Here is a 72089-nt window from a genome sequence, read left to right on the forward strand (position 1 = left end):
TGTTTATGTTTGGTAAATAACAACACATTTTAAAAATCTAATTATTATTAGATTATAAGGATAGACCACCAAAATCCCTGTGTATGAGATGTTACTATAGAAAAAATAATGCTTTAAATAAGGTACATTACAAGCACGTAACAAGCACATTAATATAAACTTAAATAACAGCCAGAACTACTGTCAGAGCTGTTATTATTTTTACTCAAAGATAACATAAGGGATAAATTGGTGTATCTCATAGCCAGTAATAAGAGATGGATAAAAGATTGTGTAGAATGTGTGAATCATCCAAGGACTCCATGGATTGTGTGTTATAGTTATGAGACAGTGAAGAGACACAAATCGGAATATTGCAGGGTTTTTTTTCAATTGTAAGCCTGTTTTTACCTTGCCTTTTAATCCTTGGATGAGTCTAAAACATACTAGTAGTAAGAGATCAAAATAAGATTAGGCTCAACCAATCACGGTTACTGAAAGCCAGTCTCAGCATGCTTTGACTTTGACTTATTGACTGATGTTTTCTCTGCCAAACCCCAGTGTGGGTGAGTGTATATGTGTAAGCAAGGCACAATGTGGTGTTAATGTATAGCATCCTGGCTTCTGTGTACTAATGCATCTAGATCATTCCTGTGGAAAGCAGTGCTCCAAACGTGTTTAATCCTTAATAAAGCAGCAAAGCCCAAGGCCACTCATGAGAGCAGTATGGGGGATGGGCAGCAGGCACACAGATTCAACCATCACCTCAGGATTGTTTCATAGTAAAGGCAAAAATAGCTGCCTTTCTTAATGATGCTGGTTCATCATTAACATCTGGAAGGTTAATGGGTGTGGGGTGAGTGAGGTGGTTTGCAATTTCACATCATGATGCATCTTCGTTTGATTTCACATCCTGTAAATTACTAAAGCAGTTAACAGATGAAACTGTCAGCAAAGTGCACATACTGAATCTCTGAATATGTCATTGGATGTGGATCAGTTGATTTATAATTTTTTTTTCTTGGAAATCAAATTTAGCTGTGGTCTCTAACCTTACAATCCATAACAAGCTGTCTTGGAATGCAGCAGGCAAAAAATGAAGCTCTATAAATCATAATGTTGTTCTGTAGTTAATCCCCCAACAGTGGGCTGTGAGTGATGATGAAATTAAACTCACATGCACATCTAAATGTACACATTACATAGTATAATCTGCACATTAAAATGCACATTTTATGTGTGTGAAAAATGAAGAGCAGATATAATTAGCACCTGATATCATTAAACATCATTAAATTAAATAAGTGCATGAATCAAAGACAAGTGCTGTTTTATCACAGGTCATGTTTGAATCAAATTAATTTTAATTATTGGCTTGAAACAAGTTTCATTCACATTGAGACTAATTAAGAGTTTCAATTCAACTCAATTCAATTTTATTTGTATAGCACTTTTTACAATGGGCATTGTCTCAAAGCAACTTTACAGAAATATATAAACACAGGAAACAGATTTTTAGTGTGTGAATTAATCCCAATTGAGCAATGGTCGCGACGGTGGCAATGAAAAACTCCCTAAGATGATATGAGGAAGAAACGTTGAAGGGAACCCATCCTCATCTGGGTAACAACGGATAGTGTGAAAGTAAAAGAAAGTTCATTATGGTTTGTACATGAAGTCTCTGTTGAACTAGTCCACTGTTCAAAGGAGAGCCGAGTGCAAAACTGCATGTGGTAATTGCAGTCCCAAGGCCAGAGCAGCAACCATAGACCCAGCAACCACAGTGAGAATGTTGATGTGGAATTGAAAATGATAAGAGCTCCTTCCAGAGGTAGGACATCCGAACGGATCAGGCAGCTCTGGAAAGCAGAAAGGGTCAGGATCACTATCATCTCCATAAAATCATGTGTGGCTCAACAGAAGGAGAGAGGGAGAGTTAGGTAAAGAGAGGGAGAGATTGTTACATTAGACTGTGTTTTGCATAAAAGAAAGTCTACTCAAGGTAAGCTTGAGTAAACAAATACATTTTCAACTTAGACTTAGACTGAGTCCCGAACACTAATTGGAAGGCTGTTCCATAACTGTGGGGCTTTGTAAGAGAAATCTATTCGAGGTACCGACAAGTAGCCTGCATCTTTTGATATAAGTAGGCGTGACGGATCATAAAAGACCAAAAGTTCACTTAGGTGCTGTAGCGAGTGCTTTATAGGTCAATATTAGTATTTTATAATCAATGCAAGATTTCACTGGGAGCCAATGCAGTGTGGATAAGATAGGGGAGATGTGGTCATACTTTCTGGTTCTAGTAAGAACTCTTGCAGCTGCATTCTGGACTAACTGGAGTTTGTTTATACACCTACTGGAACATCCAGATAGTAAGGCATTACAATAATCTAATCTAGAGGTTTCCTTTGCTGTATGCTTTGGATCGTTGTCCTGCTGGTAGGTCCACCCACGTCTCATCTTCATCATTCTGGTGGATGGCAGCAGATTCTTCTCAATAATCTCCCGGTAAAGGGCTTTATTCATGGTTCCTTCAATTATATGAAGTCTGCAAGTACCATGCGATGAAAAACAGCCCCACACCATGATGCTTCCACCTCCAAACTTCACTGCTGGTATAGTGATTTTAGGGTGATATGCAGTACCATTTCTTCTCCAAACATGGTATGTAGTTTGACAGGCAAAAAGTAAAATTTTGCTCTTATCTGAAAAAGACTACACTCTCCCAGTATTTCATAGGCTTGTCCAAATGAGTTGTAGCAAACTTTAAACGAGCTTCGTCATGCTTTTCCTTTAATAATGGGGTCTTGCGGGGTGACCATGCAAAGAGGCCAAGGCGGTGGAGTACATTGCCTATTGTTTTCTATATGACAATGGTACCTGCTGCTTCCAAGTGTTTCTGGAGCTCTTTCTGAGTCGTCCTTGGCTCTTGGGCTACTCTTCTGACTATTCTTCTGACTCCCTGGTCAGAAATTTTGTGAGGAGCTTCTGTGTGTGACCGGTGTGATGTTGCTTCCACTTGCGGATAATGGCCCCAGTGATGCTTACTGGAGGAGTCAGAAGTTTTGAAATACAACTGTATCCGATTCCATCAATATGGTTTGCAACAATAAGGATGTGAAGGTCTTGGGAGAGCTCTTTACTTTGACCCATCATGAGATTTTTCTTGTGTGACACCTTGGCAACAAAAAGCCTTTTTATAGACCATCAATTTATTAACACAGCTGATATTAATTTGTACAGATAGGAGGTAGAATTACTTACGGATTTGAGCTGGTTCCTTGCCTTACCTTGCCCCGGAGAAATGCTTTTTCTTAGAGTGTTCACTACTTTTTTCCTGTGTCATTCCATGTTGTTACACATAACTTGATTTATGGATTTTAATGTAGTGAATTCTTTATATTTCTGAATTTCTTGAGTTAATAATGATGTCTGGTGAAAATTTCATGTGAATAGCCTCATTGGAAATATATTTACTGAAAAAAATGTTCACGCGTTAAATACTTATTTCCCCCACTGTACATATCTGACATGTGGCCACGTAGCATGAATGAGAACTGTCATATCAGAATTCACATGGCTTTTTCCCAATATACTTTAATGTGCATGCTTATGGCACTGTCATCGTCATCATGCAGTGTCGGCAGTACAAAACACTGGAGGAAATTGGTGATTTAATTGATATTTGGGGAAATAAATCTGGAAGGAACCAAATGAAACCAAGTAGCGTTCAAAACACTTTCCCAAGAAATCTATCTGCACAAGTTTGACATTTCAGGAAAAAAGTGCATTCACATTAAAGACCAATACTGTATGGCTCACTTATGGTTACAAATGTGAACTTATTTATATATCGACATACAAATACAGACCTTGCATTTCTCTGCACAACACCCACACACCCAACATTCCAGTCAATACACTTGACATATCCCTTATTTAAAAATATTTATTGTATTATTATATTTTTCACTGCAACTACCTCAACTCAATGTTGCACATAGCTGCACTTTACACCACATACAGTTTATACATTTTTTTTTTTGCCATCAATCTTTTATATATATATATTTTTATTTCTATGTAAGTAAATTCTGTTTTCATGTAAATTTCTGTTTCAGGTCATCAGACAGTTGTAAAAGGCATTTCGCTGCATGTTGTACTGTTTATGGTTGTGTGTGACCAATAAAATTTGATTTGAATTTTGGCTCTCAAGAAAGATAGATCCAATTGGAGAAAAAAATCTGAATTGTGCAATAAAGCTTGTAATGTGAACTGTGTGAATATCAGGCTTTAATCATTGTTGGTTTGTAAGGAGCCATAGTAAAATGGACATTAACCTAATCAGATACCTGCTGTCAAAATGTCTCTGAAAATGTCCACCACATTTGGAATATAATCTTTAAATGTAATTTGTTCCTTCTCTCCTTTTTCTCTCTTGGAAGTGTGAAAAAAAATCGAAATGCTAAAAGCTTCCTTGTAATTTAAATGTATGAAAAAAGAGAAACATATTTCAGATCTGGAAAACCTATATATATATATATATATATATATATATATATATATATATATATATATATATATATATATATATACACATACAGTGGGGGAAATACGTATTGAACACATCAACATTTTTTTCAGGAAATATATTTCCAATGAGGCTATTCACATGAAATTTTCACCAGACATCATTATTAACTCAAGAAATCCAGAAATATAAAGAATTCGCAACATTAAAGTCTGCAAATCAAGTTATGTGTAATAAAGTGGAATGACACAGGAAAAAAAAAAGCAGTGAACACGTTAAGAAAAAGAAGTTCTCCAAGACAAGGTAAGGCAAGGAACCAGATGAAATCTGTAAGTAATTATACCTCCTATCTGTGCAAATTAATATCAGCTGGGTTAGTAAATTGATGGTCTATATAAAGGTTTTCATTACCAAAGGTGTCACACAAGAAACATCTCATTATGGCAAAAGCAAAGAGCTCTCCCAAAACCTTTGCAACCTTAATGTTGCAAAACATGTTGATGGAATCGGATACAGACATATTTAAAAAAAAAAAAAAAAAAAAAAAAAAAAAAGCTACTTCTGAATCCTCCAGTAAGCACCATTGAGGCCATTATCCGCAAGTGGAAGCAACATCAATCTGTCATCAACCGGCCACACAGAAGCTCTTCGCAAGATTTCTGACCAGGGAGTCAGAAGAATAGTCAGAAGAGTAGCCCAAGAGCCAAGGACCACTCAGAAAGAGCTCCAGAAACACCTGTAGTCAGCATGGAGGTACCATCTTCACAGAGAAAACAATAGGCAATGCACTCCACCGATATGGCCGCTATGCACTCTCACCCCACAAGACCCCATTACTAAAGAAAAAGTATGTCGAAGCTTTACCAGGAGATTATTGAAAAGAATCTGCTGCCATCCACCCGGATGATGAAGATGAGACATTTACATTTACATTTATTCATTTAGACAATGCTTTTAAGCGTCCTACAAATGAGGAAATACAAACAAAGTGATATATCAAGTAGAGAACAATACAAGTAGTGCAGCCATGCAAGATTTATAATTGAGTTCTAGAGAATCAAAGTGCACAGAGTAGAGGTGTAAGAGCCAGAGTAAGTTTTTTCTTTGTTTGTTTTTTGTTTAAATAATATTGGAGTTAGCATTTCAGGGGTTAGTTAAGTGCTCACGTAAGAGGTGAAAAATGGTGACAGTTTCTGCATTCTGTATTGAGATGTGGATTGAGACATGGGTGGACCTTCCAGCAGGACAACCATCCAAAGTATACAGCAAAGGAAACTATTGATTGGTTTCATAGTAAAAAATCAAGGTGTTAGAATGGCCCAGTCAATCACCTAATTTGAATCCAATTGAACAATATTTAAAGACAATATGTTTAGAAGAATTGGCCAAAATCACACCTGAATACTGCGGCCCATTAATTTCTTCATACAGGAAGCATCTTGAAGCTGTCATTACAAACAAAGGTTTTTCCACTAAGTAATTAAATACATTTCGGTTAGCGTGTTCAATACTTTTTTCCTGTATCATTCTGCTTTATTACACATAACTTCATTCATGGATTTTAATGTTTGGATTTCTTTATATGTGTGGATTTCTTGAGTAAATACTGATGTCTGCTGAAATTTTCATGTGAATAGCCTCATTGGAAATATATTTACTGAAAAAAATGTTGATGTGTTCAATACTTATTTCCCCCACTGTGTATATATATATATATATATATATATATATATATATATATATATACACACATATATGGGGCTTGCTGGATTAGAAACAGCTTCAGAAGCACCTCAGTGAACACAATGTCCACTTGTATACTTTTTCTTGAGAAAATTTTATAGCTTTTATGCTACTGATTCCCAGTGCAGTTGCAAATAACAGGGTCAACTTTAAGCCCTTAACCAATCAGGTGAATGAGAAGTTCTGCTCAGTCGCTAATGATGCCCTATGAATTAATGGAGCGTGAGAAGAAGCTCCACTTCAATGGCACTGGAAAAGCTTTTTCCCACTTCGCCTGGCATGTTTAAAGATTCTGTAGAATTGCCTGTAAAGTAAAGAGGTACCACAACAAGAGGTCTTTTACAAAGGCACAGGGCACACAGATTCCCAAGTGAAATCACCTCCAACAGCAAATCATTTGCACAAATCTTTATTGTGGACGAATGGGAAAAAACGTCCGATCCAAATGCCCATGAGTACTTTGGCTCAGTATTAAACAGAGCATTTGTTGGACATGCTCAGACACTAAATCCTGAATCATACGTCACCATGCGTGTATGTGAACACCTCCGCTTGTGAACGGGGGAAGGGTGTGTGCCCCTGAGAAGAGAAGAAACAAAGGGTTCCATCCCTCTCTCTCTCTCTCTCTCTCTCTCTCTCATACACACACACACACACACACACACACACACACACACACACACACACACACACACACACACCAACTATATTCATGGAATCAGCTTAAAGTAGGACTTTCATCTCTGTGTGCATCTTTCCGGAAAGGAGGTTCAATGCAGATGGATCTAATCCTATACCACCTGAGAGTGAGGTGTGTCTGTGTGTGTGTGTGTGTGTGTGTGTGTGTGTGTGTGTGTGTGACACTTTGCCTGTACCACATTCTGCACAACCTCATAGCCGTGGACATTAAAAGCTTAGTCTGTATTTTAAAAGGGAATTTGAATTTGTTCTATTTCCTTCTACAAATATTTAATGTATTTATTCTTTTTCTTTTCATGATCATTCATTGTTGTGAATGCAACAATGTTCCAATAGATTGTTTTCTTTTTTCATGCATGTTTAAATTGTATATAATGTATATAAATTTGGCCGCACAACACAGTGGGTAGGATTCCATTTGGGTGTCAGTTTATTAGGTACACCTGCCTTGCTACCAACTAACATGCAGGTCACCTTGTATGTATATATTTACTGACCATAGCTCATATTTTCATCTGCACATGAAACAAAGAAAACAGTGTGTTTCTCTGTTATAGATGTATAAGGTACTGCAGTGTAGATGGTTTTTTTTTTCCATGGAAAAAATAATGTGATTGTACACCTTCAAAGTGGCCAGACAAGGTAATGTCTAATAAAGTGGCCATTATGTGCACACACTCTTAAAAAAAAACTCAAACAAAGCTACTGTGCTCATGCACTCATACACTCCCATGTTACTGTCAGTGCTTACCAGAGAATGCTCCAGCACCCAACTAATGGTAGATTTTCCTGATACCAAAAAAATGACTACTATATGATATATATCATATATAATAAATGGCAGATAAAGTGGCAGCACAAGAAAGACATCTGAGTTTAGTTTTATTAATATTGCTTACTTAGCTCAGCTGTGCAATTGATTAGAGTACAGACAACACAGTTTGTTATGATTCTCTAAAACAAACTTGAACCATTATGGCCATCTAGTGGTCATGCCCTATTGTTTTTGTACTACTAATTAAATCAAGCAACACCAGAATAACCTTTTATTTAATAATTTACAAAGGACCAAATTTTTTATCTGTCCACTGATAAATGTGTAGATTTGTGTGATGAATGAATGTCACGTGTTATATATAATCATACAAGACCATTTTATATATATATATATATATATATATATATATATATATATATATATATATATATATATATATATATACATATACACACACACACATACATACATAGTGGCATTTGAAAGTGAACCCTTTAGAATTTTCTATAAATTTGCATAAATATGACCAAAACGTCATAAGATTTTCACACAAGTCTTAAAAGTAGATGAAGAAAACCCAGTTAAACAAATTAGACAAAAATATTATACTTGGTCATTTATTCACTGAGGAAAATTATCCAGTATTAAATATCTGTGAGTGGCAAAAGTATGGGAACCTTTGCTTTCAGTATCTGGTGTGATTCCCGAAGCACAGTAAAGCTTCTGGTATACTTTGTTTTTTTGTGTGTGTGTTTTTTTTTACACGTGCAATACCCCTCCTGGCCTACAGTCAGTACAGAGCAGCAAAGCAGGTCTTCTGGTGTGAACAATGACCGTGAAGAAGAATCACAACAGCACAAGGAACAATGGAGGAGAAAGACATGCTGCTTCACTTGTTACTAGAGGAAGAAAAAAAATTAAAAAGAGAAAGAGAAGATGGTCTGTGTGACCACTCAACAGAAAAGAGCTTGCACTCTTCTGTTTATTCTATTTTTTTTTTTTCTTAGACTACCTTTAGAATCAGTGGCCCTGGGTCACTGTTGCCAACTTGTGGAACAACTAAATAGTGCAAAAGGTATCAGAGGGGACTGATACACTCACTGCTCTAGCCACCTTTACACCTGTCCATTCATGCAATTAACCAACTATCCAATCACCCAATAAGCTAATCTCATGACAGCAGTGCAATTCATAAAATCATGTAGGATTAAATTGGGGACTGATCTCAGGGACTTCAAACATGGCTGGTTTGAGTATTTCAGAAACTACTGATCCCCAAGCACATGATTAGATAATTGCATAAATGAGCAGGTGTACGGGTTTTCACTTTAAATTGTCAAGACAGGAAGCTTATCTGTTAGCTGCATGCATCGCCTTGTGCTTCCACTCCTCTCTGCTGAGCTTTACTACAGACATGAAGTTGTAAAGTCTATTGATGGTGCCATATTTTGGGTTGTTTTTTGACCTTTTGTGCTTATTTTTTGTTTAAGGGCTTGGGTTAAGTGTATTTGATTTACTTGACATGTTTGGTGTTGGTTCAAGTTTTGTTTGGACGTGTAGGCCACCCCTGAACCATTCCCTTCTAAATATTTTCAAATTGGACAATACTTTAAATATAAAGAATTTTCTTCCAAGCTTTAAAAATAAAGGAATGAAAAGTAAGCAAACACTACCCAGTACTATTATATGTGGGCTGGGGGTTTAGTCTGGTGGTGGGATATGTTTAACATACATCCTCATGTTTTTCTTCCTTAGACCACAAAACAATCAAGAAACATTCCTTCACAACACAACCACCAAATTATTTTATTTAAAAGGCAAGAAGTTCACAATAATTTTATACAATATATACATAATTTCTGTCATGTTTACAGTTGTTGAATAATACATTACACTATATGTACATAACCAATATTCAGAAAATCAAATATCACTGGTATGAAATAAATACCAGTGGTTTAGATTTCTGGTCAATGTTACAGCACCCGATTACCTGAGGACCCACGTGTGGTTAAGTGAAGGGTCAGTGTTGGTAGAAGCTTCCCTTTGATGATATTTTAAGGTGAGTTTGATGGTCCCTTTGCTACTCATTTAAGCGAAAGATAGAGCTGGGAGAAGCTGCTCCTAGCTCAGCATAAAATAAATGCCCTTCCTAACTACTGCTTTCTTCTTATGGCAGTATAGTCCAGTGTTAGTTCAGCCTTTATATCAAGCTACATATGAAAGGGTTATTAGGGCAGAATAGAGGCGGCATTGGTTGAAAGAGGAACTAAATTGAAAATGTTTTACTTCATATTGCTCTCAAAAAAGTCAAGGAAGTTAGAGATGTGTGTGTAGACAGTATAAAGTTCTGGGTTGCAGTCTAGTGAGTCATACCCGAAACTGACCAATCCCAGGAGCTTCCACTCCTGCATGGGGTTTGGTAACAGCGAAGGGGCATGGTCAGGAGAGGAAGTGGGTGGGGCAATCAGGACCCCTCCAGTCTCTGCTGGACATATGTTAGAAGGACTGATGCCAGGACCCAGGCGCCCACACAACATGTTTTCAGAGACACTGATGGGAAGGCCATACTGGGCGTATTGTTGCTCACAGTGTACCACATCACCCAGCATCACTGTGCCCACACGTGCCTTCTCACTCTCCCCAATACTGGCGTCAGGAATGAGGGACCAGCCCGTCACTATGGCCTGTCTGGGGAGAGCCTCTTCCTCTGCATCGTGGGCTGTTGGGAGGCAGATGGGCAGAATATGCTCACTGATACGTGCTTTATCCAGCAGTTTGAGGATGGCCAGGTCAGAGTCTAGTACCAGAGGGTCATAATTAGGGTGTACAGTGATGGAGGACACCTAGGAAATTAAAGATGAATTAAAATTAATTGGTTAGAACAAAAATCTTAACAACAGTACCACAGACTTAGCTTTAATACTCATGAACTCTTTACTACATAGCACTGAGCAAGACTATTTTTTTACAGTAATATAATTTTTATATTTACATGACCATGGGTACAGTTACCTTAAATTTTATTCTTATTTTCATCTTCATCATTAGAAATATAAGCAAAATTTATGAATACAGGCAAAAAAAGCCCCTTCAAATGCCTGGGCCAGTGCAAACAAGAGCGTGATAAAGTGGAATAAGTTTTTATCACTATTGTTACACCTTGTTTCACAGTGCCGGTATTCATTTCCACAACCTCCCTTAAATTCATTTCTCACCCTGAGGTGTTGCAAGCTCTTAGTCTGGTGCAGGTCACTGCGGTAATGTTTTCCCAGCACCACCCGTATTTTTGACACATCCAGTGGGTAGACTTTTCCAAGATCAGTGACGCAGTGGGCAGCAACCACCAGACTGCGCTGGTTGAGCAGAGCTCCACTACAAACCAGTTGCCAGTTCTCTAAAGACATATCATCTTCCTTATACATCTGACGTTCATCCTTCCCCAGGCTAGTCACTTTCCCCAGCTTTTCTGCTTGATCTTGGCCAGACCGTCGGTAGATAGCAACCAGCCACGGCCAGTAAGAGTCTGCTGGATGCTGTGGGTTAAAGTTCAGCAACTTGCCACATACTAACATACAGAGAGTGTAAATAAAAGAAACATATGGTCAGGACAAGAGGACAGAGGAATGAATCTTAAATGACAATTTAGTAATAATGCAATAAAAGCCCTTTAGTAGATGAGCTAGCTTGCTCTATGCCTGAAGGTCTCTGGTTCATCCTCTTTTCCTGTGTTTTCCCAAAGGTGTGGGCTACACTAAAGGGATGGGTGTGTGTCGTTTTTCTTTGGTATGACGTTCTTTCACAGGGTTCTACATCCTGTAAGATGCCCTAATCCCTAATTTTTCCAATAAGCAAAAGGTTTGCCCATGTTGTTAAAAAAAATTCATAACTGCTCATGCAAGTTTTTATTCAATAGCACATACTAACTTATATAGAAACTGTAAATAAACAATCTTTTGAAAACACATTTAGTCATGAGTCATTTGTGTGTTTTATATTGTATCCAGCTCCCTCACCTGGTGAACAGGAGACATGGCGGCCACTCCACTTGCCGGTCTTGAGGCACGTTCTGCGGGTGCTCCCAGCATGATGGTAGTAAGGTGAGGTGCACCCATACTCAATGTGTGTGTAAAGGTGGTGGAACCCCTGGGGGAGTGGAGGCAAAGTCGGGGGTCCTTTAGTTGGACTCACTGGGCTTAAGAGTTTTGTCAAGCCTGAGGCAGAGTAAAACTTTTGCACCGGTGTTTTCCTGCAACAAAAGAAGTAAATAGGAACAATAACAAATCCTTTTTATAGTTAATGATTGATAATGCTTTCCCCACTTTATCCATACATAATTGGATTCTTTAATGAGTGATGTGCTTAATGAATGGGTGTCTGTGGATGAAATGTAAATGCATTGAGCATTACACAAAGAATCATTAGCTAAAGTTGTTAGCTGGTTAATAGCCTATCCTTACCAGTTACCTACATGTGGGTAACAAATTAATGAAAATAACAACATATAGTGTCCTTAATAAGATATTGAGGCATCATGTAAAGTCCATAGCATACAGAATGATTTACATTATTTTCATATTCATTAAAACATTCAGTGAGTTCTTGTACTCTGTGGATAGAGTAGACTACGCTCCATTCTGGAAGAGACCATGCCCACCAGGAATGCTTTATTATAGCTTGAAGGTGATCAGTCAGAAAATCAAGTGAAACCAAACCATGGCAGCTAAATGTCCCCCACAGCATAATAAAGCACAGTTTTCCTTTAATTCATCACCCATCTATAAGGTCGTCATGAGTCAGAGAAGCTCTAAGTATATCTACCTGAATGGGACTTGTTGGGGCAGGACTTTCTGTCTCACCAGTACTGACACTTTGGGCTCCCGGCAGGCTGCACGTACAAACACAAGAATATGATATATAATCCTATCTGAGTCAACTGATATGGCACACAAAAAGTGCCTTGAATTTGCATCAGTGAAAGAGAGACAGTTATCTACTCTAAATCTAAGTGGGCCACATTTCAGTCTGGCAGGAAGGCACTGAGCCAGCACATACCCCGCACACAGATGGGCTGTGTGTCGCTCCAGGTGCCATTAGGCTGGCAGGTCCTGCGAGGACTGCCACTCAGAGCATACGAGTGGTTGCAGGAGAACTCCACCATCTCTGGATCTGCGCCAAGCACCCACTCGTAGAAACCATGGTATAGCCGAGGGGGTGGGGGACACTTTCTGCCCTCAGCCTCTGAAAGAAAGAGGGAAAAAGGTGACATGAGTGGACATTCAATGTACTTTGTATGTTGTTTGTAACTTGAAGTGCTTGAACACATAAGATTACCAATGATGCTGAGGTTTTCCACTTCTTTCTCAGTGTATTGGCTCTCCATTTCAGCGTTTGTACCCATATCTGTCTTAGGCTTTTCTTTGCTTGAACTCTCCGAGTCTGGTCCTGTTGTTTTTTCATGGTCCACACCTTGCCGTGTCTCCCCAGTCATAAATCTCTCATTGTCAGGGTTCTGTGTTGGTGCAATGGCTCTCTCTGTGTTGTTATCTTCACGGGCTTGCGGTTGAATCTTTGGGGTTTCTTTAGGGAGCAATGCCTGCAGGCTTTCCTCTATATCATTGCTATCTACAGGCTCAGTTGTGTTATTTGTGCTTGAAGTGTCTATTTTATATGGGATGTGCTCATCTTTTTCATCTTTTCTCAGGCTAACTATTGTGTACTGTGGTATTTCAGTCACTGTTTCTTTGTTATCTTTTTCAGTAGCCTTGTGTATGTTGGTCTCTTTAATGGTGCTTTTGTCATCGATGAGCACAATATCTACAATGTTCGTGTCCAAATCATTAGTTGCGTCTATTACAACATTTTCTGCATTGTCCAAATCTCCATCTTTGTCCAAGTAGTGAACAATTTTCCCATTGTCTGAGTCTTTTTTCCGGACTGCATTTATGCTATCTTCAGATTTTTTGCCAGTAATTTTGTCCTTTAGCCCAACTGTTGGTTTTTCTTTTCCAAGATCTTTGCCTGGGTCCTTCCCTATGCCTTTCTCCACCTCTTGGCCTTTACCAATGTCTATGTCTAATCCGATCTTGTCCTTCCCACTTGTCGGTATTTCCAGGCTAACTGTTTTGTCTGAAGTCTTCTCTATTCCAGTCTTACCTATGAAGTCAGTTTGTTTGTCTTTTCCGATGTCTGAACCTTTTATTATGTCCTTTTCTTTATCTGGTACAGGCATGATGCCCTCTGAAAGAGATTTATATATGTTTCAGAAAAGGTTAACTTGATATTAATTTGTCCTATTAACAAGATATAAATCACTGATATATTGAAAAACTAACATATTCAGAGCTCAGTTAAGCAGGTGTAGTGAGGATTTAATACCTTGTAAACATTGGTATTCAGACCTCAGATACAACTACAGACTTATGCAATATTCCAATAGTTGCACTCAGGGCAGAGTCTGCCTAAAGCAGAGTCTTATGTCAGTTAAGTGTGATTTGTAACACAAGTAATTTTTTTGTGTTATTTTGGATTGGGTGAGAAGCAGTATTAATCCCACTGTCTGATTTACCCATGTTATGTTACACAGAAATGTATGTTTTGTGCTGTAAATGTAAAAAAAAAAAAAAAAAAAAAAACAAAGTAGGGAATGCCATTCGAGGCCAGTATTAAATAAATGAACATGACCCTATTAATTACTTAATCACATTCTCCTTTTAAAGTCCAGGTTTATTTTTTAAAATTTATTTATTTTTCGCACAGAGGACATTGGTCTAGATCAGTCTGCTTATTCTTTAAAAGTAGCACATTTTCTTTACAGGACAGCACACTTAATTAATAAAAACAAAACGCAGTGTTATATTATTAACTTGACAAATCAAAATAATGAATTAAACTTGTGATAAAATAGCTTACATCCCATACATACATTATAATTTCATGACCTCGATTTAATATCTCAGCATTAAGTTGTACTTACAATTAACTGTTGTCAAAATAACGAGATATGCTGGATCAAGTGCTATTTTATAAGTAAACAAAAAGGGTGGAAACCATATTGTTAAATCAGATTTTGTCAGTGATTAAAGAAATCATTATAAGCAGGACACACATACAGGAATATATTGGCAATATACTTGATTCAGATTTATTTCAGTGCTTGCCATTGAAATAACTGTCTTGTGTTGTTCTTACATTATTAATATTATCGTATTAGGTTTTGTTTTTTTTCCAATTTTAAATTGTTTCTTGCTTTTATGTTACGTACTATTACGTTTGAGAGCAAAGGAAAAAAATGCTATCTGCATTTTTATTCACTATCCCCATTATTTGGGCTTAAAGCCAAATGCTTGTGTTTCAAGGCAGTGGTGTAGACACTATTAAATAATCCCATCTCAAATGCTTCTGCTCAAGAAAAATCTGGCAACTTGCAGGTATGAACTGCATGCAGTTCATTTTAATATTCTGAATGGTGATGTCACGTATTGTAGGTAGGACGGGTAGGACGGATGCAAGTGCAGTATGAACAGTTGTTTATTTTAAAAGAGAGACAGGCAGACAAATCCAAAACGTGATCCATAAACGTAATCCAAAACAGGCGAAGGTCAGGCGATCGGCAAACAGGCATACACAGGATTAAACATGAATCAAGGTCGTGGTCACGGAAAACAGGGTCGATAAACAAAAGGAGAACCATGAACTATGACGAGGAACTGGGAGTGGATAACCCAGCGTGAACTAACTCTAAACATGGACCGTAACTATTACTACGAACTAATCTAACTCTATAATAACCTTCCGCGTTGTGTGCTGGGAGGCGCGCGGTATATATGTGGACATGATCAGCGTCTAAACTGCTAGCAGCTGAGCGCAATACAGACACACGTGAAATCCCAGCCAATGACAGAACAGGGAGGAGACATGACAGAAACATAAACAAAACACACGTGTCCAGATGTCACTACTGTCAACAATGGAAAAGCAGGTGCTCGCGAATTCGCGCTAGAGCACGCTATTTCAAGAGGGAATCATGACAGGTGAGCCCAGAAAATCAATTTAAGCAAGTGTAACTAATATCTCTGAATATGTATAATATATAACTTTCCCTGCTTTAATATTCACAAAGTCTTTGGATGTAACCTTTGCTGATATAAGCAACCAATTCTGAAAACAGCCCATAATGCACAATAAAAATGAGATAAAATGTGAACTTGAACTCATAAATGAACGTCATGTGTTTGTTGCATGCTCTTAAAATACTGACCAGGCATTAGAACAAGAGTTATGAGGTTAGGTAAGCACTCATTTAATCATTCCATGTTGTAAATGTACCACATATTAAACCAATTTTTTCCCCAATTAGTTTTGGTCTATGATTAAATTGTACCTTTGACACAGGTGGGTGCTGTTCCACTCCATGTGTTGTTGCCCAGGCAGGTTCTTTGGGGATTTCCAACCAGTGTGTATGGTCTATAGCACAGATACTGCAGTGCAATAAGCACATCATTTGGACCATACACCAGGAAATGGTCTCCATGTGATGGCTTAGGAAGGATACCACAGTTCTTTTCAGGCACTGAAGAGACAAAAATACACCACCTAATTATCCAAAACATGAAAGTGCATAATGAGAGAGATCAAAAAAGATGCTACTCATAAAAAAGGTTTTCTGCCTGTATTCATGGGAAATTCAAAGTTGGATAGATATACTTCAATATACAATTATATTACATCATACATGCCAAATACACATTCTCTGCTGCTTGTTGTGTAATGTAATAAGGCAAACGTTTGCAGGGAAAGGTTCTGATTTGTCATTAATTAGTGCATACTCTAGATTTCCAACATTTATACTTCACATTTTCCATAATTATACACCCATTAGCTACTGTCTTTGTGTTCCACTCTACCAGCTGCTTACCACAGAATGGCATCTGTGTGCTCCAGGAGCCATCCAGCAGACAGGTGGCCATGTGGAAGCCTTTGAGTGTAAAACCTGGATCACAGCGAAATAGAGCCTGACCTCCGACCCTCACATCCAAACTCTCCACAGTGCCATGGTCTGGTGGCACAGGTGTCTTACACTCCAAGACTGTGAGATGAGACATGTATCTTCAGTCACTATTATATACTGTGCTGTGAAAAAGTATTTGACCCATCCTGATTTCTTCTGTTTTTGTGTATCTCATACTAAAAAGCTTTAGCTCTTCAATCTCATACTAAATAGCTTTAGCTCTTCAAACGAAATACAAGATAAAACAAAGGCAACCTGAGTAATCACACAATGCTTTGGTTCAGCCACCCTGGAGGGTTTTCGAGCATGAAATGCTTGTTTAAGGTCAGGACAAAGTCAGGACTTTGACTAGGCCACACCAAAATTTTAATTTAGCTTTTTTTAGCCATTCAGTGGTGGACTTACTCCTGTGCTTTGGATCATTGTCTTGCTGCATAACCCAGTTGCATGTGAATTTCAACTTACGGACTGAAGACCAGACATTCTCCTTTAGGATTTACTGGTAGAGAGCAGAATTCATGTTCTCCTCAATTATTGCAAGTTTCGCAGGCCCTGAATCAACAATGCATCCACACACCATCACACTCCCACCACCATGCTTGACCGTAGGTATGATGTTCTTTTTGTGGAATTCTGTGTTTGGTTTATGCCAGATGTAACAGGACCCCTGTCCCAAACAGTTCCACTTTCAACTCATCAGTACACAGAACATCCCCCCAAAAGGTTTGAGGATCATCAAGGTGTGTTTTGGCAAAATTCAAATAGGCCTTTTAAGGCGTGTATGTGTGTGTGTGTGTGTGTGTGTACATACATATATATATATATATATATATATATATATATATATATATATATATATATATATATATATATATATAGTACTATTAATTGTTTCTATTTCTTAACTTTGTGTATATTTATTTTACTTTTTATATTTTACTGCTGTAATTAAAGTTTTGAATATTATTATGCATATATTTCAGTTTTCCTATACATCTCTGATGAAATCCATCTACTGATCCTGCATTATCTGCGTCAAATCATTAAGCACATATTTAGCTCCTTCTCTTACTGTTAGTACATTATTTGTTAGATCTTGTTGATTTTGCTTACTAGTTATGAACTTTTTTTTGTTTTTGATTAGTTTTGTTAGTGAATTATTGATGAGGAATGTAAAACCTTCCATTATGCAGATTTAAGTAGACAGTTTGCATAGCAGGCTAGTTAGCCTGCCAGGAGCTATAGAAGACATTACAAAATAAATCAATTGCAACAGTAGTGAACAAAATGAAAAAAAAAAAAACATAATTGTTATATTACTTACATTTTTACATTGCAAAATCTCCAGAGAATCAGAATCAGATGAAAGTCCATCAACTGTGCAAGCAAAGTGTGTCTACAGTAAATGTGTAGGGGGGGAGCCAACACATATTTTTTAAATAGTACTATTTAAAATGATACATACAGTAACTTTTACAGCTGATGAAAGACTTTTATCGTGACATGCTGCACTACCATAGGAGTAGTATTTAGCAGTATTTTCTCTCCAGCTACCTCTGCTATGTCCTGATCAACACACTGAGTGATTCTGATTCAGTTGAACAACAGAAGTCAAGAAAATGAGCAAGTAAAAATTATGAAACATTTATTAAATATGGATTGACAAGCATGATGGTAAATAACAATGGCAAGGCTTGAGGTTGAAGAAAATTAATAAAATCTATTTGGGGTTATTTGTTCAGTTTGTGAACTCCTGACCTAAAACATCCTGTTTCTCTGGAAACTTTGTGTGCAATGCTACTACTGCATAAACAGTTTTTGTCAAGTTCATACTTTCATACTCTTCATCAAACTTTTAGAGGTCAACTTTTTCTCCTGGTATTTCCCCCTTTTCAGTAATTATTGAGCGATTACATCAAAAAAATGGATGCCTTCTCTGGGACACCATTACCCAATTGCATTATTGCATAACCATTTCTGGTTAACAAATTGCATTACAGTGCAATAGAGCAGCAGCTTGGCTGTGTCTATGGTCTGATCAGCAAACATTTATGACCTGCATTTGCTGTGAGAACAACACGCACTGTATTTCCTGTCATCTGTTCAGCCTTCAGCATGCTCAGAGTGTTCTCTGGTGAGTTTCCCCCAAGCTGAACAACATTCTTTATAATGCACTCCCCCTGTCATTCTGTAATTAGCCTGTGTGTGTATGTGTGTGTGTGTGTCTGTGTGTGTGTGTGTGTGTGTGTGTGTGTGTGTGTGTGTGTGTGTGTATGTGTGTGTGTAAAAGAGAGAGAGAGAGAGAGAGAGAGAGAGAGAGAGAGAGAGAGAGAGAGAGAGAGAAATTACATTACAAATGCTTATAAATCACACCTTCCAAAATTTAAAGGCTAAAAGCCCCTTGGCTCATATAAATCTTTTCACAGCTCCCAAAAAATTTACCAAACCACAATTAAGTTGTGAGCATCATAGTCAGAGCATCTGAGTCATTACGTAGAAAAGACATGATGAAGACTACAATTTCATAGTAATGACAGAAAAATGGTTTACTTGGAAAGCAATAAGAAGTCGTGAAGAATGAGGACAGAAACAGCTGTATTCTGTAGAGATAAAGCAGTCTTTAATATGCTGTTGTGGCTTTATTGAGCATGAGATTTACAGAATGGAATGGAGTTGGGTAATTCCAACAACAATGCTTAAGCCATCTAAACATAGTCTGGAAAGATAAATGACTACTGGCTCCTGATCAAGGTAGTTATCTTGCCATGCTGTTGTGCATCTCAGAAGGATAAACCTAACGCATGTTCCAAATGTAATATTTAATTCTAACATTCAAGGCATAAAAGGAGTCCTCCCTTAGTTCAGCTCACTCTCTCCATGATCCTCTATTTCCTTCTTCTCATCCCTCAAATTCGGGAAAAATGCAATTGGATATCCAGTTTGGAAAGCGCGTGAGCAAAACCAGTCGGGGAATAACCCATCCTGTTCAATTGCTCTGCAAAGCTGTTCTTGTGGTGAGGTGATAAAATGATAGTCATCCCAACCACAGCACACACAGTCCAAATCCAAACCCAAACCCTGCCACGACCCGAACCATAGCCTCAGTCCTTCCTTCACACCCTCCAAACAATGCAGGCACTGACTGTCAGGAATATTCAGACTACTCTTTTTTCCCCTGCAAGCTATTTATTGAATTGCAGCAAGTAAAACCCGATTGTGTCTTTGAAATCACATGTATGGTGTAAATGTGGAAGCATGCACTTAATGTCACAAGTATAATAAGTTATTGTCACATTATTGTCCTGAGGGATATCTAAACCAGAATTCATGAAGCTTTCCTACAGTAAGGACCTTATAAGAGTACAAGTTAAAGCCCACATTGCTGCTCGATGCATGCTTTGTAGTCTAGTGTATATTTCTCATGGGAACCAGGGCTATATGTAGTCACAGTGTGGTATGTAATTCCACGTACAGATTTTATGATCATGGAAAAAGTTGGCTCATATTAAAGGAAGGTTTGTTCGCTATTAGCTTTATAGCATCACATTTAGCCATAAAAATGAAACCACCAGGTCCAAAATATGAGAAAAAGGCAGAAACATTTTTCATTGGCCAGTCAGTGTTCACAGGAGCTGTGGGTATTGTAATAACGAGGAAATGGAAACATGTGGCAGCATCCAAACACAAACATGAGAGAGATGGAGAGGGAGAAAAACTAAAGAGAGTGGAAGGTGGTCTAGAAAAGTTACAGTGGCTTTTTCATTGGCACTATAGGTTCACACAAAAACACACTGTGTGCATAATGTACACTGACAAAACGCTATTTGCTATTTAACTTTCCACTGCAATGCAACTTATATAAAACATCAATGAAAATGTTATACTGCCTGTTAAAGGTGGTTGACCACCTCCAGTTTCTTTATGCTTTATTTATTCCAGTATAATCAGTATTATTGCTACAGACCAGACAAAATAGAGAACAGCGATTAAATAAGGAAACCTAAATCTTTATGGATCTTAGACTCTAAATGAGAGTTTTATTAAAGGCAAATGCATTTGGATGGTAAAGTCATTAAACCTATGGATAAAAGACTCAGAGGCAGAGCTTGGATTACCTATAAAACATAAATATGTTTGCCACAAGTGCCTAATTTGTTAATGATAAAAAAATTGACCTTTTAAAATTAGATTGTTCTAATTAAAATAATAATAATTTTCTAACATTTCTCAATTTACTAAACCTTTAATAATAAATATTTCTTGATTCTCTTACACCTATTCTGAGGTTAGCATTTTAAATTTAGGACTGTTAAAATGAGATAATTTAAACAAAAATGTTAAAATATATGTTTTACATATAAATATATTAAATAAGTTCAAATGTAGGTCATTTAAACATTTATGCTGAAATTCTCTATATATTTCTATAGAGTCAGATCTGCATACAGTGTATACAGTGTTCACTAATATTTGCACCCTTTATCTTTTGTTCAAAATCTTCACAAAAATACTCTGCTCTCATGGATGTCAAACAATTGCAAACACAACACAGGTTTATTTTTAAAATCCTGGTTAAATATAGGTGTGCAACAATTACTGACATCCCTATGACTTCATATGAGAAAAATATATTTGAAGTATATTCCCATTGATATATATATATATATATATATATATATATATATATATATATATATATATATATATATATATATATATATATATATATATTTTTTTTTTAGTATACCTGGGTGACTAGGAACAGGAGATTGTTTAACCATGACTTCCTGTTTCACAGGGGTACACAGTACACAGTCCCTAGTGTTGAATTAACATGCAGAGTGTTTATATAAGTCCACTGGACTCAAATGAACACTGTAGGGTGTAAATTCAACACTCTGGGTGTTAAATCAATACTGGCGATTTTGCTGTGTATATATATGAGTTAACACAGAGGCCAAATTCCCTTAGTCATTCATAACAGTGGGTAAGACCAAGGAATATAGCTGTGATGTGTGACAAAAGGTTGTTGAGCTTCACAAAATGGGAAGTGGCTATAACAAAACAGCACAAGCATTGTTAATGCCCATTTCTACCATCATTGCAGTTAATAAAAAGTTCCAGTCAACTGGAAATGTTATGAATAAATCTGGAATTGGACGTGTGTCTATACTGTCTCAACACACTGTCAAGAGGATGGTTCGAGTGGCCAACAAATCTACAAGGATCACAGCTGGAGAATTGCAGAAGTTTCCTCTTGGGGTCAGAAAGTCTTCAAAACTACAATTTTTGGAAAGTCACCTACATCACCACAAGTTTTTTTGGAAGGGTTTCATGAAAAAAAGCCTCTACTCTCATCCAAAAAAGTGTCTTCAGTTTGCCAGATACTACTGGAACTTCAAATGGGATCAGGTTCTATGGTCAGATGAAACCCAAGAGCTTTTTGGCAATAAACACCAGAGGTGGTTTTGGCGCACACAGAGAGGTAGCCATATGGAAAAGTACCTCATGCCCACGGTTAAATATGGTGGTGGCTCTTTAATGTTTTGTGGCTGTTTTTCTGCCAGAGGGCATGAACATTTTGTTAGGATACATGGCATCATGGACTCTATCAAATATCAACAGATATTAAATGAAAACCTGACTGCATCTGCCAGAAAGCTTAAAATGGGCCATGGTTGGATCTTCCAGCAGGACAGTGATCCAAAACATACATCAAAATCAACACAAAAATGGTTTACTGAAACAAAATCAAAGTTCTGCCATGGCCATCCCAGTCCTCTGACCTGAAACCCATAGAAAACCTGTGGAGTGAAATGAAGAGGAGAGTCCACCAGTGTGGACCTCGAAATTTGAAGGATCTTGAGAGATTCTGTATGGAGGAATGGTCTCAGATCCCTTGCCAAGTCTTCTCCAACCTCATCAGGCATTATAGGCGAAAACTCACAGTTGTTATCTTGGAGGGAGGTAGCACAAAGTATTGACTAAAAGGGTGCCAAAAATTGTTGCACACCTATATTTAACAAAGTTATTTTTTTGGATAAACCTGTATTGTGTTTGCAATTGTTTGATATCCGTGAAAGCAGAGTATTTTTGTGAATTCTTTGAGCAAAAGATCAAAAGGTTAAACAATAAAAACAATTTTTCATAGCATTCTTTGCTCATATTTACCAAGGGTGCCAATAATCAATTAGTGGAGGGCACTGTGTGTGTATATATATATATATATATATATATATATATATATATATATATATATATATATATATATATATATATATATTTTTTTATATATATATATATATATATATATATATATATATATATATATATGTAATCAATATTATGCTAATTAACCACAGAATTTTCTTTACCCATCTTTATCAAGGGTGCCAATAATTCCACAGATGACTGTATATAGAGAGCTAATGTATGTAGAGCTGATCACTCACCATATTCACATCTCTTGCCTGTGTAACCAGCTAGACATGCACAGTGATAGGAGTGAGAAGAGTCCAGTATACAGGTGCCATCATGCAGACAGGGGGAGGAGGTGCATGCTGCACAGTTTTTCATTGTAAAAAGAAAAAGTCCAACAACAGTTGGCATGTTTTAGTTGTAAATTATGGGTAGAAGGTAAGAATATCTGTATGATATGCACAAAAATGAATAAATTAAATGATAATTTGATTATTACTGCAAATGGGGCTGTTTTAGCTGATGGCATATGTGTAGTTGTTACTTAGATACCATACAGGCTAAAGTACAGAAAGGGTTTTTTTAAACAACTTACCTGAGTTCTCCTGAAAGATGGCAAACAACCCATCAAAAGTTTTGTAGCCATCAGAAACAAACAGTATGTGCAGGGAATTTCCAGTGCTATGGATCAGAGGGGGGCGTTCATTTCCACAGAATCGACCAATCACTTGAGAGTTTATATTGTCACCATCTCTGACTTCTACATAGTCATAACGACAACTGTGGTCAAATTCAACACTCAGCATCATGAATCTGTCACAAAGAGAGAGAGAGAGAGAGAGAGAGAGAGAGAGAGAGAGAGAGAGAGAGAGAGAGAGAGATTGATTTTAAAAGAGTCTGATTCTCAAGGCTCAAAATTGCGACCATTTTGGTCACATATGTTCCCGAAATTTAATCTGTGCGACCTCAAAATATATTTGGGAGTGTTTGTGTGAGTGAAAATAATTGTTGTGGTGTGAACGATTTTCATTTCTCTACAAAAAGATCGCTAATTACTGCACAGAATGTGCATGCTGTGAGCTTGTAGAGTAACCGATCCACCGTTCTGTCCAATGTTACATAACCAATTATACCTCATCTTTACATTCTTAACGTTAATGAAGATTTTAGATTGGTTACTATTAGCCGTCAATCACTCCCAGGGCTTGAATTTCAGCATGGGATTGCGGGGATTGCACATAATCTAAACCAATCCCGCAAAACTCTGCTTTATATTTCCAGCACAAGTGTATTCGCTTCATCTCAGATCAAATTATTAAATTAATCCACAGACACAAACAAATAAAATCAACACTTCAGGTAGTCTGTCTTTCTTTTAGAATTTAATTCCACAATTAGCGCTGTACCGCCCTTCTGTCTCGCGCTCTGTATGAGTGCAGCATCGGCCTGCTTCATATTGTCAATGCCGTGGTTTATGGGATTAATTTTCTTTCACAAGTATTGCGGTTGTACAAAAAAAATAAATGCAAAGCTATAAGAATAGCAAACAACGTGGTCACGCATCGAAAAATACTATGCGTGACTCAAAAATTTTTAAAAGTATTTACAATTATATTGCACAAAACTGAAACATTAATTCAAATTCATTAATTCATTCCTTGGTTATATTACTCTTTTTATTGTGCTCTCTGACATTTTCTGTTCATGTTTTCTTTTTTGAATGCTGTTTTTCCCATCGCGCTTGTTTCCACATTCTCCGCTTGGTTTTTCAAATGTTGCAGTTCGAGTTTCATGTAAATCAGGGCAGGCTTTAGTGTCACCACTGGTCTACTACAGCTCCTCCTCTAGACAATCAATCAAAAAGGGGAGTCGATGTCACTCCACTGCGACTCATGGCTGTTGTGTTCATAGACATACATAGATGCCACGTTGGCCGCTTTGATATAAAATACATATATTTTTGATGGTGCTCCTAACTTTTTCTAGTTAGGAGCACAAGTGCTACCAAGTAAAAAATGTTGTTTAATAATAGAGGTTGGTTATTAATAGGATGTTTAACTGTATGCCATTTTGACTCTCCTCATTATTCCACTGCTGTCATGCATCCACAAGATGTTATTTTCTTTAGCCACCTTTTAATTAAGAAAAATTGATACTTTGCTTGGGCATTTTACTTGAGTCACAAAGACCCCAACAAGGTCCTGCAAGGCATTAACCCATATTAACTCATTTCAGTTCCATGGAAATTTTCGTTTTACTAAAAGAAATCAAGCATACAGTGCAGTGTTTTCCTGAAGCACTTACACTCCTTTTCTTTTTTTTCTGTCACTCTTTTGTGTTCTCTCTTTTTTACTGTGATATTAAAGCTAATATTGAGTTACCATCCTAGTTAGCTAATATGTTAACTGCACCAAGAGCCATTCCTCATACTTTTCCAGTCCTGTGTTTTATGAGAGGTGAGAATGGTGCATTTTATTTTCGTTCTTTCATAAACACTGTCCCAAAGTCAGACCAGCATTCTTGAGTCTTGAGTTTATATGTTTTTCTACTTTTACCTTGTCTGCAAGAGACATTAAAGTGGTGAAAGAGCTATTAATTCATGATTTCAAGTTGAGGTCATGGTTGGGTTGAGAGCCTGTCAGGGAACAAGGCTGCAGTTGTTTCTGTATGCTTCTTATGGGACAATTGGTCATAAGTAAAATGAGCAAAGCAGGACAAATCTTAGTAATAACCAACAAGTTCACAACAATTTATATGATTTTATCCAGACCTGAACCTATTTTGTCATGAACCTGTTGTGACAGGAGTTGTGTTTTGATTACAAGTTCATATATTATACTGGTAACCAGGGGCGGATTTAGTGATTTGGGGGCCCTAGGCAAAATATAGGAATGAGGCCCTCATTTCAGTGTTTTAACATTGATATTTAAATTTTCAGCATACGTTATTTAGCATTAATAGCAATAATCAGGGGTGGACTGGAACCAAAAAGTGGCCCTGGACTTTCTGGCCCAGAGCAGACCACCACACCCGGCCCACAACATGCCACATCATAACACACCGGCTCATTGATGGTTAGACCAATTTTTAACACCAGTTACTAGCATAAAAATATAACACAATACAGAAACAATTGTAGATCTGCATCATCTGAACCATACCTTTTGGATATACAGGTTCAGGATGCTGAAGCTCAAACTTATCATTCCACAGGTTCAGTTTGTGATGGTAGAATTAAAAGACGCATATTTCGACATAAAGATATCGCCCCATTATAGGACGTTCCTGAGGTTCGCGTTTGGAGGCAATGTGTACCAATATCGATCAAAAGATGCAGGCTATTTGACGGTATCTAGAATAGTGAAGGCTACAGCAGGGGAAGAGCTTTCTCTTATAGAGCCCCACAGTTATGGAACAGTCTTCCAATTAGTGTTCGGGACTCAGATGCAGTCTCAGTGTTTAAGTCTAGGCTTAAAACGTATTTTTGTAAAACTTATAATCTTTTCTCTTCCTCTCTCCTTATGTCGAGCCACACACGATTTTATGGAGATACTAAAGATCCTGATCCTTTCTGCTCTCCGGACCTGCCTGATCTGTTTCGGATGTCCTACCTCTGGATGGAGCTCTCATCTACTCCAATTCCAGATTGCTGGGACTACGGCTGCTTCTAAGGCCGAACAGACTTCATATAAAACCATAATGAACTTTTTCACACTATCTGTTGTTACCCAGATGAGGATGGGTTCCCTTCTGAGTCTGGTTCCTCTCAAGGTTTCTTCCTCTTAACACCTTAGGGAGTTTCCTTGCCACCATCGCCACCGGCTTGCTTAATTGGGATAAATTCGCACTTTTAATATCTGTATACCGTGTTTATATATTTCTGTAAAGCTGCTTTGAGACAATGTCTATTGTAAAAAGTGCTATACAAATAAAATTGTATTGAATTGAATTGAATATCGGGTTCTTACTTTTGGACTAGCTTTATCCCCTCGCACCTCCACAATGTGCATGGATGCCTTTCTGGCTCCCTTGAGACTCCAGGGCATCCGTGTTCTAAACTACCTGGATGACTGGTTAATTATAGCATGATCCAGGGAACTGGCGATTCAACATCGAGATTTTGCTCTGAAATTCATCAATTGAAAGGTTACCATGTGTTAGTTGTGACAGACAACACAGTGGTGGTCTCATATATAAACCACAAGGGTGGATTACGTTCGCACTCCCTGTTCTGGCAGGCACAACTAATTATTCTTTGGGTGCAGGGAAAGTTTTTGCTAGTGAGTGCAATGTATATTCTGGGCAACTGGGGCAGACATCCTGTTGAGGCAGGGGCTGAGGCCCAGGGATTGGAGGCTCCATCCACAAGTGGTGGAGTGCATATGGTGGAGGGTCGGCCAAGCGGATGTGGTTGCCTCTGTGCTGTGGTCCTCACTCCTTCCGCACCATTGGGACTGGACACCATAGTGCACACATGGCAGAGGTCAGGTCTATACAGTTTTCCCCTGATTGCTCTGCTCTGACAAGTTCTAGCAAGAGTTCGCCAAGACTGTCTACATCTGCTGCTAATAAAACCTTATTGGCCAGCTCGAATATGGTTCTCAGAAATAATATCCTTGCTAGATGGCACCCCTTGGGAGATTCCTGTCTGCAGGGATCTACTGTCTCAAGCCGGAGGACTGATTTTTCACCCTCGGCTGGAACTATGGAAACTGTGGGTCTGGCCCCTGAGGGGCACTAGCTCATAGATTCTGGTATCACAACTAAGGTTGTATAAACCATGTTGAATGCTAGAGCACCATCCACAAGAAAATTTTATGGCGACTTTTTGTCTCATGCTGTGTGGAACATCAGTTAGACTGTTAATCTGTGCAAAAGTTACAGTCCTGGAGTTCTTACAAGGATGTTTCTGAGTAGGTTTGGCTCCTTCTACAAATAGGGTCTATTTGGTTGCCATTTCAGCCAGCCACACCCCTATTGATGGAACCTCTGTCAGGCAACATCCTCTAACATCGAGGTTTATGTGTGGTGTCAGGTGGCCGAGGCCCATCTGCAGACCACGTATACCTTCCTGGGACCTTTCTGTGGTCCTGGAAGTTCTGTCAGGTGCCCCATTTGAGCCCTTAGAGTCAGCCTCAAAGAAGCTTCTGACTCTAAAGGCCGGTCTTTCTGCTGGCCCTGACATCTCTCAAGCGAGAAGGAGATCCACAGGCTCTCTCTGTTGGCCCTTCCTGCCTTGACTTTGCCCCTGGATTAACCAAGGCCTTCCTATATCCTAGGCCGGATTATATATTCCTAAAGTGCCTACATCTGCTGCCCAGCCACTAATGTTGCAGACTTTCTGCCCTCCTCTGTTCCTCACACCAGAACAAGAGAAATTGTACCTATTATGTCCAGTAAGGGCTCTCTGTACTTATGTCCACTGCTCTGGCCAGTAGCATAAGTCGGAGCAGCTGCTGGTCTGCTTTGGTGGCAACAGTAGAGGTGATGCTGTGTTGAAGCAGTGCATCTCTAATTGGATAGTGGAAGCAATTTCTATCGCTTATGAGGCGCACAGTCTCGCTACACCTCTGGGTATAAGGGCTCATTCCACTAGGGGAGTCGCCTCCTCGAAGGCTTTGTCCGAAGGGGTACCCTTACAGGATGTGTGTGCAGCGGTGGGGTGGTCTACGCTGCACAAGTTCATTCAATATTACAGCCTGAATATACATTCCACCCCGGGCTCAAGTGTCTTGCAGTGATCCTCAGGGTTGGAACTTTTGAACAGGCCATACCCTCAGTATGATGGAATGGGTATTTTCGTTCTCACAGCGTGAAGCTCACGCAATGTTGAGTTCCCTTTGAAAGGGAATGTCTGGGTTACGCAGGTAACCCTGTTCCCTGAGAAGGGAATGATACATTTCATAGCTTTGTCATACCGGGGCATGCCTGTGAAATGCATCATTGCTTCATATAATAGAAGCTGATGGCACAGTTCACAGGTGCCATTTTTATATCTACATAGATATAATAGATGTATATAGATACTTAATTGCTCTTAATTGCCACATCACCTGATCATGGCAGGCCTATAAATAGGCATGATGTTACACAAGCTTCAGATACAGGTCACACGCGAGGGCGCTTCCCACAGTGTGAAGCTCACGCAATGCCTCGTTCTCTTCTCATGGAACAGGGTTACACTCCTAACCCAGACATTTTCAAATGAAAAAGCTGAGCCTTTTCACTCGATGACAGCTGGAGGTAGATGTACAGGTAGATAACACTTTGTAATGTAGTAAGAAATCAGATGCAGGGAAAGTTTCAATATTACAGAAACTACAGAAAACAAGAATTTTGTCTTTAACTTAGACAGATGAATTATGCAAAATATGTCTATGAACATGCAGTTGCAACATGTTATTTAGGTAGTATAATAGTCTATTGTGCTTTCATCATACCTTTTTGTGCAGCAATCTGGCAAAACCCCTTGTATCACTATGTCTGAATTCTGGAAAATAGCTAAAACTGCAATTTCCAAATTATGCAATAGAGAAACATACTTCAGTTCAGAAAATCTTGTAGTTTTCAGAACTATATACAGTAGATAGTCAAAATTTCTCCAGGTGAAAAGTTTTTTTCCAGGCTGCCACACCTTCAAGATACCATAATCTTCTCCTGTATAAGAGTTGAATGAAAGCATACCACTCACAGAAATCTACACAATACACATTCAAGTGTGATTCAAGTGCACTGACCTCCTTTGCAACTGAGTCTGTTATACTCTGTGCTACTGAATCTTTCATCCAACATTTGGAATCAGCAAATGAGTCGTTATATGCTGGGTCCTGTTTCAAGTGTTTAATTGCTTTCTGGGCAAACACTACTTTCCTCTGACCGTCCCTGCAGTACAGAAAAACTCCAATACAAAGGGAAACATGTCCTTGTGACCATAATTTAGCAGGACACTGCCCTTGGTTTTTTGAAAATTGGGCTTTTCAAAGCATACAGTATAGCTCATTACAGGATGTGGTCACACACTTTTAGTCAAGCACTCACCACACATATTTAGAGCATTGCAGAAGTGGATTAAAATAATGTTGCTCTAAGCCACAAAGACTTCTGATGTTTTTTCTATCACTGTTCTTATATTTTTCCTTTTTCTTGGAAAAAATGGACACTATATCGGGGGGCATGGTGACTTAGTGGTTAGCGTGTTTGTCTCACACCTCCAGGGTTGAGGGTTTGATTCCCGCCACGGCCCTGTGTGTGCAGAGCTTACATGTTCTCCTTGTGCTTTGGGGGTTTCCTCCAGGTACTCTGGTTTCCTCCCCAGTACAAAGACATGCATTGTAGATGCATTGATTGGCATGTCCAAATGTGTCCGTAGTATATAAATGAATGTGTGTGTGATTGTGCCCTGCAATGGATTGGCGTCCAGGGTATCCTCCACCTTATGCCCCATGCCCTGCAGGTTCCCTGAGGCCCAGTAAGGATAAGCGGTACAGAAAAATGGATGGATGACCATTATATCATCTTATCTTGCACATTAATTCACTTTGTTAAAGTACAAATGTGAAGATGTCTCATATCATAGTGTATGAAACTTAGGTGGAACCAGTAATGTACACCAGTGACCTGCCTTGGTAGCAGACAGGAAAATAGAAATGGAGATCATAGTGAAAAATCACAACCTGGAATGAGCCCATGCTCTAACCTGTCTGCTTTGTTAAGGGAACACAGCTGGGAGAGTGACACAACCATTTTAAATGTGCCTTAAATGTCCAGACACACTTTGCTACTCATTAGTCATTATTGTTGTAGGGATCAGACACAGCCAGTCATGGTAAACACTTAGAGTGCCCAGCCAGCAAGGCTTAGTTTGAGCATTCCAGTAGTCATAACTTTCCATTAGCCAGAATTATCTCTGCCAGAATGAAGTAATGTCATAAAAGAAAATACCCTAATTCCATTTACAGGTGGCTCAGCGACTGTTGTGAAATCCATCACTGTTTTGTGGTGCTTCATAAAGCAAAGTGGTGTAATTTGCCACAAGTCCATGTGTCTTGATGATAGGACAGTATTGAATAATCTACTCTTTTTACAGATTCAACATAATTTTAATGTGCAGTAAGAAAACTAATGTGAGTAAAGAAAACTCGCTCATCTTGCCATTTTGATGATGCCAGGATTAATTTTTTATGTAATCCAATCTCTCTAATGTTACAGACCTGAGATGTCATTATACAGTGGCTGCCCAATGATGTTGAAGAGCAGTTTCTGTGACATGTATGAGCGCTATTCTTCACTGCCCAGTGTTCTGATTGAACACACCAATCAAATGCATGCAGTCACTGACACTTTAAAAGAGACTCTCAGTCACAACAGTAACGTAAAGTGTACACTCAGTTGCCAACCTGTAATCTGTTTGCTAATCTTGTTTTGCCTTTATTTATAGTTTATTGATTTACATTTCTGCCTCTTTCAGTCTGTTTGCTCATCACCTGACCTTTGCTTGTTTTCTGACACCGAACCTGTCTATCTTATCGACTTGGATTTGTTTGCTTGTGTTTTAAAAAACTGGTTAACCTGCAACTGCATCCATCTTCACCTCCATTACATGACATAGACAGAAATGTAGATAATGAATTTTTTTTTCAGGGGCTGAATATCTTATGGTATAAAAAAAATTATTAATTCAGAGGAAGAAGCCTTTATTGGTCACATATACATTACAGCGCAGTGAAATTCATTTCTTTGCATATCCCAGCTTGTTAGGAAGTTGTTAAGTTTATGTGAGGCATTCTTTCTTTCTATCTTTCTTTTTTTCTTTCTTTCTTTTTTGAAGAGAGAACTTGGCCACATTTCAAATCTAATTGATGACTTCTTGTCTAAACGGTCTAATGGTTCTCTGTAATAAACTGCAGGCTATAAAATGACATGCAGCACACTTTAAGCAGTTTATAAGAAGATAAATGCAAAAGCTGAACCTTATTTATAAGACAAATGATTTTTTTCATCAGCACAATCTATTAACCATTTAGAGATCTTCGACTTGATTTTTGCTGCCAAAGATTTGTTTTTAATTATTTGCAGATGCAGAATCATTTAAGCTCCTGTCAAACATGGAAAGATTAATGCAAATACTCAATTGACTGGCAATCCAGTGTGGTTCCCAGTAAATTATCAGGCTCCCATGTTGGACAGAGGTCAACACATTACCTGAAAAGTAATGACGTTTTGTTGACTATTTATCGAGGGATGCACAGACATCTTTTAAGGTGATTTTAAAGCACTCCGAAGCTAGAACATGGAAAACCATACAGTCAACAATGAAGAAGAACAGGAGAAATTACTGAAAATTTGAATGGTGTCGAAACGACGGTGCCATTAGCCATATATTTTGAGGACAAATTATTCTTTTAAGAGGTAAAGCATTTCTGATTTCCTGGGTTTTGTGATCAAATAGTTAGCAGCATTGTCTTTGTAATTGCTATTATTACATAAATTACATACATTTAACGAGTTATATTGGAAAATATACAATATGAAGTGATTGAACAGCAGTAAAGGATGTGAATTTATATGATTGTATAGAGAACAGAGGTGGTTTGTACATGAGCAGTTTGTGGCAAAAGTTTAGAGATGCTTACTTGAGTTCTATAGTGAAAGGCTGATTAACCTGCAGGATCCACTCACAGCGGGCATTAGTGGGGTAACTTTCCAAAACCAGATGACCTTGCCTCTTCTTGATCACACCACCACATGCTACAATGTAGATATATATACATCTCCATCAATTTGTTCATCCACTCATTGATTTTCATTTACATTTTCTAGCAATATCATTTGTAGGTATCAGTACAGTATATGGTCTTTAAATGTCTTTTAACTTACAACTGACACAAAATTTCACTGATATTGCCACAGGCACTTTGCAGATATCATCAATGTGTCAGGTATCTATGAAAGATTGACATGTGAGACATGGATGGGAGTAGAGCTTACTCAGACAGTCACCACCAGACCACCCAGGACGGCACTCAGCACAGTATTGGCCCTTGATGAAGAAGTCGTCCCTCGGCCCCCATGTCCCATTATTGCACCGCTTGCAGTTTTCAAATATGCTGCAGCCTTTGACAAGAGGAAGGAGAAAACAGTCAGAATGAAAGAAAGGGACTGTTCAATGTTCAAGAAATTATAAAGCTATGTGGTAATTTGGCTTTTATCCATGCCTAACAGGCTTCGCCCCATGCGCACATAAGTATATAAGCTGATAAATGTATTACAGTTGAGCTAATTGAGAAGGAACTTCCTGAACTAGACATTTTCACAAAGCTCTGGAGAAATCCTGCCAGTAGAGATGAGCTTTACATAAAGAATGAGAAACATTAAAATGTATGTAAGGAGTATGGAGTATCAGAACAGTACAAGTAGCTCTATGACTACGTCACTGTGCAGTTAGAGTCCTCACTTTATGAGGATATTATTTTTTAAAGACATTTTGCTTAACATTTTGGTAGTAAAACAGTTGCCTAGGTATGAATCTAACTATGAACATCTGGTATTTGTGAACACCCACTCTCTCTCTCACTCTCTCTCCCACACACACACACACATTATATATATATATATATATATATATATATATATATATATATATATATATATATATATATATATATATATATATATATATATATAACAACTTAATGTTAAGATGTTGTTGAGATGTCTGTTTTCCCTGTATACACCCTCACTGGGTTCAAGAACAAAACAAGCAAAAACAGCACAAGATTGATAGAAAATCCTGTATTGTGTCATATGGGTTTTCACACTGAGCCATCACAATCAATTTCCCTTCACTTAATGACCCGGAATGTTTCCTTTGCCTCCAGTTCCACACAGTCATGACAGTTTAGTTGAGGTGTAATTGCCAAATCAAATATCTAAGGAAACACTATAGACCTTGTTCGAGAAAGATCAATGAGATGAAAGTCTACAGAGGTGCACAGTTTATGAAGTTTCACAGGCTGAAGATGGCCATGGGAGTTTGGAACAGGACACTGGGGTGTAAAAGATATCCTGATGTCAAAGGCAGAGATAGAAAGTCATTAGAGACTTGGTTAAATTTCAATAACAGCATGTCCACAAGGGTTTTATTCTTCTCATATCACAACAATTTGTCAGCAATTATAACCTTAGGGCATACCTTTTATCTATATATAGTCACATTTAATGCTGTGGAATGTCTGTGGAAGAAGGAACATCTGTTTCTGATCACTTACTTTCTAACATATCCCCATATCAATATTTTTTTGTTTGTTTGTTTGTTATAAGACATTATTGCAAAGTGTCTGCCATAAAATTCTCTGTGAATTTGCTGTTACTGTAGCAACTGCAATGTATTAGAATGAGTGCATTAATATGACCTGTGGTTTGCCTTGCAGCCAGAACTACTGTCAGAGCTGCTATTATAAATAATAAATCAAAACCTTCTGACCAATTAGATTCAAGAATTCAACAGCACTGTTTTATAAGTAAGAAATAAATGTTCCACCAACATCGTGAAAATAATTAACAATGAGGTGCTGTGGTGCAGCACTACTGCAAAGTTTATTCTAATATAATAGAAATCCCTGAAGCTTTAATTCCATTTCTACCATAGCAATTTGCAACAATTACACAATTTATGTATTAAAGACTCGAATGACATTTTCTTTTTATCCATATATAATAACATTTAATGTGGAATGTTCACAAAACAAGTTACTTTCTGTTATCGCTTACTTTATAACAGCTATAAACAGTCATTCCCTCAGCAGCCTCACTTTTTTTTCTCTTTCCCTTGAAGTTATTATACAACAAACACAGCTTGTCAAGTTAGTGAGAAACCGCAAACTGTAAAGCATTACATCTTGAGAACTTTCTTTGAGACAGAAACTTTTAAGTTAAAGCTTTAAAGTTAGAGCATGTGGAACCTCCTTCCATGAATGTTAAGAAAGAGTTCTCTTCATAGAAAGCGTTACCATAGCAATCATTATACATTCTTGTTGTTATTGTTAAATAACAATACTTAGTTTCTTTTTGGCTTAAAATATGAGCGTCCTCTTTATAGCATGTTAGAACGAGGACATAAAAATTCCTATGATTTGCCTTGACTTCTATCAGAGCTGCTGTTACATAAAATTGTTAAATAAAAAATAAAAAAGCACCTTCTGACCAATCAGAGTCGAGAATTAAAACTGCTGTGGTATAAAGGTATAGTATCTGATCTATAAGACACACACATACACACACATTTCTAAGAGGCCTGACTTACCTGGATGGATGATGCAGGGGTCACATTCATGGCGAGCGTTTCTGCAGCATGGAACAGCATATCCCACTTGTGTACCCTGAAGAGGGCATTTACATCGGATCACATCATATTCGCAGCATCCTCTACACATTACATTCCACTCAGGCCCAGGGCAAAAATTATACAGATATCTGTAATCTGAAAGACAAAATGGATTACTGTATTAACATATTATTCTATTTAGTACATTTGTGAAGAGTTTCTGAGCTTAAATTTTTGAGACCCTGAGGGCTGCTTTTCCACACACACACACTGAGATTTGGACTAAAATGGGATGTTTTATTCAGTTTTTGATTGTTATTACAGTAAACCTGTAAGACTGTCTTAATATTTTTAACATGACCTCACTGCTACAAATCATCTCTTTAGTGTTAGCGAACTGTAAATGTTGCAGGAATGATTTAGTGCAGTCTAATAACTTGTACTTTTATGAGTCAGCATTTGAAGTTTGAGTTTTATGCATCCATCCATCCATCTTCTATACCGCTTACTCTTTTCAGGGTCACGGGGAACCTGGAGCCTATTCCAGGAAGCATCGGGCACAAGGTGGGATACACCCTGGACAGGGTGCCAATCCATCGCAGGGCACACTCACATACACATTCACACACCCATTCATATACTACGGACACTTTGGACATGCCAGTCAGCCTACCATGCATGTCTTTCAACTGGAGGAGGAAACCGGAGTACCCGGAGGAAACCCCCGCAGCACGGGGAGAACATGCAAACTCCACACAAACTCCCACAGGGCCACGGTGGGAGTTTGAGTTTTAACCCAGAAAAAACTAATTTGTTTCTCTATTAGTTAATAAAATCCAGTGATGCACAGTAGCATGTCCTTATATAGTTTCCTCACACAAGTGACAATAGATGTGTTTTCATGAATATCTGACAGTTTTGACCTTATGGGGATATTTGGCTGATCCCCACAAGGAAAGCTGTGTGTGTGTGTGTGTGTGTGTGTGTGTGTGTGTGTGTGTGTGTGTGTGTGTGTGTGTGTGTGTGTCCAGCTTATCAGGGATGTCAGGCATTTTCCAAGGAATAACCTCAAAACAAAAAAACAACAACACAAAAAACCTCTTACTCCAGGAATTGCTTCTCTGGTAATAAACTAAATTAAATCTAAATATCTGTTTATCCATGATCTATTTCTGCATGTCAAAGAGTGAGATGGGAAATCTCAGACGCTGAAGCACACGGCCTGCCTTATGTAACCTGGAGTTTAAATGTCCTCAGCTGAGAGGTGGAAACTCAGCCATGGAATGAGAAAACAGAGAAAAACAGAAGCTTTGATTTGCAGCACTGAGCAGTTCTGCTCAGCTCACTGCTCACATGCTCCACATCTCCCATGGCAACATCCTCGTACCATGTTGTTATTGTTGTTGTGGTGCAAACTGGGAATTCTCCTTTTGGCAAACAGATGAATTATGATTCATCACAGATTATACTTGTGCAGTGCGGGCATTCAGCTGAAGTGAATCCATGTTGTCACGTTATTTCTGTGTAAGAAAGAGAACGTTAGCCAACTTTAGATCCAAACACTGCTAGCAGTTCATCATGACTCAGATGTCAGTAATCACAGTCTTCTGGAGAAAAACAGCACAGACTATTAAAGAACATACCAAAACAGAGGCAGGACCAGGCCCATGTTAAAACCTTTTAGGGGCTTGTAGGGAACATGCAAGGCTCTCACCACATAGATTACATGAAATAAAATGGAGTCATCATTTTAACAATCATTAAATTGAATGGGTTATATTTAGAAAAGGAGTGTTTAAAATTCCATATAGATAGTAAAACAGCCTTTATTGTCTCATATAGAAGTACAGTACAGTGAAATTCTTTTGACTTTTCTTATTCTTGTGTGTAAGGAAGTTGGGGTCAGAGCTCAGGGTAAGCTATAATACGTAACCCCTGGAGAAGAGAGGGTTAAGGGCCTTACTCAATGGCCTAACGGTGGCAGCTTGAAACCGACATGGCATTATAGTCCACACGTTATCTGTAATCATATAATTTAAGATATAAATAATAGCTCTGCCACTGCCATTATTATTCTGCCTTTTAATTTAACTAAATAGCCAAATAAGTACATTTTAAGTCCATTCTGCAAATTTAACTCACTCATTATAGATACTTCATCATTAAAGCAATTGCTTGCTGGCAATTTAAGCGTTTAAAGAAGATTATAAGAAGTTAAGAAGATTAAAGAAGTCTGCCTTCTATTTCTATTTATTTTAGTTTCTTCCAGATCTATCAAAATAAACAGTAGCATTCTTGTGTTCTACAGAATTATTGTCATTAGCATTTTAAAGAGGCCAATGAGGAGGAGATCAGAAACCAAACTTTTTTTTTTATGCATTCAGTTTTATGTGATAGTGACCAAGAAACCAAATTATTATTATTTTTTTAACTTTCTGAAAAATCAATGTGACTTTTATGTTCATTTATTATTTTTGTATCAGAGCTGTCATCGGGACTCAAGTGGTGCACAGGTCATAACATGAACTTTTTTTTTTTTTTTTTTTTAATGATCTATTGTTTCTGTATGAAACAACAAATGTAAACTACAAGACTAGACATACAGTGTATGGCCAAAAGTATGTGCACACCTGACCATCACACCCATATGTGGACCTTCGTTAAACTGTGGTCACATAGTTGGAAATATACAACTGTATAGAATGTCTTTTTATGCTTTAGCATTAAGATTTCTGGCTTCATTGGAACTAAAGGTCTCAAAACCTGTGCCTGTGTGACAGTGGCAATATGTTGAGAAATGTCATTTTACAACTGACATTTCTGAACATATTGCCAACCCTTCCTAGTATGGGCTTCTCATCTCTTGCACATCAAAAACCAAAAATACATATTACACATATAGAGTACATGCATGTTATTTTAAGAGAATATAGGAATTACCGTATATAGTTGAATACTGTAAAGTATATAGTACCACTCAGTTTTAGCTCCTCCCTTCCCCATCCCCCTCCCCCCTCCAAGATTAAAACTATAATGTGAATGGACTGTTGGTCATTATCTTGAGCAGGAGAATAAGTGTATCTAATCCAGCATGTTATCTAAGATCTGTCTGGAGGACACTCTCTTAAGACCAGGTGGAAAAACTATGTGCGTGTGAGTGCTATGGGGTTTTATGTTCCTGTTACTAAGATGCTACTTAATGTACACAATGGGTGTGTGAGTCCTTTATAGGCTCTTAGGCACTCTGTGGTTTAAATAATAATGTTAATATTTATGGAACTTAAGGAGAGGAAGAAAGTCTCAACTGGCTTCCTTACAAGGCAAAATGCAAGACAAGAACATTGATCAAATAAGTGTGATATTATGCATCATAAATGATAGCATCCTATCAATATTCTTTAACTTCCTGTTGATGTGCATTCTATTTATAAAGCACAGTAATTATTCATATAATACTGTATGTAATGAAAGGCTCACTAATATATACCAGTCATAGATACTTACTTCTATTTATTTATATTTTTATGCCTGTATGTCATTAACAACTTATTAAATATATGTACTTAAGAGATATCCCAAAAGGTCTGTGCGTTGAGAAGAATGTGCACAATACTTGCCGCTGTTTTAGGGACCCTTTATGTGGTTTCCTTTGACTAGTTTCACACTCATTAAGGTTAATTATTTCAAACATCTATATGTTAAGTAGACACAAAGCATTAACTAAAGACTTCTGTGTTGAAGCTGTTATTTTTTATTATTATTATTATTATTATTATTATTATTATTATTATTATTATTATTATTATTATTATTAGTCTCTATTATGAAAGTCATAGCCAAAGTCAACCTTTACCAGAGAACAAGCAAATGTCAAACTGTAGCAAAGCCATATGCTCTGTGAATATGAGTAAAATATGCTACCCTAAATTAGTTTTTTAAATAAACTGGTTGAGTATATCGTTAACTGGAGACAGTGTAAAGAGGAGTTCTGCACATCTGCAACATATAGAAATGGTTAACTTTATGACCTTCAGAAATAAAGCTGAAATGTATAGACCTTCTGGTCATAAAATCATGCATGTGTCACTGCACCCCTGCCCATCATTATCTGAAAGCAGTTTTACATTTTATAATGTAATGGTTAATATTTATGCTAGCACACACACCTTCAGGCAGGCATCCACCAACACCTGCAAAATGCGACCAGATTATAGAGCTGCCATATTTTACATCTCCGAAAGCATGAAGAAAGCATGACAAAAGCATGAGGAGTCCGTGTGCATGTACACGCATGTGTGTTTCACTTATTATAAACTAATTAGATATTTTTGGAAAGAGGCATTATTTGCCCACATAATGAGGGAAAGGGTTTGAGGGTTTGAGAGAAAATATTGTTGAAAATACTTTGAAAAAGAATTTGGCAAAAACTCAAAAAAAAAAAAAAAAAAAGAAAGAAAGAAAGAAACCCCACAACAATAATTTAATATATATGGAACATAAATACAGCTCACCAACTCACACCAGACTAACATTTAAGTAAACATTTTATAGACTTTGTTTAATACATTTACATTTATTCATTTATCAGATGCTTTTATCCAAAGTGACTTACAAATGTGGAAATACATGCAAAGCGATATATCATGCAGAAAACAATACAAGTAGTTCTACCATACAAGAGCTTTTAATTGAGTTCTAGAAAAGCAAAGTGGGCAGAGTAGAGGTGTAAGTCCCAGAGTAAGGTTTTTTATAGGGGTTTGTTACGTGTTCACGGAAGAGGTGGGCTTTTAGCTGTTTTTTGAAAATAGTGACAGATTCTGCAGTCCGGATTGAGGTTGGAAGTTCATTCCACCACTGAGGGACAGATAGTATGAAGGTTCTGGAAAGGGACCTTGAGCCATGCTGAGTAGGCACTACTAATCGCTGGTCATTAATCAATCACAGATTATTGTTGACCTTTTTTGACTCTCATTCACATTAACCTTGTTTTCATTCCAGCCTTGTATCTTCTTTCTCTTTCTCTCTCTCTCTCTCTCTCTCTCTCTCTCTCTCTCTCTCTATCTCTCTCTTCATAGTTAATTTCCTCATTCTGTGCCAAGACAACCCAAATGTTCTGTGCACATTCCACATTCCAGTCTTCAGATTCCAGCACATTCATGCAAATCTCTCTTTTAACTTTACTGGATTGTATAATTGCTATCTACTTTTTCCTTTCCAGATGTGCACTGCTTAGCTCTAACCAGTATCTGTAGAAGGAACGGGAAGCCTCTCAAATATCTCTCAAAACTCTCTTCCAAACTCATGCCACCAAGGAAGTGAACGCTATTAGCTGCCGCGGTTCCTGGGCGACAATTGTTTTAAATCTATGTTAAACTTATTTTAGTATTTTTTAAGCTAAAACGAATTTGGCTTATGTTCTTAAAATTGCACGCACTTATCTTTGGAAAAATCCAACTATATTTAGTTAATTCTGCAATTTCACCTGTTCTGTGTTTGGCTAACTGTTTTCCCTGTTTCCTCACGATGATCTGTCTATGGTCAGCTAACAGTGAGGTTCTATGTGATGTTTCCATTGAGTATCTTGAACTGGATGATTTTATCAATCATTTTTAAGCCTGCTGCATTGGTACTTCAATATACAGCAGAAGAACTTTTTCAGCTGTGATTTTATTGCTATGAACCTATTCCAGATTTCCATCATTACAGGACATTTTTATCCGTAAATTCCTCATTGTAAATACATTCACTGTGGGTCAAGATGGAATTACAATTTCAATCATTCGAACTCCATACGGTCTTTCTGGTCATTCCATTCGCATCCGACAAACATTGGGACGAACTGTGGAGTACTCTGTGCTGGCCCACCTAGGCAGTTCAACTATTGCCATATCTACTAAGAACACTCTTACTTTTGGATTATTCAATATCCATTCAATCAACAACAAAGCACCAATGGTTTTGGATCTACTGAAGGATTGTAAGTTTGACTTATTCTGTTTAACTGAGACATGGCAGCAACAAAATTCCCAGGTTTTGTCTATGCTTGCCAACCCCATGTCTTGGGTCGAGGTGGTGGTCTTGCGATGCTTTACAATAAGAAATGGAAGGTGTCCACCATATATGTACCTTCTTAAGTTACTTTTGAATCCATGGTTTTACAAGTTAATGGGCCTATACCTACTATTATAACTACTGTATATCATCCTCCTAAGGCTAATACTAATTTTTTAACTGAACTTTCAGCTTGTTATGTTCTATTTTTTTTCTATGTTTGGTGATCTTAACATACATGTCGACAAGGCAAGTGCCACTGATACTAAATATGTTTTATCATGCTTGGACAGCTTTGAACTGAAACAATTTATTGCTTTTCCAACTTTTCCAATATAAAAGATCATACACTTGATCTTATTTGTTGCACTGGAATAACACCTTTAAATTTTAGTGCACTTGACCTGTCTATATCTGACCATAAATTGGTGTCTTTTAGTGCCAATTTAGCTGATCAAAGATTGTTCCAAGTCATACTATTTCATTTTGTAACATTAAGAATATTGATTTATCTGTTTGTTTGTTTTTTAATGAAGTTAATGACCTGTTGAACATACTATTTAGTCTGGATGAATTGGTTTCTCAAGACAATGACCGATTGCAGAATATCTTGGACGTTGTTGCGCCTGTGAGAACTCGGACTGTTTAATTTGCTCATATTGCTCCCTGGTATCTCCTGAAGTACATCAGTTAAAAGCAAAATGTCGTCTACTGGAATTTTTACATTTAAGGTCTGGTCTTATTGTACACAAGCAAATATATGATAAACACATCAGACACTATAAGGAAGCACTTTGTACGGCTAAAGGCCTGTTCACACGGGAAGTTTTTTGTAGCGTGTTAAATGGTCCGTTTTTTTGCCACTTTTTTTGTGTTCACACCCAAGCATTAAATGCAAGCGACACACTGGATGAGAGTGCAAATTCACTCCCTGACAGTAGATTGCGCTTATTGAAAAGCAGAAATAGGCCGGAACACAAGGTTGTGACGCTGCACAACTTTTCGTTTCTGACACACACTTATCACTGAGAATAAGAAGATATTTATATATATATATAAAATATTCCTTACCACAACAACTTCATTTTATCAACATTCTTGTAGTTGCTGTGGCATTTATCATAAAGCTCTCGGAGTTCAGACACCAAAGACACCAGCAGCTAAACATTCATCTTGCTACTTGCATGCATCTTCTTCTTTGGCTTCTTTTTCGGCTTCTTCTTTGTCGGTAAGACAGATTTGTACTTGAGCGCCATCAAGTCGTACTTTTATCTAACATCAGTGGCTCCAGGTGTGTGAACAAAAGCGCAAATCTCATTGGTCGGACAGTTAACCCCTAGACGTTAAAAAAAAATTACGCTTTAATGCCAGGCGTTTTACGTGTGAGTGTGAACGCTCCCATTGACAGCTATTGGGGCATTAAACAGACCATTTTTCGTAGCGTGAAATGTCCCGTGGCGAATGGGCCTTAAATCTAATTATTATGCCAATTTAATACATTCTGGAGGTGGGAATACAAGAATTTTGTTCTTTACAATGAATAGTATTCTGCAACCACCTGATGCGTTTTCATTACATCTGCATTCTTTGTTCTATGTGATACTTTTATGACTTGTTGTATTTGTAATAATAAAATTGAAAATATTCATCAAAAATTGATGACTCACAATAATGGGGCATGTAATACATGGTTTTCTTTTCAGGTAGATTCTTCCTTAACAGATTTTTATAGTTTTCATTTGTCTACGGTTGATGAAATAACTGAGTGTGTTCAAAAATCTAAGTCTACAACTACAGTTAGATCCTATTCCTACGCATCTGGTTAAGTCTTGTCTACCTTCGTTTTTACAGCTGATAACTCAAATCATACATTCCTCTCTTGCTACTGGTATTATTCCTTCGTATCTTAAAGTAGAAGCCATGACCCCTATACTAAAGAAACCTGGCACGGAACATAATAATCCAGAAAACTGTTTTTCTAAATTTTTGGAAAAATATAGTTGCTCGACAGATATATGCTCATCTTACAGAGAATAACTTGTTTGAGAAATTGTGTGTCTATCATCCATCCATCACAGCACAGAGACTGTGCTTATTAAAGTTACAAAGTGTTTTGCATAGTTTTTTTTTTTTTTTTTTTTTTTGAGGAATTGATTTGCATTGAAATCACTGGTATTCCCTTTGCCTTGTTTAGATCCTATTTACTGGGTCAGACTCAGTTTGTTCAAATTAAAGGCTTCAGAGCACAGACCTCTCAGATTACTAGTGGCATGCCTCAGGGCTCAGTTTTGAGCCGTCTTCTGTTTATTATTTATCTTTTGCATTTAGGTACCATTTTCCGTAAATTCTGTATAAATTTTCATTTTTATGCTGATGACACCTAGCTCTATTTGTCTTCAAAGCCTAATTTAATACTACCACCTTCTTCTCTCATGGCTTGTTTTACATGCAATTTTCTTAAGGTCAACAGTGAGAAAACTGAGATCTTATTAGTAGGCACTAAATCAAAGCTGAAAAATTGTGAAAGTTTCACACTTACTATTGACAACTATGTTATCTCTCATTCCCTTCAGGTTAAGAGTCATCCTTGACAGTACTTTATCGTTTGACGCACATGTAAATAACATTACATGGTCAGCATATTATCATCTTCAAAATATAAATCGTCTTCGACCATCTCTTGCAACTAATAGTGCTGGTGTCCTTGTACGTGCTTTAGTTACATCTCATATTGATTACTGTAATTCTCTTCTCAGTGGTGTTTCACAAAAGCTTCTTCACAAACTTCAAATGGATCATTACACAAACAGCATCGATTGAGCACATGTCTCTAGTTCTTAGAGTGGATTCAATTTAAGAGTTTACTTTTCACTTATAAGGCTCTTCATAATTTAGCATCTTCATATCTTCATGATCTTCTTCATGTTTATTCACCTATCCGATCCCTTAGGTCTTTTGCATCTATAACTCTTGTTACACCTTCTGTATGTTTGACGACTATGGGAGAGTAGAGCTTTTAGTTGTACTGCTCAGAGTCGTTTAATACCTGGCCTCAAGACATACATAATAGTTCTAGTCTTTCAATTTTTAAATCACATCTTAAATCTGTCTTTTTTTTTAGAATAGCTTATTCTCTCTGATAGAGCTTTTGTATATTATTGTATATAGTTTTTTTTTTTAATACATTGCTTATATATCTTATTATTTGTAAGGTGTCCTTGAGTGTCTTGAAAGTCATCCATAAATAAAATGTATTTATTAAGATCGTATTCCGTTTCACAGGCCAAATGCAAAGACACTGGCCAAGCACCAGCTTTCCCAAAGCTTTTCCTACATTCAATCAAGAGAAACAGCAACTTCTCCCAGTGCTTCCGTGCAGACATGTTCTACACTCATATGGCATACTGATTTGAAGACAGGTTGTTTGAATTACAGCATGTAGATTTGTTGTTTTAGAAATGTTGAAGTGGATGCAGGCCCTGATAGTATCGCTAGGAACAAAACCCTCTGAAATCTCTTCCAGGTTTTTCCAGGACTTGTTAGTCAACTGTGACCCCAGCCAAACTATAAAACCTTTAACCTCACTATAGACCTAAATTACGGTACTGAACTTTGTTCAGTCTGTGTCTGAAGACTGTGGGCTGCTGCAGGATTTTGAACTTGCTAACTCATCACAAAAATAAAAATAGTCCTGTGGTCATCTCCCATTTGCAACATATTAAAGCACTGGAGAGAAAATGCTTTCCAATTCATCAAGAAAGCCTTTGAAGTAGCGAATTGTACTGTTTGTTAGACAAATTAGACTAGTACTTAGCAACTTTGGTAATAGAAAAAAGCTGATTCTAAAGTATAGTAATAGTTAACATTTTCTATATTTGCATGAGACTAGTCTAGGGATATGGTCAAAAGTCAACATACTTGTCAAGTGTCCTGTGTAGACATTAATGAAGCCACATACAGTGTTTCACTTGACCCTGAGACCAAATGTTTTTGTTTAACAATGCTCTGACTTTACAATGAAGCCATCCATGCCATGCAGCTGCCCTTCTACATCTTCCCGATCTCATCTCGTCTTTTCGCCATTGTTTTGCTGGCTGCTCTCTCTCTGCTCCAGTTGTTTCAGGATGGCTCCCAAAACTAAGCAAGCAACTGCAGCTGATGAGTCTTGTGCGTGCCAAAACACGAGCACACAGTCACAGATGGTGCTGAAATCTGGATCAGCAGTTCACAGAGTAAGTGCAATTTGAATTAACAAAGTGCACACTGTACTTATGTCATGGATGATGAGCTCCCTCCGGCTCTGATACCTCACTGATGTTGTAAGAAGTTGGCTGATTCAGGGCTCCTGAGTAGTGTGACTATGTAAAGTTTTGGAAGAGTTATGCCACATCTGAGGACAGGAGTACATGTGAGCATAATTGCCCCTGATCTCACAGACATTTATCTGTTTAAGGAAAAAGAATATGGCAATTAATGATCTTCTCCAAGCATGTTTAGCTGCCCTGGTAAGCTAAAAGACCAGGAGTTAAACAAGCTCATGTTATCCCTCACACTCCTGTATCATTAAACAATAAGAAATTACTTCTGGAAATCGGAGGGAAAAAATTGGGGGAAAGAAATCCAGTCAATTGGATTAAATCTGGTTGATTTCATGAGTTTGATTCAGTTGCTTTTTTAAACCATGTGGGGTTTTTTTCATACAGCAGGACTGCAAAGAGAAGCAAGACTTCAATGTTATAGGGAGAAGATTTAATTTCATTAGGGAAAAGTACAAAAAAAAAAAAAAGAGAAAAAAAGGAAGAAACTTTGAGAGAAAGCAGACAGTCGGTGAGCCAGTGAACTGTATTTGTTGTGACGCGGAGTGTGGAGAAAAAAGCCGACTATAGCACTGCATGCCGCACTCTGCTACAGCTGTACTAGTGATTAACTGATGCCTGAGTGATTTAGCAGGCATGGAAAAGGAAAATCCTCTGGGTTTCTGCAGGCATTGCTGGGACCGCAACAAACAGATATACACTATACATGTTTAAGCTTAGATATCTCTGGAGAAGTAAATGTTTCTGTTTCCAAAGGAAACTGCAAACTAGCTGAATGCAGCAACATGAAATGTGTCCATGGTGTCCCCTCCACCATGTTCTATATGTACTGTATTAGCATGTGAGGTAAGACATAACTTTCAGATGAACTAATATTACTTTTTCAAGTGTGTTCTTACACTAAGAGATTTAACTCTTGCTCACCCAGTTCTGCTGTAAATTAATAAGTACATTTTTTCTTCATAAAGCACATTAAAAACAATTAAAATTGACCAAAGTGTTGTACAAAGTTAAGATCATATAAAATACAAGTATACAGAAAAACAAACAAACAAAAACACAGAACATATATAAACCACTGATATGAGAAGAAACATTCCACACATGACACAGTCACACAGATTAAACTGCTAATTTGTAAAAGTATGTTTTAGTATTGATTTAAAACCCATTATAGTAGGAGCACACCTGATGTCCAATGGGAGTCTGTGTCACAACCTCAGCACAGCCACTACTTCAGACGCGATCACGGAGCACCCAATAGCAACTGCCCTGCTATTATTCCACTGTCCACCATACCCATTGTCTATTATTACTACATGCAGAACAGATCATAATAATAAAAAACACCATCTAACACGTCTTCCTTGAGATCTACCTTCCAGCAGGTTTCATCTCCAACCAAAATCTAACACACCTGTTTTAGTTGATCAAGAACTTCTTATTCTTATTCTAATAATTTCTTAGAATGATTAGATTTTCAGGAGGGCATGATTATGGTTGGAGCTAAAGTCTTCAGGAAGGTAGATCTCCAGGAACAGGGTTGGTGACCACTGATCTAGACCTTAAATTGTCCATATGCACGAGGTGTAGTTATATTCCTAAAAGAAACAGGAAAGTACGTTTAGAATACTGAATGAGGTTCCGCTCTAAGACTGACCTTGACAACTGTACTTTCAGCCTTAATCTAAACCAAAAATCTGCTCTGAAATAAGCTGGAGATGATTCATGATCCTTATGATGCACCTCTGTTGAATTCACTTCTATCCTGGTGACTGTCTCAGTGTCTCATCTGCAGAAGCTTCTTCCCCAGCCAAGCTGCTTAGCCTTGACCTTATTATCACAAATAGTTTGTCACCCATTTGAAGAATTACTATACAAGTAGTGAGACATTAATTGTTTCTCTTTCACCCATGTATTACTTAGACATTTTGTGAGTCCAACACATACTGTATTCACCTAAGGCAATGTTCAATTAAGATTCAGCGTGATCTTGAGTTTTGTTTCACAATCAGTATTGGAATACAGGAGGAAATACTTCACATTTTTGCATTCGATACTTTTGTTAAAACAAGCATGCTATCAGTGACCACAAGACAACACAATGCCTAATAACAACTAACACAAGGCAACAGAGAGGTGATTCCCTTCAAAACATGAACAGGGATACAGGGATTTGCCCAGGATTCCTGAAGAATGACTTGAGGTGTCTTGTGACTTGATTTTTTTTTTTTTTTTTTTTTTTTTGAGAAACATCCTGAAACAGTATAAATATTTTCCACTTGCTCTCTAATGTGTCCTAACTGTTGAAGTGTGACTAAGAGGAATGACGTGAAGCATGCTGAAGTTCAAAACAAACAGAGCCACAACAGCAACACAGTCCATACACAAGTTCTCTAAAATAAGAGTCATACAGAAAGTGAAAAAGAAAGAAATAAAAGAAAGAGGAAGGAGAAGGAGAGAAAGGACTGCTGATGCTGTCTTTAAGGGAACAAAAGATCAGGATAGAGATTCTTGCTAAAACTTGGTCTTAGAGATAGCTGAAATGGACAGATACGAGTCAGACTCTTACCATATGGCCATGCCATCCCTGAAGAGACCAGTAGGAACATGAGAAGGAGGATGAAGAGCAGGGAGGTGTGAGGGAGCATGCAGCATTGCCGCTGGCTCTGCCTCTGCAGCCGTGCCGCTGAAGGCATGCTGCTTTCTGGAGCGCTGTTTACTTTCTGAGCTCAGCTGGTTTGACATCACCCCTTGCTCTTTCATTCCCTCCCTCTTACACTCTCTCTCTCTCTCTCTCTCTCTCTCTCTCTCTCTCTCCCAAACACGCTCCCCTTCCTTTCATTGGCACTCACATTCTCATTCTCCTCCTCCAACTCTGTCTGTCTTTCTTTTGTTTGTCTCTCTCCCTCTCTTTATTTCATTTTCACTTTAATATTTCTATCTTCTATAAGTCTTTCTCCCTCTTTATAACTCTGTATTTTTGTCTGGCTGCTGCTATCTCTTTTTCTTCCTCCTGGCTTCATGTTACACTGTGGCCTCATAAGACTGTCCACTCTGAACCTAGAACAGACCTCTAAAAACACCACTCTTCTGCTGCTGGCTGGTTAACATCATTAATGCTGAATGAGTGTAGACTCAACACATAGACTTCATTTAACCAACTGGAGTCTTTCACATTTTACACCAGCAGGCTTGGGGAGTAACGGAAAACATGCTCACATGTTCACACGTTACATAATCAGGATACAAAAGGTGGTAACTGTAATACGTTGCAGTTATGTCAAAAAACAAAATCAGATTACAGGTACATTTCTTTAAAAAAAAATAATAATAAAGGGAATACTATCAGGCTTACAATTTTTTTTTTTTCATTTAAAACCAAAGAAATTAATCTTTTGACATAACGTAATATAGACAGCTGCTTGATTATAGTTCCGGTTCTCTTTTGCCAGTTGTGACTCACATGAGCAACCTCCTGGTGCATGCACAAATAAATTTTGCACAAAGTTAATTTGGTAGAAATGAACACAAATAATACTCTGAAATGTTTTTGTTAGGGTGACCATATGTCCTCTTTTTCAGACATTAAAAAAGCATACGCCCGGGATTTCTAAATTTGAGAAAATGTCCGGGATTGTGCTTTAGTGCAAAGAGGTCTAATTCTAATTGGTTGATTATAAAAGGCTTGCAGCATCTATTGGCCAAATTCCTGCCTCTCAACCATTAGCCTACTCTCAGCGAGCTTGTGAAGGTGAAACGCTGTTGTGTATGGCATCAAAGAGATGCTTGACCATAGCAGCAAATGACAGCTGTCCTGAGTCGAAACAATGCCCCTGGCCATATAATGTAATTTTTCATTTCATGTTGTGGCACTGCTTCGTATTACATGGCCATTCAAATGTGTGAATGATTTCAGAAGGTTCACTCATAGCATCTGATATTTTATTTTATTCCATGTAGGCAAAAATGTCAAATGTGGGCAGAGTGAAGCCACTTTTATTTATATATATTTATGTGATGCTAATAGTGTGTCTTTTTCAGTGCATTAAAGTCTGCATTCATAGTAACACATAGTACCCCAACAAAAATTATGACAGACAGAACCTGTGGATATTGATATTTGACTGCTCAACATCAAACCAGTGGAAATATAAAGCTAATCCATTATTTGTCACATATACATTAGAGTGCAATGAAATCCTTTTCTTCACATATTCCAGATAGTTAGGAAGCAGAGAGGGTTAAGGGTCTTGCTCAAGGCCCTTGAACCCCTGACCTTTTTATCAGTAACCCAGCACCTTAATCATTGAGCTACCACTGCCTATAACCTAGCTAGACAGATTTTGTTGAAATTTTACAGTATGCAACCTCTGTGTTAAAATTAAAATGTCACTTGATTGTTTGTTGTGTTGAATATCTCCAATTGCTGCCACATAAAACTCTGGATAATGTGTAAGAGGCATCTTTGCTAGATAGCTAACTATGTAGCTAGAAGTTAATTAATTAACATGGGCTAGCTAGATAAGAGACCTAGCAAGTTACTGAATCCCAATAGCATGTAGCTAAGTTGCCTTTCTTGCTGTTGATAATCGAGGTGATGGTCACTTCAGCACAGCTGACTTGTTCACATAATTGTTTAAAAACTACATTTCTCAGATAGTGTCAATTGTAGATATGTAAACAGGAAAGTAATTTGTAAAGTAGTTTTTCACCAGATGACTTATTTACTTTTACTTGAGTAAATTTCTTGATCACTAGTTTTACTTTTACTCAAGTGAATTATTACTACAGTAATTGTACTTTTGTACTTTTTCATTTTACCCAATGAACATACCACTGCCCCATTTCAAAAGTTGAAATAAAGTCTCATGCCACTTCATGATGTACAGTACCATTGTTAAAGGAAAATCTGACACTGAAGAGAACTGACTACACTGTGAGGTTAGCTATAGTCTCTTGACTTTTTATGGTGGTATTATATAAGCGCATGGAACAGTGAATGGGAATCAGCAGAACATTTTAATGTATACAGTTACAACGTAAGCAGCTTAAACTCATTCCATGGATCTTATATCAATGAGCTTGTCCAAAAATAACATCCACTCACATTTTTTCTGGCTCCACTCTGTTTGCTCAGATGAGGACGTGTTTTTTATGAGTCAGTGGGGTCAATTGAGGCTGACTCTGACTTTCCTCATGGACTCATTCATGTCTCACAACACATCTGGGTCTTTCTGATGTTGTAGAGCTGTAAGATAGTTATTATGAGTGTGCTGCTAGGTTCTGAAGGCTTTAAACAAATTAGAATTTTTTTCACTTCAGATTTTGGTACTCTACTTCTAGTTGGAGATTTCTGTACTTGTGACTTACTTTCTGCTGTTGTGGATCAACCCATATGGATACACTGATATAGCGGTTCTCAAACCTTTTGCAGCTATGGAGCCTGTTAGATGTAAAAATACAAAAGAAACACCTCATTAAAATATTATGCTCATTATTAAAATTTGTACAATAATATTCTAGGTATTTATTAGACTTTTTTATTATTATTTCTGAGCAGGTCCACATTGGCAGTACTGTATTTGAACTATTTACCAAATTAACTATAAGAACTGAATAATAATAAATACAACTTTGATAATGTCACATAATCCTTGTAATGGAGGTTTGGACGGATGCAAGTGCAGTAAAAGACTTTGATTTATGAGCAACAGGCAGACAAATTCAAATCATGATACAGAAGCATGGTCAAAACAGGCAATAGGTCAGGCAATCTACAAACAGGCATAAACTGGGCTAGGCTACAATCCGGAAAGAGAAATGAGGAATAAAGTCAATAAACATGAATCAAGAACAAGTAACAACCACTTGGTAAGGAGAATACAAAGGTAATCAGGGGTGAAGCACAGGATAGCTGAAAACAATGGTGACACACAATCAGGAAACAACCAATGACAATACGGGGTGGAGACAGGACATAAACCATAAAAAAAGCATGTGTCCAAAGTAAACAAAGTCAATGTCATTGAAGAACCAAAAGCGTGTGCATCAGGCTCGCGTTTCAAGCTCGCACAACGGGCTAGCACTACGAGCTTGCACTTCGGTCTTCCGAGCACACTGCAATACTGCAGCTCTAGCTTGAGGGGAATTTGTGACAGAACCCCCCCCCCCCCAAAAGAAAGAACACACTCCCCTCCCCTGGCGGTCCTGGCCCTTTGGGCAAAATGTCTTCAGCTGAACCGGAGACTGAGCGGCATCCTCAGCGGAGCAGGAAGGCAGAGCAACATCCTCAGCAGAGCAGGAAGGCGGAGCGCTGTCCTCAGCAGAGTGGTAAGACGGAGCGTCGTCCTCAGTGGAGCAGGAAGACAGAGCATAGTCCTTCATTGACTCTGTAGGCTGAACTTGGTTGGCTGTGTCAACAGACTCAGGCATTCGCAGAGCATGGTTGGTTGTGTCAGCAGACTTGGGCGTGAGCAGAGCTTGGTTGTCCGTGTCAACAGACTCGGGCGTGAGCAGAACTTGCTTGTTCATGTCAGCAGATTCAGGCATGAGCAGAACTTGGTTGTCCATGTCAGCAGACTCGGGCATGAGCAGAACTTGGTTGGTCATGATGTCGGTTTCTTGGTTGGTCATGTTAACAGACTCTGGCGTGAGCATAACTTGGTTGGTTGTGACATTGGTATCAGACTGGAACATGGCATGGAAGGTCACATCATTGATCTCAGACTGGAGAGTGGTGTGGTAGGTCACATGGTCAATCTCAAACTGGAACGTGGTGTGGAAGGTCACATCGTCGATCTCAGACAGGAACTTGGCGTGGGAGGTCACCTCGTCAACCGCAGACAGGAACTTGGCGTGGGAGGTCACCTCGTCGACCTCAGACAGGAAAGTGTCTTGGGAGGTCGCCTTGTAGACCTCAGACAGGAACATGTCTTGGGTGGCAGTTTCTTTGACCTCAGACAGGAACATGTCTTGGAAGGCAGTCTCTTCGACCTCGGACAGGAACTTGGCGTGAGAGGGAGTCTCTTCTACATCGTACAGGAACTTGGCTTGCGAGGTCGTCTTGTTGACCTCTGAGAGGAACTTGGCTTGAAAGGTCATCTCTTCGACCTAAGACAGGAACTTGGCTTGAGAGGTCATCTCTTCGACCTCAGACAGGAACTTGGTGTGAGAGGCCATCTCGTCGACCTTGGACAGGAACTTGGCGCAAGAGGCCATCTCGTTGATCTAAGACAGGAGCTTGGCTTAAGAGGTCATCTCTTCCACTCCGGACAGGAACTTGGCTTGAGAGGTTGTCTCTTCGACCTCAGACAGGAACTTGGTGTGAGAGGCCATCTCGTCAACCTCGGACAGGAACTTGGCTTGAAAGATCATCTCTTCGACCTAAGATAGGAACTTGGCTTGAGAGGTCGTTTTGTCGACCTCGGAGAGGAACTTGGCTTGAAAGGTCATCTCTTCAACCTAAGACAGGAACTTGGCTTGAGAGGTCGTCTCTTCAACCTCCAACAGGAACTTGGCTTGAGAGGTCACCTTAGTAGGAGACCACCTCATGGGTCTCATACTGGAGCTCTGGGGAGGAAGTCGCCATGTTGACTTCCGACTGGGGCTATGCAGTGGAAACCACCTCATGGATCTCAGGCTATAGCTCGGGAGCAGAGCTCACCACGTTGACCTCTGGCTGGAGCTCTGCAGGTGAGACCACCTCGTGAGTCTCAGGTTGGAGCTCTGGAGATGAGGTCGCTATGTTGACCTCTGGCTGGAGCTCGGCTGGTGAGACCACCTCGTGAGTCTCAGTTGGAGCTCTGAAGATGAGGTCGCCATGTTGACGTCCAGCTGGAGTTCGTCAGGTGAGACCACCTCGTGGGTCTCAAGCTGGAGCTCTGGAGCCAAGGTCACCACGTTGACCTCTGGCAGGAGCTTGGCAGGCGAGGCCACCTCATGGGTCTTTGGTTGGAGCTCTGGAGATGAGGTCGGCATGTTGACCTCCAGCTGGAGCTGGGCAGGTGAGACCACCTCGTGGGTCTTGAGCTGGAGCTCTGGTGTGGAGGCCACCCTCTTGGTGAACGGCAGGGCATGTTTATCTGCCAGGCTGACCTCCCCCCCAAAAAAGATGTTCCTGGTCGGCCTTAGATGTTGGACTCCTGAAAGTCATCACAAATATTCCCAGAAACTGGGTTACAGCCCCAAGTTCCCTGGCTCCCTGGATCATTAGGAGTCGCACCCACTGGCAGGCTGGTCCAATGAACCGGGACCACATGAACTTGAGCCATTGCTTCTCCGCTGGCTTGGGGTCTGCTAGGCTTGCAAAATAAAACTGGCAGTCTACAATAAAATATTCAGGATAGCAAAAAAATCCATCGTAAGGATCTGGGAGCTCCATGGCAGTCCATTGTGGAAATTGGATCGAATCCAAGGCTGAGATGGTTTGCTTGGTTTCCGTAGCGTGACGTCTCCTACGTCTTCCTACTGCATACATGGTGATGCGTAGTATTATGTCACATAATTTACGTAATGGAGGTTTGGATGGATGCAAGTGCAGTAAAAAAATTTTTTTTTTAAGAGCGAGAAACAAGGAGCAAAGTCAATAAACATGAATCAAGAATGAGAACAAGGAACAAGCACTTGGTAAGGAGAATACACTCAATACTACGCGCTGTGCAAAGAGACACGAGGGGTTTAAATGACAAACGTAATCAGGGGTTAAACACAGGACAGCTGAAAACAATGGTGACACACATTCGGGAAACAACCAATGACAATAAGGGGTGGAGACAAGACATAAACCATAACAAAAGCATGTATCCAAAGTCAATGTCATTGAAGAACCAAAAGCGTGCGTTCGCCAAGAGTTCGCGCATCAGGCTCGCACAACGGGCTTGCGCTTCGGTTTTCCGAGCACACTGCAATACTGCAGTGCTAACTCGAGGGGAAGTCATGACAGATAATGGTAGGTTGTGATTATCCACCACTATAATAATAATAATAAAAATAATAACAGACCCCCTGGATATTATGTCTCACCCTTGCTTCATCGGGTAACTTCATCTGACTAGTGTAGATTTGTACTGTGTATAAGGAATGCTTCTGTAATAATAAAGACTGTCCTGTGCCAATCCCAGAATTCGTATTCCCAATATTCTCTTATTGAACATCCTTTATGCTTAGTACTGTATACTTTTACACTTCTATACTGTAATGATTTAAAATCTAACTATCTGGTATCTCAGAAGAGGATGGGTTACCTTTTGAATGTGGTTCCTCTCAAGATTTCTTTCTCACGTCGTCTCAGGGATTTTCCTTGCAACTGTAGTCTCTGGCTTGCTCATTAGGATTCTAAATCTGTATTTGGATTCCTGTAAAACTGCTTTCTAACAATGTCTATTGTTGAAAGCACTATATAAAAAAAATTTAATTCAATTACATTTATATAGCACTTTTAACAATAGACATTGTCACACTGGAGTACAAATGTTATTTCTGGGAATACTGGCACTCACACACACACTCTTTGACTTTTCTATTCTTTGTATAACCACTCTGAGTACAAATCGCACAAACCCTGGGCTGCACATCAAGTAATCGACTTACCATAAAAGCAGCTCAGCATGCCAGTTGTGTAAATCTTAAGGCTGGATGCTAAACACAAGTGTTGAAGGGTAAGGTGTTTATGGCACCAGCTATCATGCTGTTCTTGGAGTGAATTAATATCCTGTAGTTCACATATCAGTATTCTACATAAAACACACTGCAAAAATTTAGTGCTTGCCTGAGGTTTGTGCTCACGCACTGTTGCCGCCAAAACAAGAGAACAAACAGAGTGTCTAAAAGGCAGAATAAACAGGCTTGTCTGTGTAGTAAACACAGTAAAGTAACTCAGCAAGTCACTGCAAATTCAGTGGAGAAGTTGATATGGCTGGATCCAAAATGTTTTAATCAGAATCAAGAACAGCAGAATCCTAATTAGCCTTTTCTTTGTGATGAGTTTGTCAGAAAACCAACTGAGATGAATGTATGAGATGAATCTTTAAAAAACCCTCAGGTGTTCACACTCCTCCAATCTAGAAGAAGGCTACAGAGCATGTATGCCCAGTTCACCAGATTCATAAACAGTTACTTCCCATAGGACATTAGTCTTTTAAATATATCTGCCTGATAAGCACCCTATCACCTGGAGATCGCAAATTCGATGATGTCCTGATGATGCCACAGCCATCAGTGGCTAGGAGCAAAGGAAACAAAATTGGCCATGGTGGGAGGTGGCATTCTCCTATTGTTCCAACAACAACAACAACAACAACAACAATAATAATAATAATAATAATAATAATAATAATAGATCCTGATTGCCATTACATTTCTATTCACTCTGCTGCTCATAATACTGACTGATTTTAACAAGATGAACAAGTTACTTTACATGTTCATACTTCTGCTCATGTATATGACCAGATTTTATAAACTGTTATACTACAGAGTTTTGTTGTTGTTGTTTTATAGAATTTAGTGTTTACTGTATAGATTGTTTGTTGTCTTGTTTATTGTACAGTTTATTCTATAGTGCATTGTCTGTATTTAATGAAAGTGTAGCACCACACTTCTAATTGAACTATGTGTTATTCTTAACATTACATCTGTCTGTGATGAGGGGAAAGACAATAAAGCCTACTTGACTTATATGACATGAACAACAAATTGTCACTACTGAATAGGTTAACTGTTAACCATTTTTAAATGTCTGTATAAGACCTATATAAACACTTAGGTTTGAGAATTTCTGTCACGTTTCAAAGGTAGGTGCAGAAGCAATCGCAGATTTTCAATGTTTTATTATATAAACCAACCAAAACACAAAGGATACTAAGACTGATGCAAAACACTGTGGTACAGACTACACATAAACTAACAAGACCAAAACACAGTAACATGAAACACAGTAGTCTAAGACAAATGTAAGACAGAAAAGCAGTGCAAACAATGGCTATATATAGGTGTGCCCGTTAAACAGAAACATGATTCAGGTGCAGGTGGTTATGTGACAATTTATAGTACGTGCAGTGGCTGATGGGAACTGAAGTCCAGAGTTACCTCTGTGATATATGACAGTTTCCAGGAATCACATGATTTCCTCATCTATGGCAATTCTTTAAAACTCAACATGGTGATTCACACTGCACTGAGGAATAGAATACAAGTGAAATGCTTAAATAAGAAATGGAAAAACAGATAAGGCACTGGGAAGAAAAAATGCCCAGAAGTTCTCAGGTGCATGAGGAACATTTGCATAACACTTGGGCCCTGTCCCAAATTAAGGTCTGGGAGCTGTGGGTGTACCCTCTTAAGACTTTACATACTATTCAGCAAGAGTCCACACTCAGACTCAATCGTTATCTTTTTCATTATATGTAGTCATACATTACATAGCAGTGGACCATACTTATACCAGTCTTTCTATTTGTCACCTAAGTGTACTGACACATGTGAGTGTGTATGTGATTGTGCCCTGCGATGGACTGGCACCCTGTCCAGGGTGTACCCCGCCTTGTGCCCGATGCTGCCTAGGAGAGGCTCCAGGTTCCCCGTGACCCTGAAAAGGAGTAAGCGGTAGAGGATGGATGGATGGATGGATGTACTGACACAACTTTTTCAACAAAACAGTACCTTCATATTGCATTTCAGAGTGCCACATTGTGAACATCAGCAAATGTTCACATTGTGAACATTTATTTTAGTTTTTTATAATAGTTTATCATAGTTCATAACAATTTATCATAGTTCTGTCTAGAAGTGAGGATAATCCCAATTTATGTACAAGGAGTTTTGACATTGAGAGCTTTGACACTGTGATCTTTCTCATGGGGAAGTTATTTATTGACTGAGGTTCCAGAATCTGACATCCTGTGGGTAGTTAGACTCAGGGAAGTTTGATTGTTGTCTTTGTTTTTTTTTTGTTTGTTTGTTTGTTTTAATCATTTTCAGGTTTTGAGTTGTTTCTGATGTTTCTTTGGCTTTAGAATTCACATCCTCACAGTGATTTTCTTTGCTCTTCTGCTCACTGACTGGCAGTCTGGTTGGAAAGTTTCATACTCAGGGTTCAATTTCAGGTGCATCTTTTTTCAGGATTCACTGTGGCAGCTGTTTTGCATGAAGCCTCATTTGGTCACTTTGTCTTCTCTGTCAATTAATAGAGACAAAGTCAGCCACTTATATCCTGTATTAACATGGAGATATTGTTATTCTACTGAACATGATTGCTCCGACAGGTTGACAGGTCTATATCTCTGCAAATATGCACTATTTATAATAGTGACACACGTTCGTACACTCAGGACTACTCAGGACAGCTGTTTTATATAAGAGCACATGCTGGGCTGCTTCAACCTCATCTCATGCAACTTTTCACATATTGTAAGTGTTATCCAGATATGATTTGTGAAGCACCCCTTGGATGAAGTAGATAATGTTCCATCATTTTAATACAGGGGATAAATGGTTTAACACAGATTTAAAACTGTAGACATGATGGAAAGTCAGTGGAATGTTTTCTGGCTCAATATGACTTAAAAGAGTTAATCAGAAAATCTATGATAAACTGTTCAAAGAAGTTCAGGGTTCACTTCCAGAAATACTTACACCATAGTAGAATTATGTTTGTTTACAAGCACATAATGAGCCCATAATTAGTCAACAGTAAACTCTCTTAGCATTACCTGCACTCTGTTATCTAAAGTATCTACTGAGTTCACTAATAAGGTGCATCTTATATACAGTATGCATCATGCAATTAACCAGAGTATTAAATGATAATCCTCTGGTATATGAAATTATGGATCAATATCTGTGTTAAAGTAGTACGTTTCTGGTTTTCAGTTCAGTAAAAGAAAACAATGGTCGAGTTATGGAAAGGATACAGATCAAAAACTGAAGACTACAAACAGACAAGGAACCCAAAAAGAGACAAGGTATAACAAAAGAAGAGTGATGATTAGCCTGATTCCTTGTTCCTGATTGTAAGCCTAGCCTAATGCTAAGGCTCACTCACTAGAGCACCAATTCTGTCCTATTCTCATGTCTACTCAATGAGGCACCCACTGAGAAACATGCTGAAAATGTTCTGCTTATAGAAGACTCTATTCTATGACACAACAGTACCTAGGCCTTTAGCTATAGCAAGATAGTTATCCATGCAGAAGCTAAATACACATTTCTCAGTCAGAGTTAATTAAAAATAACATTGTAGAGGTATTTAAATTAGCAAACGTGATTTCTGATGCTACTGTATATTCTTGTCCCATACCAAGGTGGCATAATGGTGATGCCATCAAATCATAAATATTTTAAACTAGCAGTTATCATACTGCTAAAAAGAAATATAATGTTGTTAAATGATTCAGAACAATTAGTTCCTCTATGTTTGAATATTGTAATGTCTTATTGTCTGGATGATCCATTAGGTGCATGAAGCTCAGATTATTTCAGAATGCAGCAGCCCAAGTCCTAAACAAAACATTTGACCATATTTCATCTATTTTATCCACACTACAACTGGCTCCTAGTCATTTTTTTTTTTTACATTAGTTATAAAATACTGATAATGACCTAAAAAGCACTGAATGGTCTTGCACCACAGTACCTGAGAGAACCTGGCCTATAGTGATCTGCAATATCTGCTCAGATCAAACGGCGCCATTGTTTTTTATTAGTAGACATGATAATAAAGACTACAGTTGGGAGCAGACATTTTTCTCCAATATAACAACACCCCCCCCCCCCCCACCCCACCCCCCCAAATTAGTGTTTGTGACTAAGACACAGTCTCACTCTTTAACTCTATGATGAAAGCCTATATGTTTAGTCTGGTATTTTGTTAAATAGCTTTTCTCTTAGGTAAAGGTGCAGATTTGGGGCCTCATGGGCTTAGTTATGGTAAAGTGGGATGTTTTGATGTTGTTGCCCCTTCTTTCACAAGATCACTCAGGTTTGTTGATGTTGGAGTGGTGGGATGCTTTATATCCCAGGGTACCCGCATTCCTGTGTTACATTCTGGCTCTCTCTCATTTAGTTATGTTGTCATAGCTAGACCTGTGGGAGCTATGCCCATATTTTAAACCACCATAGGATAATAGCATGCATAATATTTTGTTTCATCTCTCTCTATCTTTCTCTTTGTCCATCTATATGTGTATTTCTGAATACTCTTGAATTTCCTAACAAGATCTTCTTAAAGTAACAGTATTTTTTAACATTGATACTGTTTTAAACATTCAGAGAATGTTACCAAGTGCGTCCAGTACTTCCAGATATTACCTGTGGGGTTTTTTTTGTTTTGTTTATTTTATCAAGGACATTATAATAAAGTGAAGCCATATAAACAAGAAAAAAGGTTGAGGTAGGTTCATCAGCTCTAGTGAATGCCAAGGTATTCTGAAGGAAACATAATGGAAAGTGCAGAGGAGAAACAAAACAGGAAGAAAAAATCTCACAGCACATCCAGACTCTTAAATATTTTCCTTTAGCCTCACACATTACACACTACACTCATATCGCACACCCTTTACACATAAGTCATAGTGTACATATATACTCACAAAGACAGAAGTATGCTTTTAATTTACTCTAAAACATAGATATAACCTGATTTTAACTTGGCGTACATCAAAGCTGTCATAAAACATTTATTAAAAGTGTTGTAAGGAATGAGAGGAACTAGATGGTTACTACTCTGAAAATATAATGGTTGTCACTAAAAATATCAAAACAATAACTGCAATGCAATTGTGGGACAACCTATTTTAAGCCCAGATCCTAGAACACTACGACCATTCCAACAATGACCAAGTGCAATCCAAGTAGAGTTTTCTTTTTTTTCTGTGCACAGCAGGGATAATTTTCTATAGCCAAGAGCAGCAAGCTCATGGGAAATGAAATATTCAGGGATACCTGACTGTGAGAACTCCAGATCCACCTTCTGCTAATCACCTTAAGGTTATGTTCTTGGGACCTCTTGATCTGATATGTCAAAAGTATTTCCAAAGTTGTCTAATTACTTAACCATCCATGAGCAGAACTCAGGAACCTAAACCATTACTCTTCACTTACAAATAGCATTTTTTTCACCAGACAGCATGGCACGGCTCAGTAATCCAAATCCAGGATTATCCGTATCTCTTCAAATCCTTGTGTAGTTTTCCCACCATATAATACTACCCCTGAAAGAAGAGCTGTTGGGAGGTTTTGTTGTTGTGAGTGAAGGTGGGCAGAATCAGTAAAATACTACTTGAAATTCACAAATTGAGTTTGATGTTCGATGACTGTAATGTTTTATGTGTCTCCCTCACAGGTTGAGCTACTGAGCCTGAGTTTGTTTTAGCACAAATTTTATCCCATGATGTTACTTGAACAAAAACACAAATAGCCATACATTTTCCATGGCAGTGTCCCAAATGTCATTCTAATGTGCCTTGGAGTGTACAAGGTATATTATACCCTATGTAGGGGGCCAACAAAGTAAACTGGAAGCCATTTATTGTTCTGCATAATGGGATAGTTGCTGATTTGACATTTGACTGATGTGAAATCAAGCTAAATATCATATCAGTGACAAAAAACATTATTGTCTATAAATAACGAAAGTGTATGATAAAATTATGAGATTGCCTTTTAAATTCACCAGAACTTGGACTTTTGAAGAGATAAAAGGTGCATCTCAATCAGCTCCCTACTTCAGTAGTCAGGGCACTGATCAGGGAGTCTGCAAAAGTCTCAATCACAAAATCATTCCAGTGCACTGGAATGTACGCTCCCTAAAAAAATCCCACAAAAACCAGGGAGTATCAATGATTACTGAGTTCCCTTACTGAAAATAATGGTAAAAGTTTTTGAAGTCACTCAGCTCGAAAAAAATATAACAGCTCACAGTGATATATGGATTAATGTAAGTGGTTTAATTAAAGTCAATAAACATCATCACACGTGATAGACATTTTGAAAAAACAAACCTTTATATTTCAACATAACCATAAACACATAGCTAGACAGGTGGTGAACCCAATCTAGTTCACATTTCTAATTAATATTTGGCTGAAAGGAGATGTAACAGAACAACCAAAGTATTTTTCATAATGTACTTTAAACAACAAAAAATAATGTCAGGAAGATATCAGTTCTGCCTGTTGTTGATAAATGCCAGTGATGACATTTTAGAACGAGTACGTAGACATGTAGCCAGACATTGAGTCATCAGTGTCCCAATGTGTAGTGAGACAGGGTCCTTACTAGTACCCAAACTCGTGTACAAAATATACTGATTCTATTGAGACATACCTAAAGAATCTCTGGCAGGCCACCACTATACTACAGCTGAAGGTTGTTGCTCTGTTAATAAATTCTACCCATTATCATTATCAGGGTGATTCTGTGATTATGAATTTTAACAAGCAAATTCAAGCTTACTAGTCATTAATTCAAGTTCTACATCTTGGCATACATGGTAACTGTCATATCAACACCAGAGTCAGTCTCACGTTAACATTCACCCAATTACTGATGGCACACACCTGGACTCAATCACCTGCACAGTCATATAAGCACTCTCACTACACCTTTTACTTTGCAAAGTATACTCTCTGTGTTATTATACCAGGCAATGTCAAGCCTTTGTTTATTGATGGTCTTCCTGGTTTCTATCTTGTTTCTGCTTTTATTGACTTGCCCTTGCCTGCCCTAGCCTCTGTTGGTTGTTGATCGCCTGACCCCTTGCATGCACCTTGACTTTGATTCTGGTAATGTATTTTTGTCTTGCCTGCTATGTTCAGTAAAGCTCTATATGTCTGAACCTGCGTCCATACCTGCCTATCTGACAGTGATCTTGCAAAATGATAACCCAAATCAGCACAGGTAGTCAGTTACAGCATGGCTTACCTCTTGGTGGAAATAGCAACAAAATGTGAAATGATGGTAAATTTGCAAAGGTGCGCTGCACCATTAGATGGAAAAGTGCTCAAAATTTATCAGAGAATTTCTATGTATACATAGTCTTACCTTAACTTGAACATTGTAAGTTCATATTTGGGTTTCCTGAACTCTCTTTAAGTGCTTTTACAGGAGTTTGTAGAGGCTTGGTCCAGATGGGGCTTTAGCTTCCTGCCCATTAACAATTCTTTTGATGATAGAGCTGGAGAGGTGTTACCCTGTACTTACACAGGAAGCAAGACTGTGTTTCCACAGATCCCCCATTTACTTTAGGAGATCCTTTCTAATCGGTACAGCCTGTTTGCCATCTGATTAGCTACTAGAGGGCTAAGATGGCAAAGGAACTGCAGTAGTTTTAATAGTGAAATATTAACCTCTATGATTAAAATGCTTTACCACTGAAAGGGTTTACAGAATCTGCATGTAAACTTGAGCATTGCCTTCTTCAGATTTGTATCCAAATCTGTATTGAAGTGATCCATGATTCATCCTTATTCACCCTTATTCTCAGATCACTAGCCATCATCCTGATATTTATAGCCAACTACAAAAAAAAAAAAAAAAAACATTTGAAGGACAGTAACATTTGTGTTTCCCTGTCAATAACTACAAGGGCAACGAGTCAAACAGCCAAACAAAATACTTGTGTGAGGGATTATGAGTAACTCTCCTGCCCCAAGCTCTGCACTGTGTCAACAACACATTATGAGATTACAGCAAAACAACTGTTTACTTCAACTAAAACTTATATTTATGCTAGATAGCTAACATCAAGTGACTGATATTCAATTAATGTGACAGTCACTGCAGGCACACTGTGCACAATAACACCATTATACCAAAATAACAGTACATTATTTATATCCTCAGAGTTATAAATACTGTACATGGACCATGTCCCACTGTAATAAATTGTATCAGCACATATTTGGTGTTATTACTGTTCATGCACCATGCTTAGTGTAAATGAAGTCTATATGAATGTGTATTTACTTGGCATTAGCAACTTATAACATTTTCCACCAAATATCAAAATCTTACATTCAGGATACTGAAAGTTAATTTGGTATTAAAATCAAATAGTAGTACAACAACTGCTTGTATTTAAAGTATTAGTTTTCTCATCATCCCTCACAACTCCATGTTATATCATTGTTCAATTTACTAAATAGTTATAGTTTGTATTGTTAAAGTGTTAGGATTGCCTTGTCTCAAACATACCCATAAGTGACTTGTTCAAACTAGGTGTTCTGTCAGAATCTGCTCCTCTTAGGCACATAGGAAATTGTAGCTGGGATGAATCACTTAAATTGAAATTGGAAAAAATGGATATTTAAAAAGAAAGAACCAAACATATTAATAATGATGATAATACACAAAACACACAATAACTAAAACACCCAAACCATACAAAATATCACAGCAATGCTTCTAAATCTGTACTGTTTACCAATAAACCAAACCTAGCCAAACCTAACCATCTACAATACACTGTATTTTAAGTTGTGTGTGTGTGTGTGTGTGTGTGTGAGAGAGAGAGAGAGATTGGCCAGAGGCAAGTGGAACAGACACATCACACTTGCAGTTTGTTTTGGTTCTCCATGGCAGCTAAGTTTCCATATTTAATCCCTTTTGTCCTTCATATTATATTCCCATAGGAACAGTCTGAATGGCAACCTTCTGTGTAATTATGTCTATATAATAAAGGATTATTTTTGCTGTGTGTAAGACAGATGAGACAGTGTTGTGTGGACTGTTGAGAAGCAGTGTTTGTAATTTTGTGTCTGGTTTAATGCCACAATCAGAGTCCAATGCAAACAAATTCTTTATTACAACCCAAAGGTAACATACCATACGTGTTTGCTTTTGATAACCAGGAAACCAGGAGAATTACTGATATAATTCACAAATGTATAACAGGTAAAAAGTACAGGATCAAAAGTACAAAAGAATATATGAACTGGAGAAAACTATGAGACTGTGTCATTGAGACTGTGAGAATTATTTTAACACACCAGGAAGTAATTAGGGGAAAGCCATTGTTTGCTATGACAACACACTTACAAATAGGGGTATATTACATGGTCCTGTTGGGGAATATTTAAGCATTGCAAAATGCTATATAATTTTGCAACTTTCTAATTGTATTTTACATTTGTCACTTAAATGAATATGTTTACATTAAAATCTATGTAACATGCTCAGTTATTTTAGCAAATTGGTTGTATTTTCATTACTCCCACAAGGAGTTAGCAATTGTGTGCCACACAGACATCACATGAGAACATTGCTAGCACAGTTCAATGGCATATAAAAATCAGTGTTGGGTGAATTACTCAAAAAAAGTAATCCACTACAGATTACTAATTAGTAACTAATTACTACTTTTAAATTGTAATCAGTAATGTAATTAGTAATTACAATCAGATTACTAATTACTTTAATTTCAAGTTACTTTCAATGCCTATCAACCTACAAAAATACACTATAAACTGAAATACATAGTTCTTTCAGTAATTTTAACATGTATGACATGATCAGAAAAAGTTGGATTTATCATAACACTTGCCTCAGCTGTTATCAATGTTTGTAGGACTGCCAGAACGATAATCCTACAAACAGTATAAAACTAGTATAGAATTTTTCTAACTAGGGTAATTTGGTGTCGCTAGCCAAGGGGAAGAACAGCTTAGCTATCATTGTATGGGTTTAGCTGCTACAGTGCCATGCAAAGTATATTATCTTTCCTTATGCTCTGCTCATATCATGTTCACATAAACTGAAATTCATATAGATATTTACACATCTTGTTTTCCTGCTCAGCATCAGAGGATGTTAGTGTTAAAGTTTCCCCTTTACTGGTTAAAAAAAACTCGGTGTTTATCCATTGACTGTGTGAGCTAGCGTTTGGCAGAATTGAGATCTGTCAGCAAGTAAGACATGAGTATTTCCACGTATTTTCCTGTAAACTCTGTCTGATTGGTCTCAGCTCCGTTAAAAAAAAAAATGACAGCATCTTCAACACCTCTTCTTTTACTGGCATTCAGTTACCTAGTGACAAAAAGCTCCAAGTGGGGAATTATTCCGGGCTAAAGAAAAATCTTTGGGGCGAACCATGATTTATTTTAAAAATGAATTTTACTTAATATTGTTTTCTTAACAATTAATTTGTAAAGCAAGTAACATAACTTTATTGACATCAGTAATTGTAATCAAATTACATCCATTTAAATTGTAATGTGTTACATTACTGCGTTCTCAGAAAAATTCATTACACGTTACACCCAACTTTGATAATAATAAGAGTAAACAACAAAAGAGCAAGTGTTTATTTTCTCACTCACTATTTTCCAGAACTGTGCTAGAATTCAATGCAGCTATATGAAACAGTTACAGTGGAGGCTCAGCTAGTATAGTTAGAGATTGAGATGCCGCTGATGCCGCTGATGGTGTATTAGCATGAAAGTTTGGAACCTTATCTGAGTATACTATTGTGCTAGGAATTTTCCCAGTCAATTGCTGCATCAATCTTCCCTGGACTGGCTTGTGTTCACACATAACACTTTCCAAATATGTACTGTTGAATTCCCACATAAAACTGCATGTGTGAAAGACACTTTTATGTGGGAATTCAGAAACACTGTGTGTGTGTGTGTGTGTGTGTGTGTGTGTGTGTGTGTGTGTGTGTGTGTGTGTGAGTGAGTGAGTGTGTGAGTGAGTGAGTGTGTGTGTGTTTGTGTGTGTGTTTGGGTCTACATGTGGGTGCGTGCATTCTTGTCTGTCTCTTTTTGTGCATTTATGAATATTTGTGTGGGTGGTGAGAATAAAAGGCCAATTTAAAAGACACGGACAAAAGAAACATCATTTTTATAGCTTCCTTATGGGGTAATGTTATTTCCCTTTGAGGTCAAACAGGTTTGAGCATGCATATATGATGTTTTTCTCACTAATATGCCCCTAAAAACCTGGTACATTATCGATTATTGGCAAGTATTGTTATACCAATATACTGTATTCTTAATTAACTTACAAACTATCATCAATAAAAAGGTCTTCAGGACAGTACTGAGTAAAAGTCAAACTGTGTATGTACTTACAACAGGTCAGTACAACAAAATGGCAAAAAGAACCTGAAATTGAGGTGGGAATTGCTGTATGAAAATACTGTGCACGTCTTTCTTTAATCTAAAGGTTGTCCTGACCCTACAGGTGGTAATTCTATTATTTGGTATTTCTCATCTTTTTCACACTGACATCTTTTGTACAAGTATCATGCTTCTTTGTCTTGGATCAAGTGCTTTACTGCCCAGGCAGATGTAGTCTCATTTCAGCACCAAAATAAGATAACACCACTTAGGGCACAAAGTCTGTAAATATGTTGTAGTCGCTCTAATTACTGCAAAGGCATAACCCAAACAAGAATATACTGCTGTGAATAGTGATAGATGATGATGACTCATGATATTAGATTAGAGGGCTAAAATCTTTTTTATCTATCAACAGAACGACGGTGAAGCTATTAGAGTTTAACCATACATTATTTCACAAGACACAATTATTTGGAGCAAACTATTACACACACACTCAAAGACAGATAGACAGCTGCATTCTTGCATTCATGCTAATTTATCTGTTTCAATTATGTAATGCCCTACATGGTTAATGTCATATTTTCTCTGAACACCAGACATGGTAAACAGACATGTTGTAAGGATTGCTATCAAACACTGTATTGTTATATAATTTGTACTACCGTTGTACAGTGTTTGCTTAGTATATCTACTCTTAGTTTCTCCTCCAAATAGATTTTGCACAAAATAAAGGATGATAGAGTAAATAATGTACCTCATTCGTGTTCACTGAACTGGCCACTCAATTACTGGTGATGACATGATAAAGATGTGTCAGTGAAGCAGGCAAAATGAAAATCAAAATAGAAAACAAATTACTTTATGTAATCACCTGAAATGTCTGGCACTGATAGGCTGTATGAATCTACTCTCTGGGCTAAAGTGGTGCAGTGGTGGCTCAGAGGTTAAGGCTCTGGGTTATTGATCAGAAGGGGGTTCAAGCACTGCCAAGCTACCACTTGCTGGGATAAGCTGGGATATGCAAAAAAAAAAAAAAAGAGAGAGAGAGAGAATTTCACTGTGCTGTAATGTATATGTGACAAATAAAGGCTTCTTCTTCTTCTTCTTCTTCTTCTTCTTCTTCTTCTTCTTCTACACCTCATATCCGCTACTTCTTCATACCATTCTGTGTATTTTTTCTTCCAACCATTGTTGGTGCTGTTGCCCACAAAATTCCAAAATTACCTGTCCTAAACATTTGCTAACTGCAAATAATATGATGTATTCCAAAAAGTAAACCTAATACTGATGTCTTGTCATCTTTGAAAAATGGTGCGTGCTAAATCTAATGTGTAAATTCAATATTTGATTTGTATTTTAGCATAATGCAATGTATCTTAAGCACAGACTTCTCTGATTGCACAGCGCATACAGGACCATTAGTATCATTGTGAAACATGTTACATGGCAACTTGTTAAGGTCTGGGGTGAATATCAGGTTGGTTGAACTGAACATTCATTCATTTGTGAGCATGGACATTATAGAACCACAGAAAGCTCACTTGAGTGTTAATAGCTCCCCCTTGTGGAGGCTCTTCAGATAAATGTGAGTGAGTGAGTTACAATCTAAGGTCCATGAGGGAGGTTATGTCCTGTGCTATCACTAATAATACTGTATATGATTATCTTAAAAAGCCCAAAATTTGACAAATTGACCAGAATCATCAACGTAATAGTACAAGTGCATGCAAATGATATACAAAAAAATCCTGTTGTAGCTGTGAAAGGATCTATATGTCAAACTAAAGTAAAGAGAATAATAATTACTCATCTTTCTGGATTCTTTGTTATTTAGGTCCTTATTATTAAAATCTTTTTTAGACCAAGGCTCAAAGAAAGATTAAGCTGTTTTTACTGATTAACCACTAGAGGGGGCAATATGCTCACTGATAAATTTTAGAGCCATTCCATTGCCATTGTAGTAGGTGTGATAGTCTGGTGAACCAAACCCATCTTTGCAAATCAGTTCGAATATTTCTCTTCTATTTAGCTGTAACTGTTTGCAGAATAAATGTGAAAGGCGAATAAATTTGATATTTGTCTTTATTCATCTTTTGAATGTGGCAGCTTATGTCAACTAAACATTTATTATGGTATTAAACACTGAAACTTAAAGCAGCTTATTTGAATTTGAGTGCATGTGTGTCCTAGCAACCCCCTATAAGTCATTAGATAGTTTGAGCATATCTCCACATCCTAGGCTTGCTAAATAATTCAGTGGTGAAGGTGGCTTTGTGGTGCCTTTAGTCCCTGCTGGAGGCAAATGCTCTTGCTTAAACATTATAATGTGTATGTGAGCATGAGAGTACACGCACCATACTGCTCATTTGTCCAGAACAGATGGAAAAACCAGCCAGGTTAGAAAAGAAATACATTGTAAGAATGGAGCGGATATTTTTAAACATATGGCATGGTTCATACTTGTGTACATGGCATGGTGTACTTGGCTTGACACCCATGAAGTAAAAATATCCGAATATGCAGTGAATATGTTTGATTTTTAAAGGCAGAATAAAGTCTCTTATAACTGACAGAACTTCTATGTACATCATGTTGTACTTTTGTTTCTCTTTGGGCTATGAGTATACAGCACATGCAATGCGGATTTTTATATAAAGCACATTTTAATTTCCTCAGGCATTAAAGCTGAACCTATTTTTAGACTCAGTAACAATGAAGAGTCATATATTATGCATATTATGAGCTATATTTAACACTGAGTGAACATCATGGCTCGCAATTACCAAGAAACACCATGTACTCATATTTCACTGGGACACTATTATCATGCTCCGTTATTTTTTAGCTAAATTCCAGCTTGTTCTGGCTGGAAAAGACCAGTACAATGGCTACTTCAGAGCTCCCTGAAGAGTCTTAGCCATTCTACGCTGCATTGGGAGCCAGAGACTGTTCCACATGTGGGCTTTTATTGTTCTATATAATAGCTCTGAGCATTGCCTTGCACAGCTTTTGAGTTTTCATGGTGTATGAATAGGATTACTGATGCAGTGGATCAGAACACTGATAGAAAAATTTTATTTTTACTCCCTCAACACCAAGTTGCATACAGGTTTTATGTGAGAGATATTAGAGGAAGGAGCTGTTTGCTGAACTGTTGCAGCTGGACTCATCTTCTTTTTTTGCGTCGATTGCAGCCATGTTAATCAGTTAACTGGCTTTGAAGGGTTCTGCTGTATGACAATCCTGCCTATGTGATGTGATGTGACTAAGCATGGGCAGCTTACTAGCCTCAGAGCTCCACTTTCATCTTCTCCATTCACTAGTTAAATCTTCAGAGGAAACACAGAGAGCACAATCACTAATCCTAATGGGCTGTGTGACCTAAATACCTCCTTTCCCTGGGTCAGCTGTGTCACATGCATTTCATTATAAAAAATAAATTGAAATGAGCCCTGATGTTTGTGCAAAACTGGCTAGCACATTTAAGCTCCTTGTTAGCCGATTTGTACATGTCCCATTATAAAATACTTGAGCCAACTAAAGTCAGTAAGCCAGTTAGAGAGAGAGAATTGGCATCCTAAATTGTTTAATGGAGGATTATATGCTCCTGCTGTACAGCTAGTGATCTGAAAGATTGGAGGCTTGTTGTCCTAATGAGGTTATATGGCAGTATATTTACGGTCTTGTCTCACTATCAGAATTGATTAGTAAGTACATTTGCATAATGTTGCTATTCATCACTATTGAAAGTGACATTGAGTGCTGCAGGTGAAGATGAGTGCAAAGAAACTTTCACCTCTAATGTTTTCCAGTCTACACTACTCTTGTGCAGATGGAAGGTGAGTGAGAAGAGCCTATCGACCAAGCTTGAATGATATTAATAATTGCAGACAACTATGGGCTGCCTTACTAGAGAATACCAAATGCTTCTGAAAAACCAGCAGAGGCAAGCTAATAAAAGTGCATTAATTATTGAAAATGGCAGGTTTTCAGTGCAGAGGACCCCATGTGAAAGGACCCTCTTTTAATAAAGAGGATCCCTGTAGTGAAAGAACAGCCTGCAGGTTTAAGCTTTAGCCTTTGGGCACCTGAGGCTTATGAAGTGTGCATGTGCTGCTGTACTCAACAGTTCACACAAAGAATGGATCTGCTTTCATGAAATGGAGCATCAGGGTATATCTGCATTTAAAGAGATTGGGCCTTTGATTCTTAACCTGAAGTGTTCACTGAATCAGAAATTAATAGAAGTCCATCTTTCACAACATTTAGCTAGGAATAGGGTGTTTATCTGAAAGTCTTTAAACACAATTTATTTATTACATGCTCAGATTTCGAAGGTGGGGTGCACAATGGCTCACAGAGTAGCATTGTCTCCCAGCTCCAGGGTTCCCACTTCAATCTTGTCCTCACTGGGTTTCTCCAAAAAAAACACGCTGGTAGGTGTTTTGGGAACTCCGAATTGCCCTTAGGTCTGAATGTGTGCTCCATCCATCCATCTGAACTGTCTCATACTGCCTCGTGCCCATTGTTCCAAGGATAGGCTCCAGATTCAAAGACTGCACTTTCTGATATACGTCTCCCATCATAATTCATCCTGCTCTGTAAAACATTTATGATAAAGTGAAAGCTAGTACCTGCTTATGTTGATAAAGACATAATATTTCCCATATGAAGCCAAAAATATCTCCAGTGTTCCTATAGCTGTCTGGCCTGGTGTAATCATTCTGGATGTAATAAAAGGAAAATACACATCAGATCATGAGTCTTTTGAGTCTATAAGTCTTGTTCATTTACTCCCTCACATGTAGTTCAGAATATCACCATTTTTTATTCTAGTTTGTTATAGTGCTAACTTCTTTAATCTCTATAATAAAGAGAATGCAAAATACACACACACACGCTTTCAATCAAGGACAAGTAGAGAATGAATGTCCCTCAGTTGGCGTTTGAGGTATGTATGGCAAAAATGAAATGATTGTGGCTTTCAGCGCTAATGTTAGGTCTGATCATCCATTATACAAGCTGCACACAAGGGGGGAAGTGAGGGCAAGCATTAGTAATAAAGTACTGTGTGTGTGTGTGTGTGTGTGTGTGTGTGTGTGTGTGTGTGTGTGTGTGTGTGTGTGTGTGTGTGTGTGCGTGCGTGCGTGCATGCGTGCGTGCATGCGTGTGTGACACCCTGTATGTGTGCACATAATTTACAGCCAGTGAAGTATTAGGCTTGGGTTTCTGTTGATTGGTTTCTTGATATGGTCCAGACACCAGGGAGAATGTGAGCAGACCAGCTGAGGATTTAGTCGCCACAGGAGATATTGGCACTGGTGTGTAGTGACAGACACAAGGCAAAGGTCGAGCCACAACATGCTGCATATGGAGGGATCATAATACATAGTCCCA

General features: G+C 38.1%; 1 protein-coding gene and 1 long non-coding RNA gene across 3 annotated transcripts; one reads left to right on the top strand and one right to left on the bottom strand.

Moving 5' to 3' along the window:
• Positions 1-9514: 9514 nt before the first annotated feature.
• Positions 9515-48377, bottom strand: pamr1b (peptidase domain containing associated with muscle regeneration 1b). Of its 2 annotated transcripts, XM_017486153.2 has the most exons (14): positions 48203-48377; positions 35243-35419; positions 32929-33054; positions 32574-32688; positions 23537-23754; positions 23196-23303; positions 16651-16821; positions 16117-16305; positions 13068-13973; positions 12789-12974; positions 12555-12621; positions 11750-11982; positions 10952-11301; positions 9515-10579 (listed from the first exon to the last, which is right to left on the bottom strand). In XM_017486153.2, exons 1-14 carry the CDS (start codon positions 48327-48329, stop codon positions 10019-10021), a joined length of 3534 nt encoding a protein of 1177 aa, XP_017341642.1. In that variant the 5' UTR covers positions 48330-48377; the 3' UTR covers positions 9515-10018. The 2 variants fall into 2 exon arrangements, with proteins under 2 accessions (XP_017341642.1, XP_047015847.1); XM_047159891.2 differs by lacking the exon at positions 16651-16821.
• On the top strand, positions 15676-16798 carry LOC108275374 (uncharacterized). The gene is made up of 2 exons (XR_001814676.3): positions 15676-15766; positions 16643-16798. It is a non-coding gene; the product is annotated as an uncharacterized LOC108275374 (long non-coding RNA).
• Positions 48378-72089: the final 23712 nt, after the last annotated feature.

The sequence above is a fragment of the Ictalurus punctatus genome, chromosome 14 (assembly GCF_001660625.3).
Source record: "Ictalurus punctatus breed USDA103 chromosome 14, Coco_2.0, whole genome shotgun sequence".
NCBI classification, from domain to species: Eukaryota; Metazoa; Chordata; class Actinopteri; order Siluriformes; family Ictaluridae; genus Ictalurus; species Ictalurus punctatus.

Bases quoted from the DNA above. Each gene is read 5' to 3' on its own strand.
- pamr1b (XM_017486153.2), bottom strand. From the start codon at position 48,329: ATGCCTTCAGCGGCACGGCTGCAGAGGCAGAGCCAGCGGCAATGCTGC. The intron at 32,689-32,928 runs GTAAGCTCTACT...TCTACATTGTAG, and splicing joins GTCTGGTGGTGACTGTCTGA to CATGTGGTGGTGTGATCAAG. The intron at 23,755-32,573 runs GTAAGCATCTCT...TCTTTGTGACAG, and splicing joins CCTTTCACTATAGAACTCAA to ATTCATGATGCTGAGTGTTG.